The following is a 60,948-nucleotide window of genomic DNA, read 5'->3' on the forward strand; positions in this document are numbered from 1 at the left end:
CTGCAGACTGGAAAGTGGCAAATGTAACCCCACTATTTAAGAAGGGAGGAAGGAGGAAAATGGAGAACTACAGACCTGTTAGTTTGACACCAGTAGTAGGGGAGATTTACAATCTATTATAAAGATGTGATAACTAGACATTTAGAAAAGAATAGTAAAATTAAGCAGAGTTAACATGGATTTCTGAAAGGGAAATCATGTTTGACAAACTTGTTGAGTTTTTTGAGAGCATTTCTTGTAGCATTGATAAAGGAGAACCAGTGGATGTGGTGTTTTTGAATTTTCAGAGGCTTTTGATAAGGTCTCACACAGGATGTTAGTAAATAAAATTAGAGCGCATGGGACTGGGGGAATATACTAGTATGGATTGTGAATTGATTAACAGACAGAAAGCAGAGAGTAGGAATAAACGGGTCATTCTCAGGATGGCGGGCTGTTACCAGTCGGGTACCACAAGGGTCAGTGCTGGGTCCACAGCTGTTCACAATCTATATAAATGATTTGCATGTGGGGACCAATTGTAATATTCCCAAATTTGCTGATGACACTAAACTGGGTGGGAACATAAGTTGTGAGGAGGATGCAAGGAGGCTTCAAGAGGACTTGGACAGGCTAAGTGAATGAGCTAGAACATGGCAGATGGAATATAATGTGAAGTGTGAAGTTATTCACTTTGGTAAAAAAACAGAAAGGCAGAGTATTTCTTAAATGGTGCGATTGGGAAGTGTTGGTGTCCAAAGGGATCTGGGTGTCCTTGTTCATGAATCACTAAAAGCCAGCATACAGGTGCAGCAAGCAATTAGGAAGGCGAATGGTATGTTGGCCTTCATCGTGATGGGATTTGAGTACAGGAGTAAAGATGTCTTGCTGCAGTTATATAGAGCCTTGGTGAGACCTCACCTGGAGTATTGTATACAGTTTTGGTCTCCTTACCTAAGAATTGATATGTTTGCCATAAAGGGAGTACAATGAAGGTTCACCAGATTAATCTCTGGGATGGTGGGATTGTCGTATGAGGAGATATTGAGGAGACTGGGTCTGTATTCCCTAGAGTTTCAAAGAATGAGAGGTGACCTCATTGAAACTTACAGAATTCTTACAGGGCGTGACAGGGTGGATGCAGATAAGATATTTCCCGTGAATGGTGAGTCTAAAACCAGGGGTCACAATCTCAGCCATTTAAGACTGAGATGAGGAGGAATTTCTTCACTCAGAAGGTGGTGAATCTTTGGCATTCTCTACCCCAGAGGACTGTGGAAGCTCAATCATTGAGCATGTTCAAGACAGAAATCAATAGATTTCTGGAGACTAATGACATCAAGGGATATGGAGATAGTGCGGGGAAGTGGCATTAAGGTAGATGATTAGCCATGATCTAACTGAATGGTGGAACAGGATCGATGGGCTGAATGGCCTAATCCTGTTCCTATGTTCCAATAAGAGGCGATCTTATTGAATTATACAAAATTCCAAAGGGACTTAACAAGATAGACGCTGAGAGATTGTTTCCGCAGGTCAGGGAAACTAAAACACGGGGGCTCAGTCTCAGGCTGATCATGAAGGACTGAGATGAGGAGAAATTTCTTCATTCGATGGGTTGTGAATCTTTGGATTGTGGATGCTCCGTTGTTTCAACAGTAATCGTGGGTTGATCCGAAATGTGAACGGTTGAATTTCAATTGGGATCCATATGGAATAAGTTGGAGCCAGAGAGAGTTGTTAAGGAATGAGATGTGATCGTGAAAGTGAGTTTTCTTACATATCTGATCCAACAAGAGAAGGGAATCAGAAAGCAATAAAAGTAATTCTGCCTGACCTGCTGAGTATTTCCAGAATCTTGTGTTTTTACTGTAGATTTCTAGCATCTCTGTTTTGCTTCTCCGTTGAATTTAACAATTTCAGATCATAACCTTAGTTCATCTCCAGCCCTGGAATGTTTTTGTTTTTGAATGTTGCTGATGATTCTGCTATTCCCATTTACACCTCCTCTAGATCCATCCTTTGTTCCTTTATTTGTGCCTTAACATCTCTTTCTGGCCTGCACCATCATCCCTTTTTATCATTTAATCTCTCCTGCCTTTCACCCTATCACCCTTTGTTCTCCCCATCCCCTTCCTCTTTTCTCTGTTACATATCTTAACTTTTTCCAGTTGAAAAGCCATCAACCACACGAAGATTTGATAGAGACGTTCAAAATCATGGGTGGTATTGAAAGAGTGAATAAGGAGAAACTGTTTTTAAAGAAAGGAGGGCCCAGATATAAGATCATTGTCAAAGGAAGGAGCAGGGCAGAGGAGAAGACTTCAGCGAGTTGTTGTGATCTGGGAGGTGCTGCCTGAAAGGGTGGCGGAAGCAGATTCATTAGGAACTTGCAAAAGGGAACTGGATAAATAATTCAAAAGGAAGAAAGTTACAGGGCCAGAGAGAAAAAGCAGCAGAGTAGACAAAGAGCTGCCATTGGAATGGGTTAAATGGCCTCCCCCTGTGCTATAGGATTCTATGATTATTGACTGTAAGACACTTTGGCAGTGTTCACTGTCTACATTCACAATAATCATTTTACTATTATTCTCACAGTGTGGTTCTATAACCTTCAAACTCTTGTTTAAGTTGAATCCAATGTGCAGTCACTTTGCTACTCAGGCCCAGATTTTCGTCATGACTGAGAACTGCTCCATTGTGGTGAAAATCCCGGAAATGGCCGAAATTCGAAGTCCTGCCCCTGAACACGACTTGTTCCATTTTCGTCGAGGAGTGGGAGTGGAGTCGGACCGGGGTTTGTGTGTGCACAGTTTACAGAGGGATTTTGGTTGGCCAGGAGTGTGAAACCTGAAGTGTGCTGATTACACCAGGTAGGAGGAGGACTGAACTTGGTGGATTTGTTTGGATAGGCAGGGTCCGCTTTGGAGAGATATGATACTCCTTTGGATAGGGTCCCGGGACACCTTTAGGAGAGGTAAGGCGCCTTTTAGGATTGTTAAAGGTGAACATGATTATGCACTTTTTGGAAATGTCAAATCTGCCAAAGAACTGTCAAAGAATACTAGGTGAGTTGGCATGAAGGGGATGGTGGGTAGTGGGCATGGGTTGGCATGAGTTTTCATTAAGTTAACATAGGGCTGTGTGGGGCATAGGGCGTATGAGAGGTTAGCGGGGTGGGTGGAGGTGCATGAGGTGGCATAGGTTGGCATGGATGAGACAGGGGTGAAGGGTGTGGGCTGGATGGATGTTTTTTGTTTTATTAATTTTAAAATTTAATTCAACACAGTGCCTTCTGCCCAGCCCACCTCTGCATTCAGCAGCCTCTGCACTCGTTCCTGGGGTGGTGGGCCAGACGTTCAATCCAGACTGTGACCCTGGCACAAAGATCTGACCCACTGGCAGCTATTTTTAAATGTCGGTTCACAGAGCCAGCAATTCTCCTGTCTCTGCACCTGAACCGGGAGCGAAAATCCGGGTCAGAATCAATCACTTTGGGCTGATCCTTACGATCAGGATAGGACTCAAAAGAGACCTGAACACTCGATCACACCGCTCCTCAGCACGATTAATTCTAACGAGCAATGTTTAAAGGCTTTATCAGAAAGATTTCTTGTTCATATTAAGCTGTAAAGTCCTCAAAATGAAGCCTCGGCCATTACTCATTCCTTCCACAGCTGTAGAGATTGGGAGCAGGTACCTGTGATAACACTCAGCCCTCCACGCATTTGCTGAGGGAGTGGACAAGGGCAGCTCCACTCTTAACCAAGGCTCCTTAGCAAAACTGATCCAAAACTAATGGATAAATTATTCGAGTGCACAAAGGTAAAATGTTTTGAACCCCTGCAAAAGTGTTGAAATGAAGAATAAAATGATCACGAGATAATAATGAATCTTAAAAAATTGTTTTCAACTGAAAACTGAACAAGTCTGGTTTTGTTTAGCTTCCCCTAGGTTCTCACTGCTTTGTTACCAGTACATTCACTTTTTCTGGCACTCTGTGTAAACCCATAGGTTGCTGGGAGACTCACCATATCACACCGCCTTTCGTCAAAATTGTTTAGTGTTCCTATTTATTAGCAGAAATGGTTCTGATATTAGGTTGCAATGTACAAGGAAACACTTTGCAAAAATCAAATCATGGCCTTTTGCTGTCAAAAGTCATCATTTATTCCCAAACGGATCAGCGTCTTAAGAATGTTTCCAAAAGTTGAGCGCTGGGGATGAAATGATGTCTGCAGAGATTGTGAGATTCTGTGAATTTCCGCTTGATAAAGATTCCGGAACAACTCGGAGGTCAATAGGTCACAACTTGTAAAATGTAGCTGTTTGTAAACTCTTTCTCCTGAAGACGCAAACTTGGGATGAAATTATGCATTGGCACACACGCAGGCAAGTGTTAAATGCTGCTTCTTGGTGTTTGTCATGGAATGTTGGCAGGCTATTCCTCTAAAGGGGGAATCACAGCTGAGTTAAATCATGTTTGCACCTGACATCCACAGACACGGTTTTCACACAAGTCACAGAGGAGAGATTGTAAAACTGAACAACTTCTGATTTCTCCTCCCACCCACACCATCCTTTCACTAAATCAGAAAAGCCAATTAAAACTGCTGGATCTCAGTCTGGGAAATCATCACCGACCAGGAATTAAAGCTGGGACATTGTGGTTTGAATATTCACTGAGCACATGCGTGTTTGAGTGTGAGTGAGGGAGTGTAAGTGTATGTGTGTGTGTGTGGAGGGGCAGGCATGAGGGGAGTGGGGGAGGGAGTGCATGTGGGTGGTGGGTCAGTGTGTTTGTTATTGGGATCTGGGTGAATGTGCCTGTGTACGGGCGGTGGGTGTGGGCGGGGATATGTGTGTGTTGGGGATTTGTGTGCATGTGTGTGGAGGGGTGTGTGTTTGTGTAGGTGTGTAGATGTGTGTGTGTGTTGGGGATTTGTGTGGGTGTATGGGGTGTGTGTTTGTGTAGGTGTGTAGATGTGTGTGTGTGTTGGGGATTTGTGTGGGTGTATGGGGTGTGTGTTTGTGTAGGTGTGTAAATGTGTGTGTGTGTTGGGGATTTGTGTGTGTGGAGGGGTGTGTGTTTGTGTAGGTGTGTAGATGTGTCTGTGTATTGGGGATTTGTGTGGGTGTATGGGGTGTGTGTTTGTGTAGGTGTGTAGATGTGTCTGTGTATTGGGGATTTGTGTGGGTGTATGGGGTGTGTGTTTGTGTAGGTGTGTAGATGTGTGTGTGTGTTGGGGATTTGTTTGGGTGTATGGGGTGTGTGTTTGTGTAGGTGTGTAGATGTGTGTGTGTGTTGGGGATTTGTATGTGTGGAGGGGTGTGTGTTTGTGTAAGTGTGTAGATGTGTGTGTGTGTTGGGGATTTGTGTGGGTGTATGGGATGGGTGTTTGTGTAGGTGTGCAGATGTGTGTGTGTGTTGGGGATTTGTGTGGGTGTATGGGGTGTGTGTTTGTGTAGGTGTGTAGATGTGTCTGTGTATTGGGGATTTGTGTGGGTGTATGGGGTGTGTGTTTGTGTAGGTGTGTAGATGTGTGTGTGTGTTGGGGATTTGTTTGGGTGTATGGGGTGTGTGTTTGTGTAGGTGTGTAGATGTGTGTGTGTGTTGGGGATTTGTATGTGTGGAGGGGTGTGTGTTTGTGTAGGTGTGTAGATGTATGTGTGTGTTGGGGATTTGTGTGGGTGTATGGGGTGTGTGTTTGTGTAGGTGTGTAGATGTGTGTGTGTGTTGGGGATTTGTATGTGTGGAGGGGTGTGTGTTTGTGTAGGTGTGTAGATGTGTGTGTGTGTTGGGGATTTGTGTGGGTGTATGGGATGGGTGTTTGTGTAGGTGTGCAGATGTGTGTGTGTGTTGGGGATTTGTGTGGGTGTATGGGGTGTGTGTTTGTGTAGGTGTGCAGATGTATGTGTGTGTTGGGGATTTGTGTGGGTGTATGGGGTGTGTGTTTGTGTAGGTGTGTAGATGTGTGTGTGTGTTGGGGATTTGTGTGGGTGTATGGGGTGTGTGTTTGTGTAGGTGTGCAGATGTGTGTGTGTGTTGGGGATTTGTGTGGGTGTATGGGGTGTGTGTTTGTGTAGGTGTGTAAATGTGTGTGTGTGTTGGGGATTTGTGTGTGTGGAGGGGTGTGTGTTTGTGTAGGTGTGTAGATGTGTCTGTGTATTGGGGATTTGTGTGGGTGTATGGGGTGTGTGTTTGTGTAGGTGTGTAGATGTGTCTGTGTATTGGGGATTTGTGTGGGTGTATGGGGTGTGTGTTTGTGTAGGTGTGTAGATGTGTGTGTGTGTTGGGGATTTGTTTGGGTGTATGGGGTGTGTGTTTGTGTAGGTGTGTAGATGTGTGTGTGTGTTGGGGATTTGTATGTGTGGAGGGGTGTGTGTTTGTGTAGGTGTGTAGATGTGTGTGTGTGTTGGGGATTTGTGTGGGTGTATGGGATGGGTGTTTGTGTAGGTGTGCAGATGTGTGTGTGTGTTGGGGATTTGTGTGGGTGTATGGGGTGTGTGTTTGTGTAGGTGTGTAGATGTGTCTGTGTATTGGGGATTTGTGTGGGTGTATGGGGTGTGTGTTTGTGTAGGTGTGTAGATGTGTGTGTGTTGGGGATTTGTTTGGGTGTATGGGGTGTGTGTTTGTGTAGGTGTGTAGATGTGTGTGTGTGTTGGGGATTTGTATGTGTGGAGGGGTGTGTGTTTGTGTAGGTGTGTAGATGTGTGTGTGTGTTGGGGATTTGTGTGGGTGTATGGGATGGGTGTTTGTGTAGGTGTGCAGATGTGTGTGTGTGTTGGGAATTTGTGTGGGTGTATGGGGTGTGTGTTTGTGTAGGTGTGCAGATGTATGTGTGTGTTGGGGATTTGTGTGGGTGTATGGGGTGGGTGTTTGTGTAGGTGTGTAGATGTGTGTGTGTGTTCGGGATTTGTGTGGGTGTATGGGGTGGGTGTTTGTGTAGGTGTGTAGATGTGTGTGTGTGTTGGGGATTTGTGTGGGTGTATGGGGTGTGTGTTTGTGTAGGTGTGCAGATGTCTGTGTGTGTTGGGGATTTGTGTGGGTGTATGGGGTGTGTGTTTGTGTAGGTGTGTAAATGTGTGTGTGTGTTGGGGATTTGTGTGTGTGGAGGGGTGTGTGTTTGTGTAGGTGTGTAGATGTGTCTGTGTATTGGGGATTTGTGTGGGTGTATGGGGTGTGTGTTTGTGTAGGTGTGTAGATGTGTCTGTGTATTGGGGATTTGTGTGGGTGTATGGGGTGTGTGTTGGTGTAGGTGTGTAGATGTGTGTGTGTGTTGGGGATTTGTTTGGGTGTATGGGGTGTGTGTTTGTGTAGGTGTGTAGATGTGTGTGTGTGTTGGGGATTTGTATGTGTGGAGGGGTGTGTGTTTGTGTAGGTGTGTAGATGTGTGTGTGTGTTGGGGATTTGTGTGGGTGTATGGGATGGGTGTTTGTGTAGGTGTGCAGATGTGTGTGTGTGTTGGGGATTTGTGTGGGTGTATGGGGTGTGTGTTTGTGTAGGTGTGCAGATGTGTGTGTGTGTTGGGGATTTGTGTGGGTGTATGGGGTGGGTGTTTGTGTAGGTGTGTAGATGTGTGTGTGTGTTGGGGATTTGTGTGGGTGTATGGGGTGGGTGTTTGTGTAGGTGTGTAGATGTGTGTGTGTGTTGGGGATTTATGTGGGTGTATGGGGTGTGTGTTTGTGTAGGTGTGTAGATGTGTGTGTGTGTTGGGGATTTGTGTGGGTGTATGGGGTGTGTGTTTGTGTAGGTGTGTAGATGTGTGTGTGTGTTGGGGATTTGTGTGGGTGTATGGGGTGTGTGTTTGTGTAGGTGTGTAGATGTGTGTGTGTGTTGGGGATTTGTGTGGGTGTATGGGGTGTGTGTTTGTGTAGGTGTGTAGATGTGTATGTGTTGGGGATTTGTGTGGGTGTATGGGGTGTGTGTTTGTGTAGGTGTGTAGATGTGTCTGTGTATTGGGGATTTGTGTGGGTGTATGGGGTGTGTGTTTGTGTAGGTGTGTAGATGTGTGTGTGTGTTGGGGATTTGTGTGGGTGTATGGGGTGTGTGTTTGTGTAGGTGTGCAGATGTGTGTGTGTGTTGGGGATTTGTGTGGGTGTATGGGGTGTGTGTTTGTGTAGGTGTGTAAATGTGTGTGTGTGTTGGGGATTTGTGTGTGTGGAGGGGTGTGTGTTTGTGTAGGTGTGTAGATGTGTCTGTGTATTGGGGATTTGTGTGGGTGTATGGGATGTGTGTTTGTGTAGGTGTGTAGATGTGTCTGTGTATTGGGGATTTGTGTGGGTGTATGGGGTGTGTGTTTGTGTAGGTGTGTAGATGTGTATGTGTTGGGGATTTGTGTGGGTGTATGGGGTGTGTGTTTGTGTAGGTGTGTAGATGTGTCTGTGTATTGGGGATTTGTGTGGGTGTATGGGGTGTGTTTGTGTAGGTGTGTAGATGTGTGTGTGTGTATTGGGGATTTGTTTGGGTGTATGGGGTGTGTGTTTGTGTAGGTGTGCAGATTGTGTGTGTGTGTTGGGGATTTGTTTGGGTGTATGGGGTGTGTGTTTGTGTAGGTGTGTAGATGTGTCTGTGTATTGGGGATTTGTGTGAGTGTATGGGGTGTGTTTGTGTAGGTGTGTAGATGTGTGTGTGTGTTGGGGATTTGTGTGGGTGTATGGGGTGTGTGTTTGTGTAGGTGTGCAGATGTGTGTGTGTGTTGGGGATTTGTGTGGGTGTATGGGGTGTGTGTTTGTGTAGGTGTGTAAATGTGTGTGTGTGTTGGGGATTTGTGTGTGTGGAGGGGTGTGTGTTTGTGTAGGTGTGTAGATGTGTCTGTGTATTGGGGATTTGTGTGGGTGTATGGGGTGTGTGTTTGTGTAGGTGTGTAGATGTGTCTGTGTATTGGGGATTTGTGTGGGTGTATGGGGTGTGTGTTTGTGTAGGTGTGTAGATGTGTGTGTGTGTTGGGGATTTGTTTGGGTGTATGGGGTGTGTGTTTGTGTAGGTGTGTAGATGTGTGTGTGTGTTGGGGATTTGTATGTGTGGAGGGGTGTGTGTTTGTGTAGGTGTGTAGATGTGTGTGTGTGTTGGGGATTTGTGTGGGTGTATGGGATGGGTGTTTGTGTAGGTGTGCAGATGTGTGTGTGTGTTGGGGATTTGTGTGGGTGTATGGGGTGTGTGTTTGTGTAGGTGTGTAGATGTGTCTGTGTATTGGGGATTTGTGTGGGTGTATGGGGTGTGTGTTTGTGTAGGTGTGTAGATGTGTGTGTGTTGGGGATTTGTTTGGGTGTATGGGGTGTGTGTTTGTGTAGGTGTGTAGATGTGTGTGTGTGTTGGGGATTTGTATGTGTGGAGGGGTGTGTGTTTGTGTAGGTGTGTAGATGTGTGTGTGTGTTGGGGATTTGTATGTGTGGAGGGGTGTGTGTTTGTGTAGGTGTGTAGATGTGTGTGTGTGTTGGGGATTTGTGTGGGTGTATGGGATGGGTGTTTGTGTAGGTGTGTAGATGTGTCTGTGTATTGGGGATTTGTGTGGGTGAATGGGGTATGTGTTTGTGTAGGTGTGTAGATATGTGTGTGTTGGGGATTTATGTGGGTGTATGGGGTGTGTGTTTGTGTAGGTGTGTAGATGTGTGTGTGTGTTGGGGATTTGTGTGGGTGTATGGGGTGTGTGTTTGTGTAGGTGTGTAGATGTGTGTGTGTGTTGGGGATTTGTGTGGGTGTATGGGGTGTGTGTTTGTGTAGGTGTGTAGATGTGTGTGTGTTGGGGATTTGTGTGGGTGTATGGGGTGTGTGTTTGTGTAGGTGTGTAGATGTGTATGTGTTGGGGATTTGTGTGGGTGTATGGGGTGTGTGTTTGTGTAGGTGTGTAGATGTGTCTGTGTATTGGGGATTTGTGTGGGTGTATGGGGTGTGTGTTTGTGTAGGTGTGTAGATGTGTCTGTGTATTGGGGATTTGTGTGGGTGTATGGGGTGTGTTTGTGTAGGTGTGTAGATGTGTCTGTGTATTGGGGATTTGTTTGGGTGTATGGGGTGTGTGTTTGTGTAGGTGTGCAGATTGTGTGTGTGTGTTGGGGATTTGTTTGGGTGTATGGGGTGTGTGTTTGTGTAGGTGTGTAGATGTGTCTGTGTATTGGGGATTTGTGTGAGTGTATGGGGTGTGTTTGTGTAGGTGTGTAGATGTGTGTGTGTGTTGGGGATTTGTTTGGGTGTATGGGGTGGGTGTTTGTGTAGGTGTGTAGATGTGTGTGTGTGTTGGGGATTTGTATGTGTGGAGGGGTGTGTGTTTGTGTAGGTGTGTAGATGTGTCTGTGTGTTGGGGTTTTGTGTGGATGGGTGTGTGTTTGGTTTTTTTTATTCATTCATGGGATCTGGGATTCGCTGGCTGTGCCAGCATTTATTGCCCATCCCTAGTTGCCCTTGAGAAGGTGGTGGTGAGCTGCCTTCTTGAACCGCTGCAGTCCATGTGGTGTAGGTACACCCACAGTGCTGTTAGGAAAGGAGTTCCAGGATTTTGACCCAGCGACAGTGAGGGAACGGTGATATATTTCCAAGTCAGGATGGTGAGTGGCTTGGAGGGGAACTTCCTGGTGGTGGTGTTCCCATTTATCTGCTGCCCTTGTCCTTCTGGCTGGTAGTGGTCGTGGGTTTGGAAGGTGCTGTCTAAGGAGCCTTGGTGAGTTCCTGCAGTGCATCTTGTAGATGGTACACACTGCTGCTACTGTGCATCGGTGATGGAGGGAGTGAATGTTTGTGGATGGGGTGCCAATCAAGTGGGCTGCTTTGTCCTGGATGGCGTTGAGCTTCTTCAGTGTTGTGGGAGCTGCACTCATCCAGGCAAGTGAGGAGTATCCCATCACACTCCTGACTTGTGCCTTGTAGATGGACAGACTTTGAGGAGTCAGGAGATGAGTTACTTGTCACATGATTCCTAGCCTCTGACCTGCTCTTGTAGCCACAGTATTTATATGGCTAGTCCAGTTCAGTTTCTGGTCAATGGTAACCCCCAGGATGTTGATAATGGGGGATTCAGTGATGGTGATGCCATTGAACATCAAGGGGCGATGGTTGGATTCTCTCTTGTTGGAGATGGTCATTGCCTGACACTTGTGTGGCACGAATGTTACTTGCCACATGTCAGCCCAAGCCTGTCCAGGTCTTGCTGCATTTGGACATGAACTTCTTCAGTATCTGAGGCGTTGTGAATGGTGCTGGACATTGTGCAATCATCAGTGAACATCCCCACTTCTGACCTTATAATTGAAGGAAAGTCATTGATGAAGCAGCTGAAGATGGTTGGGCTGAGGACACTACCTGAGGAACTCCTGCAGTGAAGTCCTGGAGCTGAGATGACTGACCTCCAACAACCACAACCATCGTCGTTTGTGCTCGGTATGACTCTAACCAGTGGAGAATTTTCCCCCTGATTCCCATTGACTCCAGTTTTGCTAGGGCTCCTTGATGCCACACTCGGTCAAATGCTGCCTTGATGTCAAGGGCAGTCACTCTCACCTCACCTTGGGAGTTCAGCTCTTTTGTCCATGTTTGAACCAAGGCTGTCATGAGGTCAGGAGCTGAGTGGCCCTGGCAGAACCCAAACTGGGCGTCAGTGAGCAGGTTATTGCTAAGCAAGTGCCGCTTGATAGCCCTGTTGATGACCCCTTCCATTACTTTACTGATGATGGAGAGTAGACTGATGGGACGGTAATTGGCCGGGTTGGACTTGTCCTGATTTTTATGTGCAGGACATACCTGGGCAATTTTCCACATAGCCGGGGAGATGCCAGTATTGTAGCTGTACAGGAACAGTTTGCTTAGGGGCACAGCAAGTTCTGAAGCACAAGTCTTCAGCACTATTGCCGGAATATTGTCAGGGCCCATAGCCTTTGCAGTATCCAGTGCCTTCAGCCGTTTCTTGATGTCACATGGAGTGAATCGAATTGGCTGAAGACTGGCATCTTTGATGCTGGGGACCTCCGGAGGAGGCCGAGATGGATCATCCACTCAGCACTTCTGGCTGAAGATTGTTGCGAATGCTTCAGCCTTATCTTCTGCACTGATGTGCTGGGCTCCTCCATCGAGGATGGGGATATTTGTGGAGCCTCCTCCTCCAGTGAGTTGTTTAATTGTCCACCATCATTTATGACTGGATGTGGCAGGACTGCAGAGCTTAGATCTGATCCGTTGGTTGTGGGATCGCTGGTTGTAGATGTGTAGATGTGAGATGTGTGTTGGTGGATTTGTGTGTGTGTGTGGGCTCTGGTGGTGGGTAGGTGGAGAATGTGGGAGGGGGGTGCATGGATTCTTGATCTTTTCAAAGTATATTTGGAAGATTGGTAATATTTTATTCATTTTCGATTTGTTGTTGGGGTATGGGCAATGCCCTTGCTGAGAGGAGAGGGGACTGAGAGTTTGTCCTGACCTACAATAGCCGAGTGCACATTTGAGCACCTGCTCACTTTTGAATATTTTATTTGGTGTCCTCCCATGCCATTCATCATCTTAATCCTTTCGCAGCCGAAGGACCAGGGAAATAACACACCAGCAAACCAGCAAACAGACACAGCCCACAAAATAGTCCCAAAAACACTACCAACGAAAAACAAAGACCAAAAATACAGTCGTGGCCCTTTCTCACACACTGTACACCATCCAATTCCCCACCCTTTCACACACACACACAAAGTTATGACCGATGCAGTTGGTAAAGCAAAGTTATCTTGTCATAACCTATAATTTTAAGTGTTATGTTTGAGATGTGACTCTAAATTCAGGAATCAGACCACCAGTTCTCAAGGTTTTACATTAAATTAAATGAAACATTTTATTAATTTACACAGGTTAAAATATATATACACATGGCCACAAATTACTACTATCATAACTTTTAACAAATTTCCAAACTAATCTCCATTAAGGCAACAGCAACCCATAGACTGAACCAAACACCAGGCAAAGCATTTTCACCGTACGAATTCAAAATGAGTTTCTTTTCACTTTGGTTCCTGTGGAGACAGTTTTGGAGGCTTACAGCTGCCTTCTATCTCACGTTGCCTCAGTTCTGCACACCCGAAAACTGCTGAAGTTATACCTTCCACCACCCATTCAATGTAACTCTTCTAACTATAAAACCCCTTTCATAGTACCAATTCTGTTAGTAATATAAAGATGTTGCTTGGTATCTGCTAGATAGGTGTCAGTTTTCACCCCACTTCTTCAATACTCTATTCAAAAATGCAAAATCACTCTACCTCTCTTACATCTCAAAACTAGTACACGTCAAAGCACCCAGACTAGCTGGCTTTAATCCAATTAAGACACATCCACAGACTAAACCTCTATTTTAAAAGAAAAATATTTTCAAATAATATTATATACGTTAATAGCTTCATGACACTCACACCATCCAGCTCCCCACCCTTTCATATACACACACACAGTACACCATCCAAGTACCCCATCATTTCACACACAATGCATCCTGGAAAATTGGAACAGGAATAGGCTATCAACCACTGCAGCATGTTCCACCATTCAGTGAGGTTAGGGTGATATGTATCTTGACCTCATTAACCTGGCATGGCTCCATATCATTGTATAGTTTTGACTTGCAAAAAAAAAAAATCTCATCTTTAAAATTTGAATTGAGCTAGCACCTATTGCCTTTTGTCGGAGTGAGTCCACACTTTTACCATCCTTTGCATGAAGAATGCTTTCCTAACTTCTCCACTGACTGACACATTTCTGACTTAAATGATAACCCCCTGCCCTAAATATTTTGCCCTCACAACAGCACACAAGGAATTGGAATAACTTATCACACTCTACCCTATCAATTCCTGTCAGAATCCTAACAATATCAATAAAACCATCCCTTATTCTTCAATATTCCAGGAAACTGCATAAACTGGGTTTATGCAATCTTGCATCATAATTTAGCCCTCGGAATCACGGTAATGTGCAAGCGATTGTGTGGGACACTCCTTCTACAGCCATGCATCCTAAGGTTTGGTTGCCAGGATTGGTGACATCACTCCAAGCCTGGTCTGATGAAGGTTTTGTATCACTGCAGCATGACTTCCATACACTTGTGCTCTGGATGTAAAGGCCAGCATTCAATTCACCTTTCTGATTATCTTCTGTGCCTCTCTGTGACATTTTAATGACCCATGTATCTGGACCCCCCACTCCCCACTCCCCCCTCCACTCCTCCAATGTAAAAGAACAATTCCTGAATGGAGGGAACTTTGGACATCATAGTTAGGGCATCTGCAATGCAACCAACTTGCATCAAAATCCTGGGATGGAAATTGTCTGGTGCTGGGGATTTGTCGCTCTTTAATGTTATTATCTTTTTCAGTGCTGTTAACTTGCTCATGTTAATTTGGTGAGTCCCTGTCTCTGATTTGAATATCTGTTTCCTTGGGAAGTCCGACATGCTGACCTGTTTCTGTGCAGTAAATATTGACGCAGTCATTATTCAGCGAATCCTGTTTCTTTATGCTCATTGATAGTATCACCAATATATTTTCCAAGGAGTCCACAATTGCTACTGACCACCCTCTTTTTCAAATATAACTGTAAAAACATCTGTTGATTTTCATATCAAGTTTCTTTTAATCCTCCATTTTTGTGGCTCTTACTGCTTTGTCACTCTTTGCTGTTCTTTGTATCCTTTCCATTTACCAGATGGTTTTTTTTTGCATTTTCTTGCTTTTTCGTTCAGTTTCATGTTGTCTCTTACGTCTAACTGTGCATGGCTGTTGTTTTTTCGCATGCAGAACTCTTGCTCCTTAAGCTATAAACTGGCATGACATTAAATTCTTTTTCTGTTATTTTATTTTATCTTCTGCTATTTTACCCATTAACAGATTTGCTCAGTTTACTGTGGAGTCTGTCTCATCCCAATGAAGTCAGTCTTAATCTAGATTCCTCATACTGAAACAGAAATGCTTGAAATACTCTAAGTCTGGCAGAGAGAAACAGAGCTAACATTTCAGGTCTGTGACCTTTCGTCATGTTTAGAGATGTTAGGAAGGTTTTGAGAAAGTGTCGACGGTGGGTGGGGGTGTTAGGGTGGAGGACAGGAAATTAAATAACAGACAGTTCCATGGCGCAAGGTGAAAGGGTGTGGTAATGGAAGAAGAAGCAAAAGATGTATCTAAGGAAGTGTGAATGGCAAAATAGCTGCTGTCTGAAAGTGAAGTAAAGCAAAAGAGAAATGGGAGAAGAAAAAAACAAACCAGCAAAGAAAAATGACACAAAATGAGTTAGGATTTAAAGTTCTTGAACTCAACGTTGACTGTGAAATGGAATGGACACGGTTGAGGGTCCTTGTCAACCACAGTCGAGAAAAAAAGGAAAACATATTGTTACAACAGTGGATTGCAGCCCCAAATTACTTAGGACATATTGCACTTTTAAACAAAAAGACATACAAGCAAAAGCTGGTTGAAAACGTAAAGTAACCACTGTTCCTCTGTGGATTATACTTGACCGACTAGTTCAGAGAGACTATGCAATGTCGCACCTAAAGCGGTGTTAAGGCCTACTTCAGACAGACACACTTGAAAGGGAGAAATGAAATGCAAAAGGCTGAACTTTAATCTCCTGTGGTTGCAGAGACAATGGAGACTGATTAACACACTTCAGCAGAAACTGTCTCCTGTTGAGTTATATATCAGAATGTGGAAATGATCATTGAAAGAAAACAGACTCTAGGTGAAAGACATGTTTGTTTTATTTGCTTCTAGGAATATACAAGGAAAGGGGTTAAAAAGCTCACTGCAGACCTGTTCTGTGTGTTCTAGTTCTGGTGTGTTAGGGGGAGTCACAGCAGATCATCGACTAGGCACCACCTTACAGCTTGAAGGCAAAAGCTCTTTCACTCGCTGTTGCTGGAGGCAAATCAGCAAAGCCACATTCAAATAGGAAATAGGACAGCTTCTTCAGCTAACTGGCAGGACCAAGTGTCACCAAACCAACTGCTAAATTGCCAGTCAGCTCTACTGGAATCACCCAACTTAACAGCCACAACGTTTCACCATCTATGCCTCACTGACCAGCCAAAGACTGATTTTTTGTTTTGGACTCAACTTCTCAAACCTGATGTGTGTATGGGTATTACGTTATTATTTTTTCTCAGGTTTTAGTAACTAATAAGTGTACTCTTTCTTTGACGCAAGAAAGCCTGGTTAATTTGGCTCCTTCTAAAGCATAAATACATTTGGACTAGGAAAAGGTACCCACAAGGAAGAGATGCCTTTTAAATTAACCTTGTTGACACCAGCCGAGGGGGTTGAATAAAGAAGGGGAGCCAGTTCATCCCTCCTCACCCAGGAGCATAACAAAATTGGACATTAACAACTTGATGTATCTTGTCCGCGATCGTAACAAATTGGGGGAAACCAGTCAGAACAATATCGGAAGCACTAGCATGTAAAGTTAACATTGTCTGAACAGATGTGACAGAGATGGAGAATCTGGGATAATGGAATAGAATCTTTACAGGAAGCAGAGTATGAGGAAGTGTAGTGAAGGTGTCTGTGTGAATCAGTGCGCTTATAGTGAATATTCATTGATAGCCTATCTGCAGCAATAAAGACAGGTGGTGAGGAATGGAAGGGAATAGCCAGAGATAGACCAAGGGAAGGGTGGAAATTTTCCAGTTCAGGGCTAGAACACAAGTCAATTTATTGGATAAAGAATTTTAGCAGCTGTTTCTTGTTTCCCCCCTTTCAAACACTATGTTGAACTTAATATTATGTTCACTATTAGACTTTTGGAATGTTACTCTCTCTCTCTTGCTTTCATGCTATTATTTGTGACTTTTTTCAAGTTGAGTCCTCCCTCTATTCAGCAGATTAAAGTTGTGACTGTCCGATCCATCTTTTTTGTTAGGATCCAGACTGCAGCCCAGTTCAGTGGAGTCCATTCCAATGGTTCCTTCCTTCTTGATGACAGTATTCCAGCAATGGATCCCCTCTTACCCACATCACTTCTTTAGCTATCTCCCTAATCTATTTATCCCTATACCAATTTACACATGGTTTAGGTAATAATCCAAAGATCATAAACCATTAGGTCCTGTTTTTTAATTTAGCTCCTAGATCCTAATATTCTTCAAACAAGACTATGTGCCTACTCTTCCCTATGATGTTAGTCCCAACATAGATCACAATAACTGGATCTTCCTCTCCAATATCCATTCAAGTCGGTTTGAGTTCTCATCCTTCCAAAATATCAAGTATCCACAAATAGTTAGGTCCCAGACTTGGTCACCTTGCAGCCACATCTCTGCAATGGCTATCAGGTCATAGAAATAAATACGTATTTGTGCTGACAATTGATCCAAATGCTATGCACATTCAGATGCTGAACCTTTAGTTCGGTCTTTACTGTTGCAAACTCTGGTCATCTATCTGCTGGTGCACTCGCAAGTTTGTACGCTCGCTCCCTTCCTGCCATGCTCTGACCAAAAATTTGCATCTTACCTAATTGTTATCCTGCACACCACATTTTCTGTTCTTAAGGGCTCCATAAAACCCCCCAGTGAGTTCCTTTCTTCATTTTGAACAACTCCTTTTTTAAATTGCACTGGTTAATCTGGGCTTTCCTCAAAGGCTATTATAACTCTGTCCTGTAAACAGGAAGCCCAAAACCGCAAGCAGTATTCCTGAGATGTACTATTATAAAGTTTAAATCACAATTTTAAAATAAAAACACATTCTCCCACAAGATTTTCTACACCAGGCTGATGTTTTGGCACTTCTCTGTATTGTAAAATGTGCCTTAATTGTAAAATTTCTGAGTTATCACTGGTCCCAATGATTCACCAATGCATTTCCAGCATTAAATGGAATTTTCTGTTTTATGCTTTAGGCTCCCAGCCTCTGCTCTGTCCCTCTCAAGGCTCCTGTTTTCTTTCAGCCAGTTTGCTACTTTCTCCTAGTTTTGTGAGAATGGTGACACTATCACATTGTAACTAAATCACAAAAACAATAAATTTTATTCATTTTTAATAAACAGTATGTACACAAATCAGTACACAGGAACTTAAGAATTTTGCATGGAGATTTGCATTGCAAAATTTCAGAACTTTACCAGTTAAAAGGCAGATAACACTATTCATAGATAGTTATACTTACTATTCATAGATAGTTGCTAAATTGCAACTTTTTAATTAAAAAAAAATCAAATTCTGTCAAACAAATCATCCCAAATTCTTCAGGAGGTATGCATGATAGAAAGAAAGCCCATCCTTTGGCTGTCCCTCAATGTGGATCTCTCTGCAATTCTGGAGATATTTTGATTACATCAACCAGCTTAAACCACTGCAAAATTACAAATGCATCCATAATGAACTTGCAGAATCCCTATCACACAGGCATGTACACACACACAAATACAAAACATATCAGTATCGCCACAGCTAGTTTCAGCTGCAATTGTGGCAGTGTACATTCATAACAAAAATTTGGTTTAAAAAATCTTTCCCTTTAAATTTTTGTAGATCTGTACTAAAATGCATTAAACAGTTAATTCAATGGATGAGAAGAAATCCCACTAATATTCTCATTAACTAGGCATGACAAGAAAACACTGTATGCAATATTCTTTAATAAGCAGAAAGCAATGACAAAACTAAATACACTGTATGGTTAGAGGTGTCCTTTTATTTTAAATTCATTTCATGGGATGTGGGTATCACTGGCAAGGTCAGCATTTATTACCCATCCCTAACTGCCCTTGAACGGAGTGGCTTGCTAGGCAATTTCAGAGGGCAGTTGAGAGTCAACCACATTGCTGTGGGTCTGGAGTCACATGTAGGTCAGACCAGGTAAGGATGGCAGATTTCCTTCCCTAAAGGACACTAGTGAACCAGATGGGTTTTTATAACAATGATAATTTTGTGGTCACCATCACAGACCAGCTTCCAATTCCAGATTGTATTAATTAATTGAAATTCTACCAGCTGTCTTGGTGGGATTTGAACCCATGTCCCCAGACCATCAGCCTGGGTCCCTGGGTTTGTTCAGTGACATTACCACTACTCCACCATCTCTCCTTAATAATATAAATATAATGTAAACATAATTAGGTTGTCCCAAAAAAAAAACAATAGTTTGTGTTTTTAATATGCCACCAACATAGTCCAAAACAGAGGGCAGTTGTCAGGAGCTGAGTGTATTAATGAGAGGAATGGAACAGGCAGTTTTGCTATATCACTCACTGGAGAATGGGAAAATTCAGTAGTGTGTAGGTATAATGATGCATGTTTATGTGTACATCACATAAAATCACCTTCGATAATTGTGGAATAAAAAGTATCAGCGTAGAAATATTGATCCTATGCACAGAGCTGAAATCTTGTCTCATTTGTTACTAAATATTTAATTTGTGGCTATGAGCATTGGATTCTGCCAGGCATCGAGTTGTGGAAACTGTAATTAATAAAGAACAGGGGATCTGATTCCACTGCAGTGAGTAGGAGAGGGCATCTCACTCATGGGAAGGCAAAATGGTGTGTAATTTGCACCAGGGAGGTGCTCAATAGTTTCATTCGTTCTCCACACACTTTCTGCTGCCTGGTTGTCTGAAAATAAAAACACAAAATATGCACACACTAGAAACAAACAAGTCACAGGAGGTGGCTGAAAATAATGCGAAATGTAACTTAAAGTAAGCTACATAAGTAACATTTCACAAATAGCACAGCATCTGGTTAACTGGCTTTGTGCTGTTGTTTTAGCAGAAGAGATGCTCTGTTGGCAGCTTGAACCATGAGCACACTTTGTGACACTGGTTTGCAGTAAAAGTATCAAAGTTTTACATAGGATCAGCAGACAGCACACGGTGAAAGTTCGATTAAAAAACCAACTGCATCTTCTGAAAATTTAAAGTGTGCTTCTCAGATTCAACAAAGGATTAGCTTGAAGCACAGGTCAGGGTTTTCCAGACCGGTCACAGGTGGGACCCGCTGAGGGGGAGGCGGTGCCCCAGCCAGGAGTCCATTGACTGGCGGCGGGGCCGCGAGATCCCGGCGGCGGGGCCGCGAGATCCCGGCGGCGGGCGGGTGTGGAAAATCCCGCCTATAGTCTAAGTTCCCATCCACGTTTAAAAGGAAGAATGCAGTTCTTCTGAAAGGTTTTAAAGAGATAAATAATTGATTTGCAAAGCTAGATTCTTCTCCCATTTGTTTACGTGAAGTATTTTTAAATGCTCAGGAGCTGTATCCTCATCTCCCTGGAGATGATACTACCAACAACTGCTCCATCCAGTTGTACAGTGGCCGTGGGCCAAGAACAGGCTGGGTTATAAACACTAGCATTTTTTGCTTGCCTGAAACAACAATTTTCCTTAAAATGGTAACTGTAATGACCTATATAAAAAAGAGTGAATGACTCATTTGGTTTGAGCTGAAGGGCTCCAAGGAAAGGAGTTGACTAGGGCTCGATTAGAACCTTTAAAAAAGGAGTGTACCTGCTGAAGAGGGGGTTAATAGTTGGGGAGGGAACCCTAAAGTAAAATCAACAGATGCTGGAGGGAGGGAATCTCCTTTGGAAGGCCCACACATGGGGAAAAATTGTTTGATCATCTGTGCATAAACTATCGTCTGGCAACAGTCCAGAAAAAGTCAGAGCACAGTCTCTGAGTCATACCCCAAAGTAGACAAGGTCTGCAAATGGTGTACACAGACCTGGTACCGAATGTGTGCACTACACACAGGCAATACTTTAGCCAGGCCCGAAACATAAAAACCCACCTGGATAAGAGTGGTGAAAGGCCTCTCACTCAGTTCATCCAGTGCTGGAGAATCTGTGTCTGAAGGAATAGTTAGTTACATTTCCTTTCCTTCTGGTCTAATCTGGATTGCAAAAAAAATATGGATTGCAAAAAAAATATGGAAATGTTACACTATGTCAAAAAAGAAATTCCTTCTGTACTAGAGCCACAGTTCAATTATACTGTATTATGGGACTGCAAGAAATTACTTTTTTTTTTGGAGGGCAGGGGCATGAGAGGAAAAGTAACAACTGTGTGTGTCTAGAGCTGGGAAAAGACATGTTGAGGATGCTACAAATACAGTGCCAATCCTGGACAGTCAGTACAAGATGCTGAATCACATGCCCCCAGGGAAATTAAATCAATGTAAATCTTTGGAAAAGATGGTCACTGCATAAAACATCACAAACATTCCTAAACATACATAACACTTGTTGAAGTCAGCACTTAAGGCGCCAATATTGTGAAGTAACGACTAAGCTCAGTACATTCTGAGGAAAAAAGGAATGAAGTCAACAACTAAGTCCCAACACCCCAGTTCATCAGCAAAACATAGGATGAAGTCACAACTTTTGTCAGTGTGCAATGGCCCAGCTGCTATAAAGTGGGCACAGTTGTATCAAATTTAAATATCAACCCAAAATTATTCACATTATAAGTTAGATTCAGAAAGCCACAGGGAGCTAGACATTCTCTTCTCATTGAGGTTGGTGACCATAGCCATCTCCCTGCTCTAACTGGAACATAGCCAGTCATGTGAGATAATCTGATTCTTCATTCTAGTCACCTGAACAGTAAAACAGGGTCTGTGCAGCCAGAAATGCTGATGTGAACACTCATCACAGTTTCTTTATTCAAAGTAAAATGACCTTTTGCCGGTAAAACATTTATTTATTTACAATATCTGCTACTGCTTTAATCAAATAATAAAAATATTTTAAAAATAAATTAGAGTTCTCCAGCCAAGCTGGGTGTTAGGCCGTCCTCTTTAAACCATGAGTGTTGCTTTTGCTGAGATTGAGTCTTTGTTTCTCCAGCCATAGCTCTGCCAGTTGCTGCGTAGAACCATAGGCTGAAGCTTTGGAGGCCATACACATCTTATATTGTTTCGCTTCCAGGTTTGTGTCACAATAGATTGGATGGTAGATGTGGACAATTCCAACTTCTTGGCTCCTGAATGGCTTTAAACCAACTTCAATGAATTTGTTGAAGAGATCTACATCCTCCATGCCCCAGCCCTGGATCGAGACATCAAAGCCACCAGCAAGCAGAAGGTCACTTTTGTAAACACAGGTGATCCCAAACCCATAGTGTCTCCAGAATCCAGTCTGTATTGTGAAGGCATAATTGTTGTCATTAGGAACTTTCCCTGCATGTACAATCTTTGGGTCATATTGGGTGAAGATAATTGGAAAGTAAGCTCCTTTCCCTGGCACAGCATTATCCCTGCAACGCTGCAGAAAATCCACTGTAAAAATCAAGTCAACATCGCAAAACAGGAGTAGAGAATCGTTGCTAAACTGGGCAGCTCCAAGCTGCAGAGCAAGAGCCCTGGAAAATTCCCCTGCTACAGGGAAGAGCTGCACCTCTGCTTTGGGATATTTTACCCGATAGTCCCTCATCAGTTCTACTTGTTTAGTTTTGTCTGGATTTGAATCAGAGTTGAACAGCAAAATAACCAATTTGACATTTTGATTTGAAATCAGACAAGTTCTTTCAAAGTTTTCCATGAATCTTGCAAACATTTCAAACCGGCCAGACAGCGGGACCAAGATGTTGATTTTCTTATCTTTGGGCTCCTTGGTCCCAACATTAGCAGCTCCAAGTTGGAAAGGGACAAATATTTTGAGGGGGTTCGAGAGAAAGAAGAGAGATCGTGAGTTACTGTTAATTCTATTGGCCAAATCTTTGGCATCAATCTCTTCATGCTCAGCAAACTGGATCTTGCTGAAAGTTTGCTGCAGGTAAGCATGTCTCCTCACAGGGACAGTCATCTTTTTTCCCTTGTGTTTTTTATAGAGAAGTAGCAGGTCAAGTACATACTCCGCCCCATACATAGGGTTAACCCTTCGGTAACCATACTGAATCTCTTTGAAGTCAATGATCCGGCCTCTGGTCTTGGCATTTGCATTGATCATTTCCATCAACTGCATGATAATGTCATCTAAAGCTTCTTTCTGAGAGGAGTCCATCCCTCTCCGCGGAGGCTGCACATCGAAAGCTGAATAAAGATATTTCCCTGTCAGGAACTCCCACTCCAGCACCTCTCCCCTGTGTTGAGGCTGGAATCGCATGAATGAAGGTGGGATTCCCAACTGAAGGTCGTCTTTGTGAAGCTCAGAGTTGCTGTACCTGCCCATCAGCACGATCTCCCGATGAAGCTGAATAGTGCGATGGCGAAGCTCTGCGATCTTTCGGCTGAGCATGTAGCTGTGGAGCCGGTACTGATATTCAGGACTCTTGTTGGGATGTAGAGTGATTGCCCGCTGGATCTTGCTGTTATGTAGATCTTGGATGTAGCCTTTTTTATTCTGTTCATAGTTTTCATAAAATAACTGCTGCATCTGAATAAGTAAAAGGAAAAAGTACTCAAGACTTAAGATACAGACATCACACAATGTGCTTTCTCTCCCTGACCCAAGATGCTAACTCTCTGCCTCTATGTGGTTCCAGTATTCACCTCCCAGTACCTATCCCAAATGTTATTATTTGATTATCTGAGCATCAACACTGATAGTGGGGGCTTGACCTCAGACTTAAGCACGATCCCAGAGCCATTCGGGTTAAGTCCTGGCCACATCCCAGGGCAGGCAGGAGGGTCACCTGAAGTGGAACCTCAGCCTAATTTTTCTACCTTGCCCACAGGCACACTTCCCAATGGAACAACTCAAAGTGGCACCTCAGCCAAGGACAAACAAGACTCAAACCAAGGCTCTTTTTGGTCTGAGTGGATCAGAGGTGCTGAAACCTGAACCAGGGAAATCAATATTCAAAACTGCTGCACTGACTTTCAATTTTGAATTGCTCCAGGTGCTAAAACACATGACGAATTCTTACTAATTTTTTTGAACTAAGACATAGAATGTATGAAAAAACAGATTGTGATGTGAATGCTGTACATTGTAAACAAAGCAAGCAGCAGAGAATTTGCTGAGTGTGGAAATTTGGTGCGGAGGTGGGGGGGGGAGGAAGTGCTCATTCTTGCTTTTTGACACTTGGAATTTGTATTAAAAGCTCAGAACTTATAATTAATTGAAATTAATAATTTAAACTGGGCTAAGTGAATTAATTACTTAAAAATTTAATTAAATTAAATATATAAAACAAGGTTACGGCAAGATGTACAGGAGTTGCTGATCTGCAGCATATGGGAGTTTGAGAGCAGTGTGATTTGCAAGCAATCACATTTGCAGTAAGTGTCTGCAACACAAGGAATGTCAGTTCAGAGTTGTCAAGCTGGAGCAGAGTTGTCAAGCTGGAGTTTGAGGTGTTTAAGACATTGTGATGTTTCAGGGTGAGACAAGATTATCTTCTGGGTCAAAATTTCTAGTCACCTCTCTAGGGTTAGGTAGTGGTTTAGATTTGGTTAATGGTCAGGTACAGGAGGGCAGGGTGTAACAGTGATTCAAGCAGGTTAAGGAGACTGTAGATGCAATGGTAGTGACTTTGTCCAACAGGTAAGAGGGTGCTTGCTACCAGTGTGGATGAGAATAAAATTAACAGGGAGGACTGGCAAATTAACCACAGCACCATAGTACAGGAGGTGGCGGGAGGAGAGGAAATGAAAAGCAATGCGGTAGTGGTAGAGGATAGTATATTCAGGCAATAAATGCTGTTCTTTGCAGCTGGGACTATAAGATCACAGAGTGTTCAAGGAGCTAGGCCTAAATTAATAAGCATAACCTCAAAGGTAATAATTACCAGATGTGAGTCATGTGGGAATTGGTGAAGGATTAAACATATCAGAGTTGAACGTGTTGCTGAAATAGTGCTGGGGGAGGCAGGGGTTTCAATTCATGAGGCAGTGGCACCCTGAGAAAGAGGAAGCTTTTCCTTTTGACGAAATCCACTTAAATTGGACTGGGAACACTGTACTAGAGGACTGAAGAATTAAAGCAGTAAATAGGGCTTTAAACTAATAAAGGGGAATGGAGAGTTTGGGTATAGGTAGATTTCTAAGTCTAAAGAGCTGAATGATGATCTGGGTAAAATCTTGAAGTGTCATGAAAGGAGAGAAAAGAAAGATTTGCATTTATATAGCATCTTTCATGATCAAAGGAAGTCCCAAAGCACTTTACAACCAGTGTGTAGTGACTGTTGTAATGTAGGAAACAGGGCAGCCATTTTGTGCACAGCAAGCTCCAACAAATAATGCGATAATAAGCAAACAATCGGTTTTTGTGATACAGGTCCTAACAGGGCCACACGGCTGAAGGCTTCATTAAAGCTTTGTTTCAGACATAGACAAAAGAGCTGAATTCTAGCGGTGACGTCAGACTGAATGCATTTGACATCAAGGCTGCATTTGACCAAGTATGGCATTAAGGAGCCCTAGCAAAACTGGAGTCAATGGGAATCAAGGGGAAGACTCTCCATTGGTTGGGGTCATACCTAGCATAGGAAAATAGAAACATAGAATATAGGAGCAGGAGTAGGTCATTTGGCCCTCTGAGCCTGCGCCACCATTCAACATGATCATGGCTGATCCTCTATCTCAACTCCATACTCCCACTCTCTCCCCATACTCAATGATTGAGATTGTTGGAGGTTAATCAACTCAGGACATCTCTGTGGGAGTTCCTCAGGATAGTGTCCGAGGCCCAACCACCTTCGGCTGCTTCATCAATGACCATCCCTCCATCATAATGTCAGGACTGTGAATGTTCGCTGATGATTGCAGGATGTTCAGCACCATTCACAACTCCTTAGATACTGAAACAGCCCATGTCCCTATGCAGCAAGGCCTGGACAACATTCAGGCTTGGGCCAGTAAGTGGCAAGTAACACTCCCGCCACACAAGTGCCAGGCAATGACCATCCCCAACGAGAGAATTCAACCATCTCCCTATAACATCCAATGGCATTACCACCACTGCATCCCGCACTATCAACTGGGGGTTACCATTGACCAAAAACTGGACTGGACCAGCCACATAAATACTGTGGTTACAAGAGCAGGTCAGACAGAGGCTGGGAATTCTGTGACAAGTGACTCACCTCCTGACTCCCCAAAGTCTGTCCACCATCTACAATGCACAAGTCAGGTGTGAGATGGAATACTCTTCACTTGCCTGGATGAGTGCAGCGCCATCACCATAGGAAGCTTGACACCATCCAGGACACAGTAACCTACTTGACAGGCACCCATCCACCACCTTTAACATTCACACTCTCCACCACCAATGTACCATGGTGGCAGTGTGTACCATCTGCAAGATGCATTACTGCAACTCACCAAGGCTCCTTCGGCATCACCTTCCAAACCCACAGTCACTACCATCTAGAAGGACAAGGGCAGCAGATGCATAGGAACACCACCACCTGCAAGTTCCCCTTCAAGCCACTCACCATCCTGACTCAGAAATTGATTTGGGTCAAAATCCTGGAACTCCCTCCCTAACAGCACTGTGGGTGTACCTACACCACATGGACTGCAGCGGTTCAAGGCAGCAGCTCACCTCCACCTTCTCTAGAACAATTAGGGATGGGCAATAAAAATGCAGGCCTAGCCAGTGACGCTCATGTTCTGTGAAAGAATAAAAAAAATAGAAAAGTTGAGGAAGAGTTGGATACGAACAACTTGAAGGCAAAGGAGGTGTAAATTTGAAGCAAAGTTGATGAAATTTTCAATTTCAGGGAAAGGAAGTAACATCAATATAGTCATCAACATGTCGGAATAAAAGGTGGTTTGGGAAGGGGATCAGAGTAGGACTGGTACAAAGAATTTCACATTGCCCACAAAAAGTAGAGGACACCCTGTGAGCAAGCTTCAATGCAAAATTGATCAGACTTGTAAAACTAGGTTTTTAAACTGAGATTTAGGCCATCTTCATTTTGTGACCTAGAGGCCAAATACTCTGCAGGTTATTTCATAGAAAGGAATAAGTGATAAGTATGTCAATACAAGTGGGCATTGGGTACCATATGACCACAGGTTTATTTTAATATGCCTTATTTTAAGTCATCACTAATTGAGGCTGCTTTACAAATGAGATATGCAACTGAAGTTGGATATTGGTCAATCTGGGTCGCTCCCAGGTTATTGTGGGCAGGTACAACCTGTTAAACAGGTTCATGGTGTTTTGCTTATTTGAATGGAGGATTACTGCCCATGAGCAGTGATCATTTAAACGGAAGTTATTGTGAACACCCGAATGCATACACTGGCATGGTTCCAGTGTTTGGAGAGATTATTTTAAACCCTCAGTCTGTCAATTTTGCTGCAATAAACGTTGACAACCGTTATGGAGTCTGGGTCATAAAAACACCATTTATACTCAACACAGTGATCGGTCAAGTGCTTTAATTGAGAAAACGTCCGTCATCAGGTAGGGGATGGGAATGCTCACCCCTGGCGAGACTGGAGGATGCGAATGTGGGCCTTGAGCATAGGAGAGTGGCCTTTTCCTGAGGATTTCCCTATTCTCCAGTATGTCTTTCAGACAGGCTTGCTAGACTCAACCACTACACATCCAAGGACAGCACAAGACCCAGCTCCTGAAGGGCGAGTTCAGTGCAGGGCGCCGAGACAGACCTTGCCACCATATTTTCCTTTCTTATGCAATGTTCAATCTCTCTCAGATATTGGTGAATATACCAGTCAGCATTGCTCCTGAAGCAAAGGGTCATTTCATTGTCCCACTTAGTAACCTTTACAGACAAGGATCTGATGTTTCAGGTTCTTAAGTTCGAGTGACAAGTCTCACTCCTCCCTCACCACCTCACCCAGAGGAGCTTTTGACGGAGCTGGACTTGTACAGATTCCTATAGAATGCTGTAAAAAAAAAAAATCAGTGGATCACCTTGAAGGTGGTTAATGCTCCACTGTGAGTATTAGCTGTGTGATTGTGGCAGCCTTTGATGCCTAAAACCAAATCCAGGCATTTGCCTGACTGAGCAGCAGAGGACATCAGCCCTGCATGAACCGATTGCCCGTTCTGTACAAGAGCCAGAGTACCTGTAGCAAGTAAACAATGTTATGCAGTTTCTCAAGATTCCATAACCTTTCACCTTAACCAAACTGGTTGACTATGGCAGCTGTGCTTTCTCAGATCATTTAGCTTGTGATATAATCTCAGAACAGGCCTTTGCAGAGAAGTGTGGGAGCCTCCTCATTTACAGCATAAGTAAGCTGGTCCTGCAGACAGGGTAGAGTGTTGGACAATCCCAGGGAACACAGTAATGTGTTTGAGAAGGGTAGGATTAATCTTCAATGAATTCGATGCACAAGTTGCCAGGTATATGGATCGTGAGCTGTGGTTTGGTACTAGGTGCTGCGACTGTTGGATAAATTCTGCATTACAAGACAAGCTTACACCCTTCGAGATTAGATTTTCTTCCATGTCGATTGGACAGAACTTTTTCCAGTGTCTCTTCAATGCCTTTACACAACAAGGGTTATGAAAATCTGGAAATCTTTTCCTCAAAAAGGCTGCAGAGCCTGGGGATCATTCGAAATTCAGTAGATTTTTGTCTGCAATTACCAAGGGATCAAAGGCAGATACATGGAGTTAAGACACAGGTCAGCCAGTCAGACACAGGAAGGAACCAGAAAGGGTACCTTGATGAGGTACTGGCTCCTTGTATCAGTCTTTATCAAGGAAGGTCATGGTAAAGACTAGAGTCATGGTACTTGAGGTAGTGGAGATACTTGATGGGCTAAAAACTTTTTTATAAGTGGTATCAGAAAGGCTGGCTATGCTTAAAATTGATAAATTACCAAAACTGGATGGAATATATCCAAGGATGCTGAGGGAAGTAAGGGTGGAAATTGTAGAGATACTGACCATAATCCACCAGTCATCCTTACAAACAGGGGTGGTGCCACAAGACTGGAGAAATGCAAATGTTACACCCTTGTTCAAGAAAGGTGCAAGAATAAACCCAGCAACTACACTCAATTTAACCGTGGTAATTAGAAAAGCTTTTAGATAAGATCATCTGGGGCAAAATTAAGGAACTTGGACAAGTGTAGATTAATTAAGGAAAGCCAACATAGTTAAACATGATTTGCCTTTAACAAATCTAACTTGATTTAGAGTTTTTTGATGAGGTAACAGAGAGGGGTGATGAGAGTAATATGGTTGATGTGGTGTATATGGACTTCCAAAGGGTGTTTGAAAAACTGCCACAGAGAATATATATAGCACATAAATATGCCAACAGCCCAACTAGTCAGTGCTCGTCTTTATACTCAAGCAGTCTCCTCCCTTCCATCTACTTCATCAGCCTATCTTTCTATTCCCTTTTCCACTTTTTAGTATCTAGTTTTTTTTTTAAAAAGAAAGTTCTTGAGAAAGAATCTAAACTATTTGCCTCAACCATTTCCTGTGGTAGTGAATTTTCCATTTTAATAAACAAGTAAAAAGTTCTTTTTATTTTTCTTATTGGATTTATTAGTAATAATCTTGTATTTATGGCCACAAGTTTTAGATTCTCCCACATTCTCTCCACAATTACCCCATCCAGCTCAACTTTAATGATCTCTAAGCCTCCCGCAAGTCTTTTCTAAAGAAAAGCATCTGTTCAATTTTTCACAATATCTCAGTTCTGGTACCACCTTCGTAAATATCTTTTCCACTTCTCCAGTCTCTGTCCTTTTCATAATATAAAGATCAGAACTGTGAAGCAGCAGGTTTGGCCTGACCAGGATCCTACATAAGATAATAATAGGCTTGCTCAAAGAGTTGAGACCTATGGAATAAAAAGGGTCAGCATGGATAGGAAGTTGGCCGAGTGACAGGAAAGCGTGTAGTGGTGAAGAATTGATTTTCAGACTGGAGGACAGTATACACTGGGTGCCCTAGGGGTCAGTGCTAGGACCACTGCTTTTTATAATATATAATGACTTGGAGGGTGTACAGGGCAGAATTTCAAAATACTTACAACTCATCTGCAAGTTATGAACTGGGAAGAGGAAAGTGATAGACTTCAAGAAGGCATAAGACAGGCTGGTTAAATGGCCGACATGTGGCAGATGAAATTTAATGCAGAAAACTGTGAAGTGATTCATTTTGGAAGGAAGAACTAGGACAGGGAATATAAAAATGGGGTACAATTCATGCAGCAGCAGAGAGATCTGGGAGCAAAAGGGCACTAATCATAGAGGGTGCAGGGCAGGTTGAGGAAAGCAGTTGAAAAGACATATGGAATTGAGCTTTATATAAATAAAAGGTTATATAAATACAAGGTACAAAAACTAGCAAGTTGTGCTGAACCTTTATAATCCACTGGTTTAAGGGGTGCACGAGAAGACAGGAGACTGTGCAAGTGAAATGGAGACCGAGTGAGTTGCGGATTAGGTTCATGTGGCAAGTTCTACTAAGTCTTTTTTAGGTTTATATATAGGTTGACTAACTCTGACACAGAACTAACAACCTTCAAATAAGTTAGACTACTTCGTTAAACATGGAACTGCCTGGCAGTTATCTGTCAATCAGCTGAAAGTAGTTGGTTTCATTGGTGTTCAGCTGAATATCCAAGGATATTCACCATTTAGGAGGGATAGACAAAGAACAAAAAAGGTGGTGGGCTAATACAAGATCAGTATATTAGTAAGAGAGGTTCTTAGATTGAAGGATCAAGTTGTAGAATCAGTTTGGGTGGAGCTAAGAAACAGTAAGGGGCAGCAAACATTGATGGGAGTTATTTATGAGCCACCAAACTGTAGTGCTAATGTTGGGCACAGTATAAATCAGGAAGTTAGAGATGCATGTAATGTGGATAATACAGTAATAATGGGTGACTTCGATTTACACAGTTTTGTTCCCCTTATCTAAGAGGGGATATACTTGCCATAGAGGAAGTGCAAAGGAGGTTCACCAGAATGATCCCTGCGGCATCTTACGAGATATTGAGGAGACTGGGCCTGTATTCCCTAGAGTTTCAAAGAATGAGAGGTGACCTCATTGAAACTTACAGAATTCTTACAGGGCGTGACAGGGTAGATGTAGATGTTTTCCTTAGCTGGTGAGTCTAAAACCAGGGGACATAATCCTAGGATAAGGGGTAGGCTACTTAAGATTGAAATGAGGAGGAATTGCTTCACTCGGAGGGTAGTGGATCTTTGGAATTCTCTACCCCAGAGGACTGTGGAAGCTCAGTTATTGAGCATGTTCAAGACAGAAACCAATAGATTTCTGGAGATTAATGACATCAAGGGATATGGAGATAGTGCAGGAAAGAGGTGCTGAGGTAGATGATCAGTCATGATCTAATTGAATGACAGAGCAGGCTCGGCAGGCTAAACAGCCTAATCCTGATCCTATGTTCCACCCCACTCAAGAAAGGCTCCGAAGATGCAGAAAAGATTAAAAGAATGCTTTCAGTCATGAGGGAGCTCAGTAAGGAGAAATTGGGTTGTTTTCCTTAGAAAAAGAGGGTGAGGAAAAACAAAGGAGAAATGAAAGCTGTGTTCAAAATCATGAGGCGTCTAGACAAAGGAGATGGAGAGAAATTGTTCCCATTGGCAGAAGTGTCAAGAAACAAAGAATTGAGATTTAAAGTGACTGGCAAAAGAATCAACAGTGACATGAAGAAAAACTGCTGATGCAACAAGTGGTTAGGATCTGGAATGCACTGCCTGAGTGTGGTGGAGGCAGAGTGAATTGGGGCTCAATTGGATAAGCAGTTGAAAAAAAACAAATCACAGGGCTAGGGGGAAAGACGGGCAAGTGGGACCAGCTATTGTACTTTTCTAGACATCTGGCACAGACCTGATGGCCAAATGACCTCCTTCCATGTAGTAACCATTCTACATTAAGAAAAGGAGGGTGGTCAGGAGCAATGTTAGCCCCTTGAAAGTTGATAACGGCGATGTTGTCAATGAAAATAATGAAGTGGCAGACATGCCAAACAATTACTTTGCATCAGTAGAGAAAGAATTCAACATGCCAGACTACCAAAGGAAACTTATTGAATCAGATTTAAAATTCACATAAGCCAAATAACAGTAGCAAATCCCTGGGACCAGATGGTTTTGATCGCAGGATTTTAAATGAAGTAGGTGAGGACTTTGAAGGATCATAGTTGGGGCATCTGCAAAGTTCTCGACTCGGGAACCCCTCTTTTAGTCACATCTCTCTCTAGCTTCGCTCCCATCTCCCCTTATGCCTTCAGAACTTACTTTGTCACAAGGTCCAACCTTCCTGCTCTTGAACTCATTCTCACTAAAGAACTGACCTCCCAACTTTCCTTCCTGGTCCCCATGTTAGCTGACATTGTAAACGGTTCCTTCACCTCACCACAGTTGCAAATGAACGTCCCATTTCCAACTTCTCTGTCCTCTTCAAAGTCCTTGAGCCTGCCTCCCAAATCCGTGCCCATCATTCCTGTAACTCCTTGCTTGGACCCCTCAGGTAAACTGAAATAAACCCGTAAACTCAATGGCACCCTGTGACACTGGTACATTATCATTTCTCATCCTCTTCAGCCTTTGAGATTGGAGGCAGACGGTGTGGTCAACAAGGTCCTTACGTCTAGCTGGGGGAGAGGGAAGTCCTCATCAAATTCTGCTCTTATGCATTTAGGCGTAGCCAAGGAATTTTCCACAATGGCTCTCAATCCTGCACCGTTAATTCCAGAGTTATCCATGGATCTATCCTAAGCCCCATCCTGTTCCTCACTGACTTGCAATGCTTTGTTGCCATCTACAGACTTGTCAGTATCTATGTTGATAATGCCCAGCTCCACCTCCCCCCACCTGTGTTTCAGATATCTGGTTCAAGATGAACTGCAATTTCCTCCAATTAAATGTAGGAAATCAAAGTCATAACCATTGCCTCACCCCATAAACCTTGTATCCTTGCCACTAATTCCCCATTTCAATGTGATTGTTCAAACTTTAGTGCCGTAATTAAATGTAAGCCGAACTTCCAACTGAAAATATTCTGCAAACACATGCACTCCACCTTCAGTATCACTCACCTCTGTCCTAACTTCAGCCCATCTGCTGTTGAAACCTTTATCCATGCTTCCAGACATGACCATTTGAAATATCTCCAGGCCAGCCTCCCATCCTCCAACCAATAAAAACTTCAGCTCATCCAAAATTCCATTGCCCTTATTCGAACCCTCACCAAATTACCCACTCATCACACGTGCATGCTGATGTTATTGGCTTGTTTTTTTATTTTCATGGGATGTGAACACCAGTGACAAGGCCGGTATGTCACCCGTCCCTGAAACCAGTCCATCCATTGTAGGTACACCCACAGTACTGTCGGGGGGGGGGTTCCACGTTTTTGACCCAGTGACAGTGAAGGGTCAGTGATATAGTTTCAAGTCAGAATAATGTGTGGCTTGAAGGGGAACTTGATGGTGTTCCCATACATCCACTGTCCTTGCCCATCTAGGAAGCAGAGGTTGCGTGTTTGAAAGGTGATGTTAAAGGAGTTGCTGCAGTGCATCTCGTATATGGTACACACTGCTGCCACAGGGAGTGAAATGTTTAAAGGTGGATGAATTGCTGATCAAGCAGGCTGTTTTGTCCAGGATAGATGAGCTTCCCAAGTATTGTTGGAGCTGCACTCATCCAGGCAAATGGAGAGTATTGTATCACACTAACTTGTGCCTTGTGGACAGACTTTGGGAAGCAGTTGAGTTACTCGTTGCAGAAATCCTAGCCTCTGACCGACACATGTAGCCATAGTATTTATATGGATGGTCCAGTTCAATTTCAGGTCATTAGTAACCCCCAGTGGTGGGGATTCAGTGAAGATCTGTTAAAATTTCAAAGGGAGAGGGTTGGATTCTCTTTTACTGGAGATGGTCTTTACCTGGCACCTTTAACATAAATGTTACTTGCTCTGATCAGTCCAAGCTGGAATGTTGTCCAGGTATTGCTGAATATGAACATGGGGGGGAGGAAAAGAAAGGCAGCTTCAGTGTGAGGAATTGCTAATAGTACTGAACACTGCAAATATCAATGAACATCCTATTTCTGAATGTATCATGGAAGGAAGGTCATTGAAGAAGCAGCTGAAGACGGTTGGGCCTAGGACACCACCCTGAGATACTCCTGCAGCAATGTCTTGAAGCGGAGACGATTGGCCTCCATCAACCATAATCTGTGCGCTCGGCATAACTTGAGCCAATGAAGAGTTTTCCACCCGATCCCCATAGACTTCAATTTTGCTAGGGCTTCTTGATGCCACACTTGGTCAAATGCTGTTCTGATGTCAAAAGGTACTCCATCTCACCTCACCTTTGATTCTTTTGTCCATGTTTGAACCAAGGACGTAATGAGTATCCCTGGTGGAACTCAAACCAAGCATCGCTGCGCAGATTATTGCTGTCTAATTGCCACTTGATAGCACCGTCAACGACACTTCATCACTTTGCTAATGATGGAGAGTATGCTGATTAGACAGTAATTGGGTTTGTTCTGCTTTTAGTGGATGGGACATAGCTGGGCAATCTTCCACATTGTTGGGTAGATCCCTCTGTTGCAGTAAACTGGAACTTGGCTATGGTGCAGCTAGTTTTGGAGCACATCTTCAGTGTTACCCCTGGATGTTATCAAGGGGATGTAGCTTTTGCTGCATGCAATGCTTTCAGCTGTAATGTCACATGGAATGGATTGAAAAGGTTTAATGACTGGTGTCTGTGATGCCAGGAACTTCAGGAGAAGACAGTGATGGATCATTCATTCAGCACTTGGCTGAAGATGGTTGCAAATGCTTTAGCCTTTTTTTGCACAGGCATGCTGGGCCTCTCCCATTGTTGAGGATGGGGATTGTGATTTATGGAGCCGCCTGCTCCTCCAGTTAGTTATATAACCGTATGTCACCATTTACGACTGGATGTGGCATGACTTCAGAGCTTTGATCTGATCTGTTGGTTATCGTCAGCACTTAGCTCTGTCCATTGTCTCTAATTTAAAACTCACATCTTTGCTCAAATCCCTGCATGGCCTCTCTCATTTTAATATTCACTTTGCAACTAAATTAACTCCAGCTACAAAGTCCTGGATTTTATTCAGCCAACATTTTTAGAATACAGAGCTGGAAAAAATATCCAGCCAGAGGTCAGAACCAAAACTTCAGCCATTGGATATTATTGGCCAGAATAATGGCTCCCAACAAGTGAAAGAATGTGCGCTCTGTACATAATTAACAAAATAATCACTGTAACCTGGGTTTGAACAATGCACCAAGGATGTAATTTTATTATATTAGATTAACAGATGAAGCTCTGAAGGTGAGCAAATTGGATGAGCAAACAGGAAGTAATTTATTTCTTAACTTCAGGTTCAGGTGAGTGAACTTGAACGAGTTCAGAAGTAAAGTAGCAGAGGGAGCGAGAAATGTCAGCAACAAAGGGAAAGCGAGTCGCTACTGAGTTCAGTTTTATACAAATCTTAATTTATTTCTGTTAAGTTTAGTTAGTCTGATAATAGAAAGTCAGGACACTTCAGTCCCGTGGAGTGCACATCCTGTTCCTGGTGGGAGCTCCAGGGCACTTTCCGTGTCCTGGGAAATCACATATGCAGGATGCGACATCAGCTGGAGCAACTCAACTTCTGGGATTCAGAGCTTGAGCAGCAAGCAGTGTTATTAACATGCATTCTAGATGTGGTTACTTTGCAGCAGAGGGAATGGGTGACCGCTAAGTAGTTAAGGATAACCAGGCATATAGTGGGGTGTCCCCCTGAGCATTTCTCACTCTCCAACTGGTGCTAGAGGGGGATAACCACTCTAGCGTGTGCAGCCAGAGCCAAGTCCATGGCATCACTGGTGGCCTAGATGTGCAAGGTGGCAGGAGAAAGACAGGCAAAGCAATAGGGGCTTCTATAATTAAGGGAACAGGCAGACATTTCGGCAGCCAGAGACATGAATCCTAAATTGGTATGTTGCCTCCATGGATCCATGATCAAGGAGGTCACTGAAAGGCTGCAAAGAACTGAGGGGGAGGGGAAAAACAGCCAATATGGTCCATATCAGCACCAATGACATGGCTAGAAAGAGGGATGAAGTCCTGGAGGCAGACTTTAGGTAGCTAGGGAGGAGACTACCAAGCAGGCAGGGCCTCAAAAGGTTAGGAATTTCTGGATCACTCCCAGTGCCTCACACTGGAGTATAAAAATAGGAGGATAGGGTAGATGGTGCAGGAGGGAGGGTTTTCGATTTCTGGAATATTGGCACCGGTTCTTTGGTTGGGGGGCAGGTTGTATATCAACAGAGCCAAGGCCAATGTCTGAAGGATGGTTCGCTACTGATGAGGAGGACTTAAACTTGGCAGGGGATCCACCAAGCAGGTAGCCTGGCATCCTTAGCTTCTCAAGCAAGTGGGTGGACTTCTGTTGTAGGTTCCATGTGCCCATTAGAGGCACACCCTCCTCAAGGTCATGTTTCCCCTTTTACCCTCCCACCTTGGGGTCTCAACCCAGCCCCCTACATCCCTAATCAGGGCCTGCCCATGTGAGCCAGTGATACCTCATACTGATAGAGTTCTAGCCCTCTTTTGTCGGGCTCGTATTCCAGTGGTGGTCATTGCTTCTGCCTGGCACTCTGGGGCTACAGAGCTGCTGGCCATCTGATTGGCAGGCAGATCCCCAAGATAGGGCAGAGGCCTCGCCTTAAAGTGAGTAAGGTTGCTCCCAGTGTTAAATTGCTGCTGGGCAGCCATCAGTATAGTGAGCGGGCCCATCACTGACTTTTTCGCCGGGGGCAGGAACCACAGCACCCCACAATATCCAGCCTAGACAGATATCAGTGAGAATCAGGCTGAATATAAGAAGTTCAGGCAGGGGGAGTGAAAAAGGAAAATGTGAAGGAAAGAAAAGGAGAAGAGACTGGCAAGTAACATAAGGGAATCCAAAAGTCTTCTACAGGCATATAAGAGTAGCAAGGGTGGCCAATTAGGAACAAAAAGCAGATCTAAGTATGGAGACAGAGGGCCTTGCTGAGACCAAATGAGTATTTTACGCCGGTTTTTACCAAAGAAGAGAATGTTGTTGAAGTCATAGTGAGTGGTGGTAGTTAAGACGCTGGATGGGTTAAAAACTGATGAAGTAATATTAGAAAGGCTGGCTGTATTTATTTGGCAGGTCAAGGGGAGATGGTGACGTGGTGGTAATGTCATTGAACTCGTGATCCAGAGGACTAAGCTAATGCCCTGAGGACATGGGTTCAAATCCCATCAAGGCAGCTAGTCACATTTGAATTCAATTAATAAATCTGGAATGGAAAGCTCATCTCAGTAATGATAACCATTATTGATTCGTTATAAAAACCCATCTGGTTCACTAATGTCCTTTACGGAAAGAAATCTTCCATTCTTACCTGGTCTGGCCTACATGTGACCACAGCGATGTGGTTGACTCAACTGTCCTTGAACTGAATGGCGTGCAAATCCATTCAAGGGCAATTAGGGATAGTCAACAACAGGGACGTAAGCAAAGATATTGCAGAGGCACTGACCATTTTAATAAATCTCCCCTACATTTTCTCCAAGACATCCCTCCTAAAGTATGGCATCCAGAATTGACACAATTTCTATTTATTTTTTAAGCTTCTGGTTCCATTTTCCTGTAGTAGATCCTGTTCTGCACAATTAATGTGCATCAGCTTAGTGACTAATAGTTGCAAGAATTTCATATCCTCAGTGTTATGCTGGAGAACTCTGGCTATATTGCATTGTCACCAATGATGAAAGTTTATCAAACTTTGATTTTCTGCTTTTCTATCCTCCTATTGATAATTGTCTTCATTCTGCAATTGATGCTTTTGTTTTTGCCCCTTCCAGCCCAAACCTTGCTGCGAATACGATGTGAGACTTGTGAAGTTTATTTCCTTGTTAATCGGTGCACAGGGGGAGGGGAGTCCCTTTCAAAACACAACATAAGTATGCAAGAAACAGGAGCAGGTCATTCAACAAGACCATAGCTGAGCAGATCATGGCCTCAGCTCCACTTCCCTACCTGCCCCCCTTAATCCTTGGGTCCCTTGTGGATCAAAAATCTGAATACATTCAAGGCTGGGTTAGACAATGACCCAGCCTCCACTGCTCTCTGGGGTAGAGAATTTCAAAGATCAACAACCCTCAGAAGAAATTCCTCCTCATTTTTTGTCTTCAATGGGAGACCCCTTATTCTGAAACTCTAGCTCTTAGCTCTAATCCCAGACGAGGGGAAACATCCTCAGCATCTACCCTGTCGAGCGACCTTCAGAATCTTACAAGTTTCAATAAGGTCACTCGCTCATTCTTCTAAACTCCAATGAGTAAATGCCCAACCTGCTCAACTTTCCCTCATAAGACCACCCCTTCAAATCAACCTAGTGAACATTCTCAGAGACGCCTCCAATGCAAGTACATCCCTTCTTAATTAAGGAGGCCAAAACTGTACAGAGTGTTCCAGGTGTGGTCACACCAACATCCTATACATTTGTAGCATGTCTTCCTTACTTTTATACTCAACCCCCTTGGAATGAAGGCCAACATTTCATTTACCTTCCTAATTACATGCTGTACCTGCATGCTAACTTGTGTTTCACATACAAGGACACAGATTCCTCTGTCCTGCAGCATTCTCTCCATTTAGATAATATTCTGCTTTTCTATTCTTGCTACCAAAGTGAATAATCCTCATTTTCCTAAAATATACTTCACCTGCCAAATCACAGCCCACTCACTTAATCTATATCGCTTTGCAGACTCTTGTATCCTCCTCACGACATGCTTTCTTACCCATCTTTGTATCGTCAGCAAATTTGGTTACAATACTCCCGGCCCCTTCTTCCAAGTCATTAACGTAGATCATTAATAGGGGGGGGGGGGGGGGGGGGCCAGCACCAATCCCTTTGGCACCCCACTAGTTACAGCTTGCCAACCACTAAAAGGACCCATTTATCCCAACAGTGTTTCCTATTATTTAGCCAATCTCTAGTCATGTCAATATATTACCTCCATGAGCTCTTATCTTGTGTAGTAATCCTTTATGTGGTACCTTATCTAATGCCTTTTGGAAATCCAAATACCCTACTGATCCCCTGCTTGCTACATCTTCAAAGAACTGTAATAAATGTCAAACATGATTCCCCTTTCACAAAGTCATGTTGACTCTGTTTGAATCTATTATGATTTCTAAATGTCCTGAAACTAATTCCTTAATTATGGAACCCAGCATTTTCCAATGACAAACGTTAGGCTAACTGGCCAATAGTTTCCCACTCTCTCTCCCCCTCCTTCCTGGAGTAGAACTTCCAATATGCTTGGACCTTTCCTGAACCTAGGGAATTTTGGAAGATTACAACGAATGGACCCTCTGTCTCTGCAGCTACTTCTTTTAAGACCCTAGGATGCCGGCCATCAGGTCCAGAAGCCCAAAGCCTTTATTTCCATTAGTTTTCCCAGTATTTTTCCTTCAGTGATTGTATTAAGTTCCTCCCTCCCTTTTACCCCTTGATTTTCAACTTTATTGGGATGCTTATGTCTTCTACTGTAAAGACAAATACAAAATACTTGAACAAGTCTCTGCCATTTCCTCTTTATTAATTCTCCTGTCTTACTCTCTAAGGAGCCAATGTTTCCTTTAGCTGCTCTCTTCCTTTTTGTATACGTGTAAAGGTTCTTATGGTCAGATGGTTATCTTTCTCGTAGTCTTTGTTGATGTTATGAAATATCTCCTTAAATTCCTGCCACTGCTTATCCACCATCTTATGTTTTAATTATTTTCCCAATCCACAGTTGCCAACTCTGACTTCATACCTCTGTAACTGCCTTTAAGTTTTAAGGCACAAGTTTCACACCCAAGTTTATCACCGTCAATGTGAAATTCTATGATGTTATGATCACTCTTCCACGAAGGATCTTTTACAATGAGATTAATTAATTCTGACTCATTACACATTACCAAGTCTAAAAAAGCCTGTTCCCTGGTTGGTTCCACAACCTATTGTTTTGGACAGTTTCTTCAAACACACTATGAACTCATCCTCAAAGCTACTTTTGCCGAGGTGAATAGTCCAATCTATATGAAGATCAAAATCATTTATAATTATTACTACAATTATGAGTCCGAGAGGATATGCGTTAATGAGTATGTGATGTGCTGGGAAAAGCCTGTATTTTTTGTGATGTTCCTTTAAGAATGAAGAGGGCAAGGGGGTATTTTGAAAGAGGATTAATTGGTTTCCTTGGTTAATTGGTTCATTAGGTTCCAAATGCCCACATGATCTAGGATCACCATGGAGTTAAACAGCTAAGCAGGGTAAACAAAGCACTAATTGCAGCGGGTGGAGTCTGCCCATTTTTTATTTCCTGTTTTTAGCAGTTCAGAAGACTGGGAGTTTGTGCAAGGAAAAACAAGCAAGGCTCCCTCTGGATGGAACAGTTTTCTGTTTGGCAGCCTTCAAACAAATCCTGGTATTGAAGCAGGTCTCTGAGAACTAAGCAAATAATGCATGTTATACAGTAGAAAAGGACAAAACACTGAAGGCAGAACAAAAGGATTTTGGATTGGACAATACCCATTGCTGCTGTCGAAGTGGTGCCAGAGCCCACCAGCCCGCTTGAAGGGGTCAGAACTGAATCTCTGAGGATTCTGTGCCATCAAGACTGTCAAGACCCAAGTCAGAGAGGATTTGTAAATGTGTCCTGAAGTAAATCATATGGACTTAACATTAACTGTTTCTCTCCCCACAGATGCTGTCAGACCTGCTGAGTTTTTCCAGCATTCTCTGTTTTTATTTGTAAATGCGCAGTAGTAACCATGTCCAGGTGTAACACAGATGCTAGTGAATGTGACTCAAGAGCCAAAACAATTGGATAGGAAGTGAGAAATCCTACAAAACGGAGGCAGAGTTGGAAAATCAGATTACAGGTTGTCCCACATTTTGTGCAGAAGTAATGTGAGTGGTTGTAAGTACGTGCAGTGTATTTTTGTTTTATCAACTACTTAAAATATCCTATCCCTGTTAATTAATGTTCGAGTTATGTTGATTTTAGTTGGCTTGTTACAGTAAGTTTTAAAAAGTGAAATCTTATCAAATAGTTTTCTTTCCATTGGCATCATGTGATTCCTTTCTTAAAAGGTTATTCAGTCTCTATGGAGAATATAACGGTGGCAATAATGGAACCAGAATCCAAACTCAGCCTAGCAGCATCTAAAGTATAGCACAGGGGTCTGTTACAATATTCTCTCTAAACTGCAACCCAAAATTCCTGCACAGGACGAGCACAAGTCAGGCTCCTTTAAGTTACCATGCAAAAAAAAAAGTAAAAGTCCCATGAACGAAAACAGGAAATTAGAGAGGACCTTAGCCTCGAGATGCTGGTACAGCAGGGCAGCGTACAAAGGGCACAAACATAATGTCAAAATATGCCTAATCTCTGGGGTAGGAAAAGTGAGTATACCAAATTTGAGTGTTAGGAGTCTTAAGAATAAGGTTCTTTCAGGAGAGGAAAGCTACAGTATCACAGTGACCTGGTTCAGTGGAACAAGTAGCAAATATGCATCAGGGAAAAATATGGAAGCAGAGTGGCTTTTTACATGAAAGAAAACTATGTAAATGGAGAGGGACCAAACAACAGGTGCAGAAATCTTGGAAATAATTTGGATGAGACAAGGAAAACTGTAGACATCTGACAGAAACCAGGAGGGGGAAAATGGACAGAGTACTTTGGAGTGAAAAGGAAGCTGGTACAGGAGCAGACAGCTCAGTATCGCATTCACAAGGTGCTTACAGATGAAGAAGGGCATTTATCCCTTCTTAATATAACCCTACACATCCCTTTATTCTTAAATGATCCCAGGGTCTGTATCTCCCCAAGCTGTCGTCGAGTTGATTTCAAATGTTAAGGGTGTGATAAGCTGATGGTACTAAATGTTCCCTTTGACTAGTTTGAACTTGTGTTCCTTTACCATACCGTTTAACATATCATTCTATGAAGTTCATTTCTCAGACAAAGAATTTGAAGTCTTTCCAATCTTTCCCCTTAACTCAGACCTTGGACACAGAGCCTTACAATTCCTCCCCGCTCTGTCTTCAGCGCTTAACGGTCTCACTTATGTCTCAGTGACCAGAGCACCTAACAGTTTGATCACAACTCCCTCCAATTTGCATTATTTTGATGATGGAGTGCACCACATTGTTCACGATCTGTTCAGACAGCAGCATTTAGAGAGTGGATAAGGAACAACCAATGATGGCTGATTAGAGGATAGACTGAGACACTGACAGTGATAACACAGTAGGGTTAAAAATCATAGAAACATAAGGCAGCCATTCAATTAGATCACAGCTGATCTGTGTCTAATGCCTTCTACCCACCTTGGTTCCATGACCCTTCATATGTTTCCCCAACGTCTGTCAATCTCAGTTCTGAACATTTCAATCAAGTCCCAGCCTCCATTTGGGAGAGTGTTCCAGATTTCTATGAACTTTTTTTGTGAAGTCCTTCCTGACATCACCCTCCAAAGGCCTAGTTCTAGAATACCTTACATTTTTATAGAGGAGCATTTAATATATCAAAACATCCCAAGGCACTTAGGAGCGAGAGCCACCAAGGAAGAAGTCAGAACAGATTACCAAAAACTTGGTTAAAGTAGTAAGTTTTAAAGGAGCATCTGAAAGAACAGAGAGAAAGGGAGAGCAAAAGAAGTTTAAGGAGGGAATTCTGGGAGGTTAAGGCCAAGGCAATTGAAAGCACCAATGTTGAGGTGGGGCCCTTTGATCTGAATTTCCTGCACAAGAGGAATAGTTTTTAATCTACCTATAAACATCATGAACACAATTAGATCATCCCTTAATCTTCTATACTCAAGGTAATACAAGCCTAGTCTACGCAATCTGTCCTCAATTAACTCTAGTTACATTTGGTTAATCTGCACTGCATTCTTTCCAACGCCAATATATCCTTCCTGTGGTGTGGTGCCCAGAACTAAACAAAGTATTTCAGATGGGGGTCCAGCCAGAGCTTTGGTTAATGTGGAAAGAGATTGAGCTCAATAGAAACATTCAAATTTCATGAGGTAGACCATGTGGGGTTAAGGAGCTGAACTAGAGGACTGTACAGGATAGCAGTATTAGAGCACAAGGAAAGGGCACTGTGTTTAGGAATACTAAACAGGACAAGGCAGAACAGATGCAGGCCTTTCAGGAAGGAGAGAAAGGATCAATGAAGTTAACAATAGAAAGAAAGAATGAGAGTAATGGAGGGAAGAAACAAGGATATAGGGAAACGATGCAACATGACAAGAGAAAGAAATGAGCCAGGAGAGCAAAACAGAAACCAATGCTTCACGCCAAGAGTTTCTATAAATATATTGACAGGAAGCAGGTGAGAAAGGAAATGGTGGGGCCACTGGAAAATCCCACCACGGAAGAGTAAATATACACAAACTGAATTCTCTGCATTGTTCAAATCATGGACATCTTCCCAACAAGTTGTACTGCCAAGAGAGAGGATGAAGCATGCACTGAAAAATATATAAATTTCAGACCAGGCAATCAACAGGCTGAAGAGACTGAACATCAAGGAAAGCACAACAGGGCTAATGGAATTCATATTGGTTGGAGGAGCTAAAATGGCCAAAGGTCATAACCTTGCCACTATTAAAAAGAATCAGAATCAAAAGTAGTACCTAAGGTTTGGAAAAGATTTAACACCAATCTTTAAACTAAAAAAGAGCCATGGGAACACCCTGATATCTACACACCAATGAGCCCACCATCAGTTGTAGGTAAATTATTAGAAGGCCCCCTGAGAGGGGGTAAGAGACGGGGCCTTCTCCTTCAAATTTACTGCAGTGTTTTGAGGAAATTACAGGCAACACAAATTATGTTGATAATCATAGATCTTAGCAAGGCTTTAAATATTGTGCCACACAGAGATGAGTCTAAAAGATTGGGAGGCATGAACTAAAAAGTAGATTCAGAAGGGATTCAAGGCCATATTATTTTTGAGAGGATGGCTGATTTTGGTACAGCTTAAGAGGAAAGCTATGGAAACAAATAGTTTAGATCCTTTAAGATAGCTGTCCGATTTTATTTTGGGATAGAGACAACTCCTACACACCAGGAAAGCCACAATTTCCACCAATCGAGTGTTTCTGGCTCCCTGCTGCTATCTGAAGTTCTAGCCCATTAATTCAATTTGTCAGATCAAACCAAGTTCACAAAAGCATTTCAATGATTTATGCTGCTCACTAGTTCAGGACTGGTTGTTTTAGACTTAATCTTTTTTTAATTGGCTGAACCAAATTTTTTATTGGGAATTTAGCAATTCATACACATTTTTAGACAATTGCTAATTTTTGCCCAACTGACAGGGGTTCTATGAAAGCATCAGCTAAGGCCACAGTTTCAGGAAGAACACTGTTGAAAAAGGTGGTGAAGCAGGAGAAGCAGGTCAGATCATGTAAGAAACAACAAATTTCATATTCCTAAAAGAGCAAATCACATGGACAAGAGAAGGCACCAAAGAGAACAAGGAGCAAACAGGGGGTTGAAAACAGCCAATCAGCAAACTGCAGGCAATGAAGCAACTATTCAAATTCAACATTTCTTTGAAAAAGTCCTTCAAACTGCTATAATTTGGAAGAACAAAGCACTAAAATCCTGTTTCAAACAATAAAAAATGTCAATCAGTAAATGTATCCCTATCACCCATCTCCAGTTATATATGCCCCTCGAGCCACAGCTGGTGCTTTGAGAGAAGTATAGGCAGGGGACTGCATCCCAGCAAGACGCTGCAATCATTTTGCAGGCAAAGCTTCTGCCTCCCAAGGACAGAAACTGGGGCTTTACGAGCAGCAGCTGATCGAGAGAACACAAGTGTGCCCATTTAGGCCATTTCCAAATGAGATAAGGAAGTGTTTAAGCAGCAATCGTAAAGGGACAGGGCAGAAGAACTCCAAACAGCCCGTGGCCAACACCAATCAGGAGACATGTCCAAGCCCCACAGCTAGCCAAGTGATTCTATATCATAACAATTAGGAGTCAGCCCTTCGAGCCTGCTCCGCCATTCAATATCATGGCTGATCTGCCCGAAAAATCTCCCGCCAAACCTAATAACCCTTCACCCCCCCCGCCCCGCCCCTTATGAATCTACATACCTACCTCCGCCTCGAAAATATTCAAAGACTCTGCTTCTACTGCCTTCTGAGGGAGCTCCAAAGACTCACTACCCTCAGAAAAAAAATTCTCCTCATCCGTCTTAAATCTTACTCCCCCATATTTTTAAATAGTGAGCACTAGTTCTAGATTCTCCCACAAAAGGAAACATCTCCATATCCACCCTGTCAAGACCCCCTCAGGATCTTGTATGCTTCAATCAAGTATCTCCTACAAACTACTTCACAAACCCTTTCACTGACACAACCTTACAAAGCCTATGCACTGATTCATTGCAAGTAATGCTGAATCCACCAGTGTTCATTCCAACAGCACCTATAGAGCTCAGTAACACTAAATCATAGTAGTTGGAAATAGGACCAGCTAAAGCAACATGATTCAAGAGCAATGCTGCAGGTATGCCGAATATATTTTACAAATAGATGATTGTATGGTGGTAATCGAAAGCAAAACGGGTTGGGTTAACACCAGATGTTAAGGCTGGAGGCTAACTGCACAGTTTACCAGCTCTGGGCATGGTGCTTCTTGCTGGGAAACCCTACTCGGTACTGCCTGGCAGGCGAGTGCAAAGCATCTGTGTTCCCAGCGACTGATGCATTAATTCCCATTAATGTAGCAGAGTAGGTTGCCAGTGTTGTGGTGTACAGCTCTGGTAAAGGAGTAGGGGGGTTTCTGTGGGTAGTGGCTTTGGATCTAATTTTCTTAAATGAGAGAGAAAAAGAATTGGCACATGTTTGTGTAATCTTAAGTCAAGTTAATACCAAAAAGTTTCCACTTACTATCACCCTGTGTGCTCTCATGTTGCAAGACTGGGCACTAAGTAGACTTCACCCCTCACTGGATGGGCATCATTGTCAGCATGGATACACACCACAGCCACAGAGCAGTGCAGCCAGTTGATGAGCATCACTCATGTGTCCCACTACTGCCATGGAACTGACAGCTATTGGTGATCCCTAGTTAGTGAGGACTCAATTTGTTCATTTGTTGCATTATGCTGGAGACGGACATAATAGTGCCTGATGGAGCATAAGTGTTAGTGATTAAAATCACAGACCAGAGAAAAGTACCTCACAGGGAATTTGCAAGTTGTACTCCAGCTCCAATTAAGGTCCAATTTTAATCGATACTCTGCTTAAAAAAAGTCTTGGGTGAGAAGGTTTTCAAACAAGCAACAGCCTTAACCATCCAAAACTTGATGTGTCGGAATATTGGTTGGAATAAAATTGGAGTGGAGATATGATACTTCCACACTGATAGAAGCACAAATCAGACCAAGTATAAACTGTGTCACAACAATGGGATGCATAACTAAGGAGCCTGTTTACAACGAAGAATGTTACCAGAGTGTCTCATTCCAAATTGCCACAGGGAGGCGATAGAAAACTCATCTTTGGAACCTTGTAAACTGGATTCTCCACGTTCTTTATACACTTCTACAATTAAAGAGAGTCACTGCACCCAATACAAACCTTGCAGTATGATAGAATTGCCAAATCTGCGTGACTCAACGGCTACTTCTGTTATCATTGCAAAAACACTTCAGAGATTACCCCAGCCTCCCCCATAAAGGTTCTTTTCACACAAGCCTCAAACTGACTCACTTGATTGCTCCCCCTTGAGCAAAGAAACCAGAATCTGCTCAGGTGGGAGCAGGCCAGAATTAGTACGGAATGTGCAGTTTACTATGTACAGAAAGTGCCTTGTTTTTTGTGCAGTGCACAAGGTCCGTTTGTGCCAAGCACAGAATAGAGGCTTCAGCATCCCACACCTCAATTAGTGTAGCTCACTTTTCTAGGTACATTTGGAGAATTTCAGAGAGTACGAACATATTCAAGATTTTTCTCGATGACTCATTAAATGAGCGACTTGGGAAAGCATAAAGAATGAAAGAACAGACTGTGCTGCAAGGTCCAGCCACTAGAGAGTCCCAAAGGTCTTACAAAGTGCCAGATTCAATTAAAGTGTTGGCAAACAATTATAAAAATATCAGTTAAAGCCTCAATAAATGACGACTATAGTTAAGGATAAAGCAACTCCACTTACAGTGTGAAGCCAACAGCAACTTGGAAGTTATTCTGAAATGCCAAGAGGTGGGCTGTCAAACAACTGCATAGGACTTTTTTTGGATATTATAAAGAACATGAGGAGATTAAACGGCCTAGGGTTTATTAGAGTAAGTTACCAAAAATAAGACAGTGATATGAATAACAATACAAATAGGTTATACCCATTGCTACTGCAGACAGAACTTTGATTTACACACTGGTTCCAAACTGGATTCAAATTTTAAACAGGAGGCTTTAATCATTTCAAACTAAACAGCCCATTTGTAGCATTACTGGTCCTACCCATAACCAATCTTAACTTAAATGTCCCAGTTCTCTGGTTTTGCATTAAATATGTTCAGTAGTGATCTACGAATTGTAGTAGTAGGTTCCCTGCTGTGTATTGGTTACTAAAATCTCACACCAATGACCTGAAGTCAATTTAATGAAACATGCCAATTATTTTAAAATATACAAAATACTTAACAGAACTCTAGTTCATAGCGAGAAGTTTCCCTGTCGCCCATTATGCCGCAGGAGCTTGGGTCCAAACCACCATCAGCAACACTTGTCATTTTTGCTCGTAGTCATGTTAAATGGCATTCACTGCTTTCTGACCAGGAAATCTTCTGGATTCTGTCATAGTTGAGAAGTAACTATCAAGTGCCTTGCCAAAATCCTGACAAATAATATTTAAACGCTCAACCTTACCCATGACAAAAAAGGATAGCAGCAATGTGAACCGACAATACATTGGTTCTTTCTGGCTAGCCACATCAAACCTGCCCTTCCAATTTGGCTCCTTCTATTCTTTCAAAGTCTCACACAGCAGAACTAATAAATTTTGCTTTTAAAAAAAGGTCATGTGCCAGGACACACTTTTCAAAAAAGCCCCTCACACCCCTGTCCAGCGAGGGAAAGTTCCAACTGTGTTGGGAAACTACTGTTACAGCTTTGAAGACAAATTGACTGTAAAATTGACACCCTTTAATTGGAGATGACAATATACAAAGGGCTGTTTTCCCATGTAAGTTTATTAAAGCAAAGTTTATATACTTTCAGTCTCCCCACCATCCTCAACAATACCACACTTGCTTGACTTTTACTCTCAAAGGGCTGGCCTAGATTTAAGATTCATGGGACTAGCTACCCAAACCCTGCCTCACTCTATATAAACCTAAATCAACAAATTAACACATTGCCACTATGTCCATCCCTACACTGCTGTTCTCACCAAGTGTTGCTAAGCTGATCTGCTTCCACGTGTTATTTAAAACATGGGACTTAAGAAAATAAATCTTAGAATCAGCCAGCAGCGTGCATGGAACAATTTTCCAGAAGCCACAACAAAAAAACCCAAACACATCTTTACTTTCCCCACTCCCCCAAACACGGTCATTCGCAACTAAACAATATCTAGAACATGTAGGCAGAAAACATGCAACCAACAGGAAACTTGTTTTTATTGAGCATCTCACCATATCCAGAGACAAAAACAGAAAATGCTGGGAAAAACTCAGCAGGTCTAACAGCATCTGTGGAGAGAAAAACAGAGTTAACGTTTTGAGTCCATATGACTCTTCTTCAGAGCTAAAGAGAAGTAAGAATATGATGAAATTTATACTGTTTAAAGGTGGGGGGGAATGGAGCAGCTGAAGCTGGATAGAAGGCCAGCAATAGGTGGAGGCAAAGGAGAAATTGACAAAGATGTCATGAACAAAAGGGTGTTAATGGTACTGACTAAAGGAGATGCTGATGGTGGCATTAAGGTAAGAAAACAATGTGATCATAGCAGGACAAGGGTAAGCACTCTGGAAAAAACAAACAAGTGACAGATGGCCTTTGTGGGGATGGGGTGGGGAGAAGGGATGGTGGTGGGGAGAAAAAAAGATTGAAAATAGAATAAGAGGTGGGGATAAAACAATGAATAAAAATGAAAATAAACAAAAATAATGGATAAAAAAATTAATAAAAATGAATATTGAAAAAAAGGGGGATAAAAAAAAAGGGTTGAGGATGGAGGAGAGAGAGTTCATGTTCCGAAGCTTTTGAACTCAATGTTAAGTCCGGAATGCTGTAAACTGCCTAATCACAAGACAAAGTTTTGCTCCTCCAGTTTGTGTTGAGCTTCACTGGAACATTGCATCAGGCCAAGGACAGACATGTGGGCATGAGAGCAGGGTGGTGTTGAAACGGCAAGCGACAGGGAGGTCTGGGTCATGCTTGCGGACAGACCGGATATGTTCCGCAAGCGGTCAACCAGTCTGCATTTGATCTCTCCAACATTGGGGAGACCACATTGAGAGCAGCAGATGCAGTAGACCAAATTGAAGGAGGTGCAAGTGAAGCGCTGCTTCACCTGAAAAGAGTGAGTTTGGGCTCTTGGAAAGGTGAGGGGGGAGGTGGTAAAGGGGCAGGTGTTGCACCCTCTGCGGTTGCATGGGAAGGTGCCGTGGGAGGGGATTGAGGTGTTGGGAGTGATGGAGGAGTGGACCAGGGTGTCCCGGAGGAAACGGTCCCTATGGAATGCCGCCAGGGGAGGTGAAAGGAAGATGTGTTTGGTGGTGGCATCATGCTGGAGTTGGCGGAGGATGATCCTTTGAATGCGGAGGCCGGTGGTGTGAAAAGTGAGGACAAGGGGGACCATATCATGGCTCTGGGAGAGAGGGGAAGGTGTCACGGCAGAGGTGCGGGAGATTGGTTGGCAGGGCCCTCAACCGTGTCTGACCTGTGGGTGAGAAACCTCGGTTAAGGACGACATGTCAGAAGTGCCATATTGGAAAGTGGCATCATCGGGACAGATGTGACGGAACCAAGAGAATGGGATGGAGTCCTTACAGGGAGCAGGGTGTGAGAAGCTGTAGTCGAGGTAGCTGTGGAAGTTGGTAGGCTTGTAATGAATATTGGTGGACAGTCTATCACCAGAAACTGAGACAACAAGGTCAAGGAAAGGAAAGGAAGTGGCGGAGATGGACCATGTGAAAAAGTGATGGAGGGGTGGAAATTAGAAGCAAAATTGATAATTTTTCCAGGTCCAGACGAGAGCATGAAGCAGCACCGAAACAATCATTGATGTACCGAAAAGAGTTGTGGGAGGGGGCCTGAGTAGGACTGGAACAAGGAATGTTCCACATACCCCTTAAAGAGACAGGCATAACTGGTGCCCATGCAGGTACCCACAGCCACACCTTTTATTTAGGAGGAAGTGAGACAAGTTTAAGGAGAGATTGTTCAGAGAACAAGTTCAGCCAGACAGAGGAGAGTGGTGGAAGAAGGGGATTGTTCGGGCCTCTGTTCAAGGAAGACCATCCTGGTGGGGGATGGAGGTGTAGAGGGATTGGACATCCACAGTGAAGAGGCTGCAGTTAGGGCCAGGGAACTGGAAATTGTTGATATGAAGTAGGGCGTTAGAGGAATCGCAGTGTAGGTGGGAAGAGACTGGACAAGGCGAGAGAGAATGGAGTCAAGATAGGAAGAAATTAGTTCCGTAGGGCAGGGACAGGCTGACACGATCGGTCTGCCAGGACAGTCCTGTTTGTGGATTTTGGGGACAAGGTAGAAGCGGGCTGTCTGAAGTTGGAAGCTGTGGAGGGAAGATGAGGTCAGTGACAGTCCTGGAAATAATGACTTGATGTTCGGTGGTGGAGTCATGGTCCAGGGGGAGGTAGGAGGAAGTGTCTGCGAGTTGACGCTCAGCCTCTGCGAGGTAGAGGTCAGTATGCCAGACAACAACAGCACCATCCTTGTCAGCAGGTTTGAGAACAAAGTCAGGGTTGGATCTGACAGAATGGATTGCAGCAAGTGCAGAAGGAGACAGGTTAGAGTGGGTGAGAGAAGCAGAGAAATAGAGACGGCTGATGTCACGCCGACAGTTCTCAATGAAAAGATCAAGAGCAGGTAAGAGGCCAGAGGGAGGGGTCCAGGTGGAGGGAGAATACTGGAGGTGGGTGAAAGGATGCACTGAACGGGGAAGGACTCCTGCTCAAAGAAGTGAGCATGGAGACGAAGGTGGCGGAAGAAGAGTTCAGCATCATGCCGAGCCCGAAATTCATTGAGATGAGGGTATAAGGGCACGAAACTGTGTCCTTCGCTGAGCACTGAATGTTTAGCATTAGAGAGAGGGAGGTGAACACACAGCAAGGGCTTGGATTAGGGGACAGGAAGGGGTGAAGGGTCCTGGATGGGCGTTGGTATCAATGAGTTGTTGGAGCTGCGTTCTTTAGCACCTGAAAGGAAAGAGACAAAGTTTCTTGTTACGGCGTTGGATGAGACGAAGAATAAAATGAAACTGGGGACAAGGATAGCTTTGAGATAAGGCGAGTCGATGTTGCTGGAGGGAGAGGTCGAGTGTGTTCATATGGCGCCACATGCCACTGAGTGTGGATCTCAGGGTGCGGAGAGAACAGCAGTCCGAGGAATGTTCTACGTCCCGGAGATACCTGTAATCCTGGGTGGATTCAAAACCCAAGGGATGGAACTTCAATTGGAATCCACATGGAGTGAGACGGAGACAGTCACTGAGGAAGGAAATATGGCTGTGAAAGCAAGGTATTGCTAGAAAAAAAAGAGACACATGCTGTTGAAGCTTTTCATCTTGCACTCATCAGGACAATTCGCCAGAATACCAATAGTAAAGGGAACAGAATTTACACTGCATGAGAAGAGAATGCTGATTGGTTGGCAAGTGGCTTCTGACTGGTAGAGGCATTGCCATGGAAAATGCAGTGGGGACAGTTAACTGCCAAGCTTTTGTTCAAATTCAAACAAGCAGGTAGAGTCTGATTTGTCAAGGCATCGCCATGGGGAATGTATCAGAAAATGGCTGTCCCCAAACTTTTTAGTTGAAAAAGGCACCTTCTGTCTGCAAAGGACAGGGCCCTGTGTGTGAATATATGTAGCTTCTAGCATGCATAAAATGAGTCTCACTGCAAACCCAATTTATAATCTTAATTTGGTTTTCAGTGTAATTCTTAGCACACTCAGGATTGTATAGCAAGTGTTGTCCAATTGCAGAATCACATCTAACGTTGGATACTAGGTTTTGAGTTTTGCAAGCATGGGTTGGTTGGGTACGGTCTGTACTTTGCCTGTTGTGAACAGCCGAAGGAATGCGCTATTTTGATATGATCCACTAGTTATTGGGGCAAATTCATATGCCACATTACTTATTTCTGAGATAGGCAGAACATCTTTTAGGTTTGATGGCAGCATCCTGTTACTGGCAAATACCAGTCGCGTTGCTACTGCATAGTAGCAGCGTGAAACAGCTGGCTTCACCCAATGGTCAAATGTTTGAGGCCCCTCACCCTTCCAGGGTAACCAGAGGTAGACAGGGCACTTTTCAGGATTGAAAGTGACAGCCTTAGGCCCATTCATGAGTTTGCTCACTGCATATCATGCAATGATCTGATCAGGGTAACCATCAAGCTGCAGGATGACTTATGTGCCCTATTTCAGCAACAAGCTTGCATGGTGAACAAATGGTTCAGGCCCCATTTACGAGGTTACGATAAGGCCAATCTTAGAACGCGTGGCACTGCAGGAAGCCCAATGCATATACTGACCAGTGAAAGTAGGCTTGTGGTAGACAGCAGTCGAGAACTCAACCTGCCCACACTTGCAAAACTCAAAAGTGTCCAACATTAGATGTGATTCAATGATTGGACTACACTTGCTAAACAACCCCAAGTGTAATTCTTAGCACAGAAAACCAATTTAAGATTATCAGTTGGGCTGGCAGTGTAGCTCACTTATGCAGGCTAGAAGCTACATGTAGTCACACACAGGGCCCTGCCCTTTGCAGACAGAAGGAACATGTCCACACATTGCACTTTTTTCAACTAAACAAAAGCCCTGGGGCAGCTATACCCTGGTTCATTCCCCACGGCAATGCCTTGATCAGAGTCCACCTGTCTGGTTTGAATTTGAACAAAATCTTGGCAGTTAACAGTTCTTTGGTGCATTCTCCATGGCAACACCTCCACCACAGTCCAACTGCCAACCAATTAGCACTCTCTTCTCATGGCATTCTTGTGAAGTGTCCTGTTGTGTGTAAGGTGAAAAGCTTTGACAGCAATCCTTAAGTTCTATACTACCCAACAACTATATCCTGGTTTGTAAAACGGAAAAAAGATGTCAAGCCGAAAGATATTGGGACAAGGAGTTGGGAAACAGGTTAAAATTTCATTCATGGGTGAGAGTTTTAAAAGGAGGAGTGTAGAGACAGAGGGGGTCAGGGACTGAATTGTAAAGCATGAGGTCCAGATGGCTGAAAGCACAATCACCAATGGTGGAGCAAAGGAGGCAATGTACCAGAGGCCAGGCAAAGAGGCACTGTTAGGCTGCAATTAGATACACAGCTAGGGCCAAGCAAGACCAAGAAGAGATTTTAAATCAAAGACACAGAACCATTTGCTGAGAGATGATGGGCAGATGTGGCATAGGGATATGGCAGTACAAGTTCATTAGCTACTGAATACTGGGCTTTCTAAAGCACACCTCCATTCTATTTCAGTCAGTGAACAGTTTTTCAGCACCTTCCTTCACCTCGGTTTAATTGGAAGCTAGCTGACTCAAGCACTGGTCCAACGCTCAGTTCAAGCCCAAATTTGATCTTCCTTTAAATATTATTTTCCTCAGACTAGCCAGCGATGCCCACACCATGAGAGAACAAAAAAAAAACTCTGTTGACACTTGGGTCACAGTACTCTTTGCAGGCCAGTAGGCCAGCAAGCCTTCTCCACCATTTAATTAGATGACGGCTGATCTGTACCTCAATTCCATTTACACCTCTTATTTATTGTTCAAAGACTCAACTTACCTCCAGTAGGCACAGCCCTTCATGAGAGTTCTAGATTTCTACTATCCTTTGCATGATAATGTGATTCCTGATTTCTCTCCCCCCCAGCGTTAATTTTAAAGATTATATATTTTCATTCTAGATTTTCCTCAGAGGAAATAGCTCCCTCATTGACCCTATAGAACCCTTTAATCATTTCAAACACTGATCATATCATCCTTTAATCTTCTGTATACTCGAGAACATAAGACAAGTTTATGTATCTGACTTCACTGCTGTTACTATCACAATTAAAACTGCAAATGGTGTTGAAATTATATATCTTTCATCATACTAGTGTTTATTTGCTTAAATAGTGGAAGATTCAATTACAGTGAAAGCAAATTAAAAAGAGGGAAGGCTATTTTTCTCTGAATAGTTCATTACTCATCTTTGCAAATATAAGTCAAATTTAAGCACTGGATTAAAGTTAAATGTAAACATTCAGCACAACTGGAGCGACTGTCAGAAGCCCTCAGGACAAGGTGTCTTTCACTCGCAATAAAATCAGAATTCTATCTCCAGTGAGAAACTGCACCGCACACTGACTGCGCAGTGATTTTTCCCTGGGTTCCAAAATAAACAGCAGGCCAAGGGTTGAGGGATTGGAGCTTTCACAAGATCATTAATGAAGGTACTCACATACAAAGGATTAATCGTGCTTTTAAAACATGCTAAGTTACAAATTTCAATTAGGGAGGGAAAAGCATGAGACATAAAGGACTGATTTTTGAAATTAATTAACACACAAATCCCCAAATTATCTTCATGCCATCCAATCAGCATGAGTCAATTTGCTTGATGTGAAATTAATTTGTCTATCATCCAGTCAACAGCAAGCTGTTGGATAAACCCTAACCAGTTTAGGATAAACTCATTAATAACTAGTGGGAAGAATTTTAATTACTAAAATGGGGGCACATGAAATACATGTTGTGCTTAACATACTCAAGACTGCATGCACAAATATACACATGGAATCAAAATATTTTAAATGTCTGCATACAATTCAAGTTGCAGCGGAAAAACAGGAAAGTGTTTTACTTTGAGTCAATCTGAACTGCAGACGCTGAAAGAGGTCTAAATCAAGAGCAAGGAACGTGGCTGAGAAACAACCACACACTCCTGAAATCAACCCATCAGTCCGGAGAACACATTATATTATGATATCTTCAGTTCCTCTTGTAACTGGAATTTCTAATCTTCAAAGCAAGACTTTAAATGCATTTCATAACTAATACAAAAGCAAAACACTGGAGGCTGAATATCTGAAATAAAAACAGGAAATGCTGGAAATATTCAGCAGGTCTGACAGCATCTGTGGCCTCAGTAACATTTAATCAAATGACCTGCACAACCTTTTGCTTATTTGGGCAAGGGCTTTCAACAGACTAGATCAGGAGCACACCCCCAAAGCACCAGATGTTGACTGACCTGCTGAACTTCCAACTGCAGCTTTTTGTTTTTATTTGGAGCTCAGTGTTTTGCTTCATCTGCTCTAAATGTCTATTTGATGGCTTCTGAAAACTAATTGAAGAGCCAGAGGGCAACACTTCAGGTAATGGATAATGGGTTCCCTTGAAGTCAGGGTGCCCTGCAGTAGCCTTGGGATTTGCTGAATGGATGGATCTCTGGTGCTAGATTGTCCTTTTAGAGAAGATGCTGAAATATTCAATTTCACATCTCAAGAGATAGGACCACAGGAGAAATAGAGAATCAGTCCCAGTGCTGTTTAAACAGTTTAAGCTTTTCTATACTTACAACAGCTTGGAAATCCTCTATTGTTCTTGGTCTGATTTAAACTTGCTTCACTGAAAATGGAAATCAATACCAGAAGTCAATCATGTGGGAAGAGTGACCAATTGGGGCAACTGGCTAAATTTACCGATGCGTGCTTCACCTGTATGATAGGAACTACAAGGGAGGGTGACTTTATGTATATAGTAAAGCTAATTTTCAACTTCAGAAATTTATTGCTGTAAATAAAAAGTTATATTTATTAATAACCATTACAGAGCCCTGGATTGGGTCATTAGCCCAGCTGGCATACTGGCCTGAGAAACTACCACCCTGGGAGCCCCAATGCAATCACTTGGAAGCTGATTTTTAAACAACAGAAGCTGTGAATTGATGCCTGACTGTAAGCTCAGCAGCTTTCAAGATTCAAGATTGATGGGGTGGGTGTGACCTTAACTGTGCAGTGGGGGTGCAGGGAAAAGAGGGTCATACTGAAGTCTAGGATAACATGCTAACTTGTGAACTAGAGTGTCTAGTCAGGCTACAGTCATTCTGGGAATGTTTGGCAAAGCAATAATTTGTATAGGAGGGGGAAAATTAGGAACAGTTTTACTATTGCACATCAGAGTATCTATCTAATACTGAACACCAACCTCCAAGATCTGTGCAGTATATGAGCAAACATACAATATTGTTACATTGCTAAACATCAACCAGTCAACATCTTACACAATTGTTAGAAAACAATTATCACCAACTCTCAACCACACATTTACAATGACAGGGGTACAAGACACTATGGAATATCATTCATATAAAAAGATCCTGTTGGAGATCTGGATTAAGATAAACTCTGGCTGTTCTTTGTGCTGCACCTAACCTGGCTTGTTCCCCACTCAAGTAAAGTCAAATAGATCTAGCTCAGGACTTGGATGTGCATGTGTGCAACAGCCCAATCCCACATGCATGCTGGATAATAAACTCCACGTGTACAGTACAGAGCAGAGCCCCACCCACCCCATCCAAAGTGAAAGTGGGGTCTGCCTGCTCATCTTCCTGAAATGAAAAAAAAGTGTCCCAGTCTCGAGTGTCACGATTCTGGCTCTGTCACTGCTACACCCACCACACAAAGCGAGCAAGATAAAGAATCCCAGAGATGGAAATGCAGCATTACAAACAGGCATTTTGGCACTAATTTTCTACCAGCTTGTACAGATTACCTACGGACTGAAAAGCAAGTCAGCTTTACACAGCTGTCTAAACTCCAGGGCACAGGAAGATGAATCACCAATAACGGATTGCGTTGCAGTTGGTAAAAGTGACATCTCCATTTGTGGGGGACTTGCACGTTTCCCCCCATCCAGTCCCCTTGCTTTCAGATGTAAAAAAAAAATGTTTTTCTTTTTTTAAAAAACGTCCAGGCTTCTGATAGACCAACTGGAACAAATCAAATGAAGGTTCTACTTGCTTGCGTATTTTCTCTCTGCTCCTAGCTGCAGACTCTGGTCAGGGTGTTAAAACGGCCATAGTTTAATTCATTGCGCTTTGATTTTGTGACATACCCAGCTCTGCACTGACCAATGTTTTTCCTGACGGATGGTCCAAACAGCCTGCAATTACACTTCCACACTCCCCATGTCAATGTGAACCCATCTAAAACTGGCCCCCAACTAGATCTGGCAGAACTATCATGCCTTCTTTTTGAACTCCACAGACAATATCAGCACAGTAAATAACCAAGTGGCTGCAGATCTCCAGAGGACCATCAGAGGCATAAGTTGATGCAGCAGCTCAAAAAACATCTGTACCCACCTCAAAAAAACCAGACAACAGCCCCAACATTTCACAGCTTCCCCCAGCCCGATACTATCTTCAATCCTCACCCAACAGCCCTTACCATCCACCAAGTCGCCTGTTCCCCCACCCCCTGTAACCAAATCACCCAGATCCCTCAAGTCAAATCACCTGCACTCCCATTTCTGCAACTGCCAAAATCACCCAGCCACCACCTCAGGCTGCCATAATCAATATCTCCAGATCACTTCTCCTCAGAGCTCTGAAGGAAGGTCATATGGACTCAAAACTTCAACTCTGTTTCTCTCTCCACAGATGCTGCCAGGCCCGAGTCTTTCTAGCAATGTGTTTCTATCGACGTGTGATTTCCACTGCCAGAATACCCCCTTTACATGACCCAAAAGCCATATCCAGTTGCCCTGTTCAAGAACTGTGGTCTTGGAGGTCAAGGGTTGGTGTGCTACATGGGGTGGGCGCAAGAGAAATGGGAGTCTGGAAAGTTAAAAGTTGATGGAAACCTCTTTTAGCAGGTAGTGGAGAATCTAAAACTCAACAGCAATCATCAAAATAGCATTTTCTATTCATTTAGCCAGACACAAGACCAAAATCTTTCCTCCATTTCAAGGAAAAGGCACAGGAAAAGCTTTGGGAAACATGAAACAAGAAAACTGAAGGAGGGGCAGCAGAGGCTTGTGGTATCACAAAACAGAACTGATGGAGCAAAGTTACTCCCGCTCAAGCCAACATACCAAACCTGAGGGTTCAACCCAAGCTGACAATCAGGCAGACTGATGGGCATGCAGGCAGAGAAACAGGAAAAGCCCTCTGTGCATAGATCCCACTCCTCGTCATTCAAAAAGTCATATGCCCAACACAGAAGAGCTGTGAAGTGAAAAGACAGAGAAAAAAAAAGCAAAACAAGGTGACAGACTTTAGTACAACCTAAAGTGGGTGGGGTGATGAAAAGGAGGAGAAAGAGAACAAGGAGGGAAGAACAGAGATGACAAAGGCAGGTCTGCAGATAGTGTTTATTTAGGAAGCTCAGCTCAGAAGGTAAGGGACAACAGACCAGACTGAGCAGGTTTAATCTGTATGCTAATAGCAATTTCACATCCTGACTGCAAACAGGGAATGCATTTTATCTGTCTTAATTAGAAAGATGATTGCAGCTAGTTAAGCTATATTTAACTTACTGTCTATTGAGTACTCATTCATCTGGCTATGCTGTTCATGTGGCTTACTGCAATTCAAAGAGGATTCCCAGGCTTATCAGACTAAAGCTCTTCAATAAAAACTAAATGTCAATTCAAACAGCACCTGCATACAGCCCTTGAAAAGAAATTTAACTTGGCAATGATGGAGAGCAGCCAAATGGCTGGAGTTTGAATTTAGCAGTAGGCAAGTCTAAGCAAACTTTTATACTGAAAAGCTACTGCAATACTGGGAGAGCTGGCACTCAGTCTACACTTTGAAGATCCCACAAAGATAAATCCTCTTCTCAATCTGCCCGATTACCACAAGCACTGCCCCCCCCACCCACCCCCGGGGTTACCCGCACTGCCCCCCCCCCCCACCCCCACCCCACCCCACCCCACCCCCGGGGTTACCCGCACTGCCCCCCCCCCCCACCCCCACCCCACCCCACCCCACCCCACCCCCGGGGTTACCCGCACTGCCCCCCCCCCCCACCCCCACCCCACCCCACCCCACCCCCGGGGTTACCCGCACTGCCCCCCCACCCCCGGGGTTACCCGCACTGCCCCCCCCCCCCCCCCCACCCCACCCCGGGGTTACCCGCACTGCCCCCCCCCCCCCCCCACCCCACCCCGGGGTTACCCGCACTGCCCCCCCCCCCCCACCCCACCCCACCCCCGGGGTTACCCGCACTGCCCCCCCCCCCCCACCCCACCCCACCCCACCCCCGGGGTTACCCGCACTGCCCCCCCCCCCCCCACCCCACCCCCGGGGTTACCCGCACTGCCCCCCCCCCCACCCCACCCCCGGGGTTACCCGCACTGCCCCCCCACCCCACCCCCGGGGTTACCCGCACTGCCCCCCCCCCCCCACCCCCGGGGTTACCCGCACTGCCCCCCCCCCCCACCCCACCCCCGGGGTTACCCGCACTGCCCCCCCACCCCACCCCCGGGGTTACCCGCACTGCCCCCCCCCCCCCACACCCCACACCCCACACCCCACCCCCGGGGTTACCCGCACTGCCCCCCCGCTCCTCACCTCGTAGGACCAGGCGCACTGGACCCCGGTGAACCTGCGGACACAGCGGCCGATCTCCAGGTCCTCGTGGGTGGTGTACATCTCCCGCAGGCACTGGCCGATGTGAGGCAGCACCCGGCGGAGCAGCTCCCGGCTGAGGATCACCCCCGGGCCGCCCATGCAGAAGTTCTCGCCGGGCTCGAGTGCCAGTTTGCCCAGCTCCTGGGGGGTGCCCAGGCCGGTCTGGCCCAGGTAGAGCGGCTGGCTGCTGTTGAGGCCCCGGAGGAAGCTCTCCAGCCGCTCCCCGCGGATGTAGGTGTCGTCGTCGGCGCGCACGAACCACTCGAATTGCTGCAGGTGCCGCTCCGCCATGTACTTCAGCATCAGGAACGACTTCTTCTGCGGCGGGTACGAGTCATCGACCCCGGGCAGGGCGACCAGGGGCAGCGGGAGGCTCAGGTCCGAGCCCTCGCTGGAGAAGAACTCCACCCGGCCGGGGATGTGCCGGGCCCAGGTCCGCTGGGCCGCCACCGCCCGGCTCCTCAGGTACTTCTTGGCGCTCATCACCCCCACGTACACGAAGCGCGAGTCCGAGGCCTCGGCCTCTCCTGGCGGCAGCTGCCGGCCCCCGTGCCCCGGCCGGCCGCACACGCCGCCGCCTCCGCCTCCCCCCCGCCGCTGGGGCGCGCTCCGCCGGGCGGCTCGGGGCGGGAAGAACCGGGAGGCCAGAGCGAAGCCGAGCGCCAGGCCCAGGAGGAGCCCGAGCCAGGAGCGCCGGCAGCGGGGCGCCATCCCCGGCCCTGTCCTGAGCTCTGTGCCTGGCCTGGCCGTCCGTCAGTCCGCGGGGATCGTGCCGCAGCCCCCGCCTGGGCTTCGGGCCTCCGGCCGCTCCATCCTCCACTCCCGCCCGCTGCGCCTTTAATGCCGCGCACCCAGCCCGGAGCCCGCTCCCCATTGGCTGCTCCACCAGGCCCCGCTCCCCATTGGCTACACCACCAGGCCCCGCTCCTCATTGGCTGCTCCACCAAGCCCCGCTCCTCATTGGCTGCTCCACAAGGCCCCGCCCCTTAAAGGGACAGACTCCAACAGGAAAGAAAGAGTTGCATTCATGCAGCGCCTTTCAGGATCTCCTGAAAAACTTTGTCTGTTGTGCTGTAATAAACAGCAGCAAATTACACGAAACCAACAAGGCGCCTAATCTAGTTATTGTGATGTGGATTGAGAGATAAAGATTGACCAGGATACTAACCCTCCTGCTCTTCTTTCAAAGTGTAGCTGTGG

At 44.1% G+C, this 60,948-nt stretch overlaps 1 protein-coding gene across 1 annotated transcript; it reads right to left on the bottom strand.

Moving 5' to 3' along the window:
* Window positions 1-17,959: 17,959 nt before the first annotated feature.
* Window positions 17,960-60,459, bottom strand: chsy1 (chondroitin sulfate synthase 1). Its single transcript, XM_078530497.1, has 2 exons — window positions 59,689-60,459; window positions 17,960-23,307 (listed from the first exon to the last, which is right to left on the bottom strand). Exons 1-2 carry the CDS (start codon window positions 60,457-60,459, stop codon window positions 21,718-21,720), a joined length of 2,361 nt encoding a protein of 786 aa, XP_078386623.1. The 3' UTR covers window positions 17,960-21,717.
* Window positions 60,460-60,948: the final 489 nt, after the last annotated feature.

Source organism: Cetorhinus maximus, chromosome 26 (assembly GCF_964194155.1).
Source record: "Cetorhinus maximus chromosome 26, sCetMax3.hap1.1, whole genome shotgun sequence".
Taxonomy (NCBI): Eukaryota; Metazoa; Chordata; class Chondrichthyes; order Lamniformes; family Cetorhinidae; genus Cetorhinus; species Cetorhinus maximus.

Bases quoted from the DNA above. Each gene is read 5' to 3' on its own strand.
- chsy1 (XM_078530497.1), bottom strand. From the start codon at position 60,459: ATGGCGCCCCGCTGCCGGCGCTCCTGGCTCGGGCTCCTCCTGGGCCTG. The intron at 23,308-59,688 runs GTGAGGAGCGGG...TTACTTATTCAG, and splicing joins AGTGCGCCTGGTCCTACGAG to ATGCAGCAGTTATTTTATGA.